This window comes from Triticum urartu, chromosome 7 (genome assembly GCF_003073215.2).
Source record: "Triticum urartu cultivar G1812 chromosome 7, Tu2.1, whole genome shotgun sequence".
Taxonomy (NCBI): domain Eukaryota; kingdom Viridiplantae; phylum Streptophyta; class Magnoliopsida; order Poales; family Poaceae; genus Triticum; species Triticum urartu.
The window spans coordinates 348,059,467-348,131,555 of NC_053028.1; positions in this window are offsets into that span (position 1 = coordinate 348,059,467).

The following is a 72,089-nucleotide window of genomic DNA, read 5'->3' on the forward strand; positions in this document are numbered from 1 at the left end:
GACGTTTTGAACGTCATGGAGCATATGAGATGTTCCAGGAGTTGAAGTTAATATTTCAAGCAAATGCCCGGATTGAGAGATATGAAGTCTCCAATAAGTTCTATAGCTGCAAGATGGAGGAGAACAGTTCTGTCAGTGAGCATATACTCAAAATGTCTGGGTATAATAATCACTTGATTCAGATGGGAGTTAATCTTCCAGATGATTGCGTCATTGACAGAATTCTCCAATCACTTCCACCAAGCTACAAGAGCTTTGTGATGAACTATAATATGCAAGGGATGAATAAGACGATTCCCAAGCTCTTCGTGATGCTGAAATCGACGAAGGTAGAAATCAAGTAATCATCAAGTGTTGATGGTAAACAAAACCACTAGTTTCAAGTAAAGGGACAAAGGGAAGAAAGGGGAACTTCAAGAAGAATGGCAAACAAGTTGCTACTCAAGTGAAAAAACCCAAGTCTGGACCTAAGCCTGAAACTGAGTGCTTCTACTGCAAAGGGACTGGTCATTGGAAGCGGAACTACCCCAAGTAATTGGCGGATAAGAAGGATGGCAAAGTGAACATAGGTATATTTGATATACATGTTATTGATGTGTATTTACTAATGTTTGTAGCAACCCCTCAGTATTTGATACTAGTTCAGTTGCTAAGAATAGTAACTCGAAACGGGAGTTGCAGAATGAACAGAGACTAGTTAAGGGTGAAGTGACGATGTGTATTGGAAATGGTTCCAAGATTGATGTCATCATCATCGCACACTCCCTATACTTTCGGGATTAGTGTTAAACCTAAAATAAATGTTATTTAGTGTTTGCGTTGAGCATGTATATGATTGGATCATGTTTATTGCAATACGGTTATTCATGTAAGTTAGAGAATAATTGTTGTTCTGTTTACATGAATAAAACCTTCTATGGTCATACACCCAATGAAAATGGTTTGTTGGATCTCGATCGTGGTGATACACATTTTCATAATATTGAAGCCAAAAGATGCAAAGTTAATAATGATAGTGCAACTTATTTGTGGCACTGCCATTTAGGTTATATTGGTGTAAAGCGCATGAAGAAAATCCATGCTGATGGGCTTTTGGAATCACTTGATTATGAATCAGTTGATGCTTGCGAACCATTCCTCATGGGCAAGATGACTAAGACTACGTTCTCCGGAACAATGGAGCGAGCAACAGACTTGTTGGAAATCATACATACTGGTGTATGTGGTCCGATGAATATTGAGGCTCGCGGCAGGTATCATTATTTTCTGATCTTCAGAGATGATTTGAGCAGATATGAGTATATCTACTTGATGAAACACAAGTCTGAAACATTTGAAAAGTTCAAAGAATTTCAGAGTGAAGTGGAGAATCATCGTAACAAAAATAAAAGTTTCTATGATATGATCGTAGAAGTAAAATATTTGAGTTACGAGTTTGGCCTTCAGTTAAAACAATGTGAAATAGTTTCACTACTCACGCCACCTGGAACACCACAGTGTAATGGTGTGTCCGAACGTCGTAACCATACTTTATTAGATATGGTGCGATCTATGATGTCTCTTACCAATTTACCACTATCGTTCTGGGGTTATGCATTAGAGATAGCTACATTCACGTTAAATAGGGCACCATCTAAATCCGTTGAGATGACACCGTATGAACTATGGTTTGGCAAGAAACCTAAGCTATCGTTTCTTAAAGTTTGAGGTTGCAATGCTTATGTGAAAAAGTTTCAACCTGATAAGCTCAAACCCAAATCAGAGAAGTGCGTCTTCATAGGATACCCAAAAGAAAATGTTGGGTACACCTTCTATCACAGATACGAAGGCAAGATATTCATTGCTGAGAATGGATCCTTTCTAGAGAAGGAGTTTCTCTCGAAAGAAGTGAGTGGGAGGAAAGTAGAACTTGATGAGGTAACTGTACCTGCTCCCTTATTGGAAAGTAGTTATCACAGAAATCTGTTCCTGTGACTACTACACCAATTAGTAAGGAAGCTAATGATGATGATCATGTAACTTCAGATCAAGTTACTACCGAAACCTCGTAGGTAAAACAGAGTAAGATCCGCACCAGAGTGGTACGTTAATCCTGTTCTGGAGGTCATGTTACTTGACCATGACGAGCCTACGAACTATGAGGAAGCGATGATGAGCCCAAATTCCACGAAATGGCTTGAGGCCATAAAATCTGAGATGAGATCCATGTATGAGCACAAAGTATGGACTTTCATTGACATGCCTAATGATTGGCGAGCCATTGAGATTAAATGGATCTTCAAGAGGAAGACAGACGCTGATAGTAGTGTTACTATCTACAAAGCTAAGAATTGTAGAAAAAGGTTTTCGACAAGTTCAAGGTGTTGACTACGATGAGAGTTTCTCACTCGTATCTATGCTTAAGTTTGTCCGAATCATGTTAGCAATTGCCACATTTTATGAAATCTGGCAAATGGATAAACAAAACTACATTCCTTAATGGATTTATTAAAGAAGAGTTGTTTATGATGCAACAAGAAAGTTTTGTCAATCCTAAAGGTGCTAACAAAATATGCAAGCTCCAGCGATCCATCTATGGACTGGTGCAAGCATCTCGGAGTTGGAATATACGCTTTGATAAGTTGATCAAAGCATATAGTTTTATATAGACTTGTGGTGAAGCTTGTAGTTACAAGAAAGTGAGTGGGAGCACTACAGCATTTTTGATAAGTATATGTGAATGACATATTGTTGATCGGAGATAATGTAGAATTATTCTGCAAAGCATAAAGGAGTGTTTGAAAGGAGTTTTTCAAAGAAAGACCTTGGTGAAGCTGCTTACATATTGAGCATCAACATCTATAGAGATAGATCAAGACACTTGATAAGTTTTTCAATGAGTACATACCTTGACAAGATTTTGAAGTAGTTCAAAATGGAACTGAGTTCTTACCTGTGTTACAAGGTGTGAAACTGAGTAAGACTCAAATCCCGACCATGGCAGAAGATAGAAAGAGAATGAAAGTCATTCCCTATGCCTTGGCCATAGGTTCTATAAAATATACCATGCTGTGTACCAGATCTATTGTATACCCTACACTGTTTTTGGCAAGGGGTACAATAGTGATCTAGGAGTAGATCACTGGATAGCGGTAAAAATTATCCTTAGTGGAATAAGGATATGTTTCTCAATTATGGAGGTGACAAAAAGGTTCGTCGTAAAGGGTTACGTCGATGCAAATTTTGACACTGATCCAGATGACTCTAAATCTCAATCTGGATACGTATTGAAAGCGGGAGCAATTAGCTAGAGTAGCTCCGTGCAGAGCATTGTTGACATAGAAATTTGCAAAATACTTATGGATCTGAAGGTGGCAGGCCCGTTGACTAAACTTCTCTCACAAGCAAATAATGATCACACCTTAGTACTCTTTGGGTGTTAATCACATAGCGATGTGAACTAGATTATTGACTCTAGTAAACCCTTTGGGTGTTGGTCACATGTCGATGTGAACTATGGGTGTTCATCACATGGTGATGTGAACTATTGGTGTTAAATCACATGGCGATGTGAACTAGATTATTGACTCTAGTGCAAGTGGGAGACTCAAGGAAATATGGCCTAGAGGCAATAATAAAGTTATTATTTATTTCCTTATATCATGATAAATGTTTATTATTCATGCTAGAATTGTATTAACCGGAAACATAATACATGTCTGAATACATAGACAAACAGAGTGTCACTAGTATGAGTGTCACTAGTATGCCTCTACTTGACTAGCTCGTTGATCAAAGATGGTTATATTTCCTAACCATAGACATGAGTTGTCATTTGATTAATGGGATCACATCATTAGTAGAATGATGTGATTGACCTGACCCATTCCGTTAGCTTAGCACCCGATCGTTTAGTATGTTGCTATTGATTTTTTCATGACTTATACATGTTCCTACGACTATGAGATTATGCAACTCCCGTTTACCGGAGGAACACTTTGTGTGCTACCAAACGTCACAACGTAACTGGGTGATTATAAAGGTGCTCTACAGGTGCCTCCGAAGGTACTTGTTGGGTTGCACTACAAGAAATATGTCAACTAGTGACCTTCTGTCAGTGACCTTGGAAGAATTGGTCATAGATCTATTACCATTTCAAACCAATTGGTCAAAAGCTGTTCGGGGGGCTCCAAACCCTAAACAATAACGACCATTTTGGTCAGAAAGGTCATAATTTCCTTACACGAAATGGTCATAAAGCAGATAGCACTGGTCTGCTGCCTTATTTCTAGATGATCATGACCAATATAGATGGTCATAACCTTGTAAATTGTGGTGGGTTGCTATGACTAGGCGCCACCTCATCAGTTTTGCCTATGTGTCATGTCCATGTGGCAGTTTTTGCCATAGGTTGTGAAGCAACCTGTATTTCTGTCATTCCCAAAATTCCCAAAAAATCTCATAAATTATTTGGGTCATATCTTCGTCAAATATGTAAAAAACCTTCCTTGCCTAGTTCAAAAATAATTCAAAAATATTCATTTTCCTATTCTGTTCAGAAAAATAGTTTGTGAAGGAAGTACCACTTTGGCATGTCCAAATAGTATCCATTTTCTACATTGCTTTCCAATGCTTAAATAACCATCCTCCACCAAATGCCAGCTCAATCCATTCATTATTTTGAGCCCAGCTTCAACATTCATATTTATGTCCAGTGTGATACTTTGCAAAGCAAGTACCACCTAGGCTCCTCCTTTTGAGCTGAAAATTTGTGAAGACGGTCTTCTTAGTAACTGATCATCCTTAGCCAAAACTCACGCCCATTAGCCATGTGCATTTCCCGTACTGCTAATCAAACACTTGGCTGCTTATTCATGTTTGAGCATCGATCGGTCTCCTCGTGAGAATCTTATGTTGTAATTTTCTTCCTAGCACCTACCTGGGGAGTGCCCAACCCACTAGACATGCCTAGGCCGCCCAGAACACATGGCAACGCCACGGCCACGCGGTGACCTCGCGGCGGGCATGCGAGTTTACGCGCTCTAGAGTTGGGGCCCTCGCCCATCGTCCAAACCTCAATGTATCGCCACCAAACCATGTATTTCTGATTAAATAGGTACTTATTTAACTAGAAATTATTATTAGAAAAAATAAATGGCAAACTATGAGGCAGCTGCAGTTCAAATTTGACCCGCTTCCTACTGAATCGGCGGGAATTTTTCTTTTTCACCAGAGGTAGATCCAAACTTTTGAAACCCAACCATTTTGTCAATTGTGCATTAAATATGTCCTAGTATTTTATAAAATTTATTTCGTCCAATTTTGCAACAAATATATGGTAGGTCCTTCACACAAAAAACTCATTTCAGGCACTCGGAAAATGGAAAATGGTTTTTTTGTGCAAAGAAAATGAAAACTCCCTTAAGAAACATTGTTTGGAATTCCAAGATGCACCCTTGTGCACAATATGAGATCATTTGAACAAACTATGCCATGAATGTGGCCATAAGATTGATCATTTGGCTTGAAAGCCATGAATCTTCACCCATGATAGCTCATTTCTGAGAACACTTTTTTAAATAATTGCCGTATTACAAGTTTGTTATTTTTCCTGAAAACTTGGTCACATATGATGACACAATGCGAATGTTTCCCAATTTTTTGATTTTTTTGAATTTTTTATGCCCGTTTGAAAATGCGGTCAAAACGGCGGGAATGACCGTTCCTAGCTAGTGGTTGAATCTTGGAATTTTTTTGGCGTTTCTCTGATTAAATAGGTACTTATGTACCTAGAAATGATTTTTGGAAAAAATAAATAGCAAACTATGAGGCAGCTGCAGTTCAATTTTGACCCGCTTTCTCTTGAATCAGCGGGAATTTGTCTTTTTCACGAGAGGTGGATCAAACCTTTTTACAACCAACCATTTTGTCAATTGTGCATTAAATATGTCCTAGTATGTTAGAAAATTGATTTGGTCCAATTTTGCAACAATTATTTGGGAGGTCCTTCACAAAAAACCTCCTTTCAGGCACTCGAAAAATGGAAAATGGTTTTTTCGTCCAAAGAAAATGAAAACTCCCTTAGGCAACATTGTTTGCCGTTCCAATATGCACCCTTGTAAACAATATGAGATCATTTGAACAAACTATGCCAACAATGTGGCAATAAGATTGATCATTTGGCTTGAAAGCCATGAATATTCACCCATGATAGCTCATTTCTGAGAACACTTTTTTTAAATAATTGTCGTATTACAAGTTTGTTATTTTTCCTGAAAACTTGGTCACATATTATGACACAATGCGAAGGTTTCCCAATTTTTTGATTTTTTTTGAATTTTTTATGCCCGTTTCAAAATGCGGTCAAAACGGCAGGAATGACCGTTCCTAGCTAGTGGTTGAATCTTGGAATTTTTTTGGTGTTTCTCTGATTAAATAGGTACTTATGTACCTAGAAATGATTTTTGGAAAAAATAAATAGGAAACTATGAGGCAGCTGTAGTTCAAATTTGACCCGCTTCCAACTAAATCGGCGGGAATTTGTCTTTTTCACGAGAGGTGGATCAAACCTTTTTACAACCAACCATTTTGTCAATTGTGCATTAAATATGTCCTAGTATTTTAGAAAATTGATTTGGTCCAATTTTGCAACAATTATTTGGGAGGTCCTTCACAAAAAACCTCCTTTCAGGCACTTGAAAAATGGAAAATGGATTTTTCGTCCAAAGAAAATGAAAACTTCCTTAGGCAACATTGTTTTCCATTCCAATATGCACCCTTGTGCAAAATATGAGATCATTTGAACAAACTATGCCATGAATGTGGCCATAAGATTGATCATTTGGCTGGAAAGCCATGAATCTTCACCCATGGTAGCTCATTTCTGAGAACACTTTTTTTAAATAATTGTCGTATTACAAGTTTGTTATTTTTTCCTGAAAACTTGGTCACATATGATGACACAATGCGAAGGTTTCCCAATTTTTTGATTTTTTTGAATTTTTTATGCCTGTTTCAAAATGCGGTCAAAACGGCGGGCATGACCGTTCCTAGCTAGTGGTTGAATCTTGGAATTTTTTTGGTGTTTCTCTGATTAAATAGGTACTTATGTACCTAGAAATGATTTTTGGAAAAAATAAAGAGCAAACTACAAGGCAGCTACAGTTCAAATTTGACCCGCTTCCAACTGAATCGGCAGGAATTTGTCTTTTTCACGAGACGTGGATCAAACCTTTTTTACACCCAACCATTTTGTCAATTGTGCATTAAATATGTCCTAGTATTTTAGAAAATTGATTTGGTCCAATTTTGCAACAATTATTTGGTAGGTTCTTCACAAAAAAACTCATTTCAGGCACTCAGAAAAATGGAAAATGAATTTTCTGTTCAAAGAAAATGAAAACTCTCTTAGGCAACATTGTTTGGAATTCCAATATGCACCCTTGTGCACAATATGAGATCATTTAAACAAACTATGCCATGAATGTGGCCATAAGACTGATCATTTGGCTTGAAAGCCATGAATCGTCACGCATGATAGCTCATTTCTGAGAACACTTTTTTAAAGAAGTTATCGTATTACAAGTTTATTATTTTTAGCGGTAACTTGGCCACATATAATGACACAATGCAAAGGTTTTCCAATTTTTTGAATTTTTTTGAATTTTTCATGTCCGTTTCAAAATGCGGTCAAAACGGCGGGCATGACCGTTCCTAGCTAGTGGTTGAATCTTGGAAAACTTTTGGTGTTTCTCTGATTAAATAGATACTTTTGTACCTAAAAATGAATCTTGCAAAAAATAAATAACAAACTATGAGGCAGCTACAGTTCAAATTTGAACCATTTCCTACTGAATCGTCAGAAATTTATCTTTCTCACGAGAGGAGGATAAAAACTTTTCACACCCCACCATTTGGTCAATTGTGCATAAAATGTGGTATAATGATTTCTAAAAATGATGTGGTGCCATTTTGCAACAAATATTTGGTAGGTTTTCACAAAAAAGAACAATTATTGTTACTCAAAAAATAGAAAATACTTTTCTTGTGAAAAGAACTTATTTTTAATCAATTACGACCAATTTTAATGGTCATGACATCTTCAAAATGTTTACTGCGTTCTGATTGGTTCACATGCATCTCACGCGGATCATGGGTCACACACCGTCGGATACTCCCGGATCCGACGGTAGCCCTCGTCCCCCTCACACTCTCATCCCTCGTGGCCTCTTCCCTCTCAGCCCCCTCATCCAAACTCCAAACCCTAGTGTCCCTCACGCCCCACCCGTGCCTCCTTGCCTCCGCACGCCGCCACCCACCCACCGCCTCGTCCCTCCCACAGCTCGCCGCCGACGGCCTCACCTCTCCCATCTGCTTCCCTCCCACAGGACGCGGAACTCCTCCTCCCCTATCCAAAGCGCGCCGCCGTCTCCTCCCCGATCTAGATCCAATGCATTTCCGCCTCCTCCCCGATCCAGATCGACACGCTGGCTCTCTCACCTTGCCGGCAGGTCCCTCCACCATCGCCGCCCCCTCCTCCCCTGCCCCCCCCCCCCCGCCCCCCCCCCCTCCCCTGCTTCCTGCCCCGCCGCCTCCGACGCCATGGCGGACGCTGACAGCAGCAGCAACCCGCTGCTCGCCCGACTTCGACTTCCCGCCCTTCGACCGCGTCGAGCCCGCGCACGTCCGTCCTGGGATCCGCATGCTCCTCGCCCGCCTCGTACGCCCTTATCCACCTTCCCCTGATCCCCGTTCGTTCACCCGCTCATTGCCCGTCCGGATCTGACCGTATGTGGTTGTGGTTGCTCACAGGAGGGCGAGCTGGAGGAGCTCAAGAAGGGCGTGGAGCCGGCATGGGAGTGCTTGGTCCACCCGCTCGAGCGCATCGTCGATAGGCTTGACATCGTCTAGAACGGCGTCGACCACATCAAGGCCGTCAAGGACTCGCCCGAGCTCCGCACCACCGTCGAGGACGTCCAGGTAGTCTCTTATTCTATCACGCCGCCCATGATCTGGATGGATGAAGCAGCTGATTTGTTAGCGCATCATCAGATGTTGTCTTTGTATTTCTTCTTGCTCCATGAATTATCCAGCAATATGGTGCATAGATAGAAATTTCACATAGATCCTCGTTTCGTGCTTGCACCTTTGGTCCACATGGTTTTTGTGGGGATATGGTACCAGACTAGAGCATACAGGCTGATGAGTTCTGGATGCATATAGATTGTGGATGCCATGTCTGAAATTGTTCAATTTTGGATGACTCAAACCAGCTCTAGCTAGCAATCTCTCTCTCCATCTCTTTGTATGTGCGCGCCTGTGCATCCATTGCATGTAAAATCATGTTTTCAAACTCTTCTACTGTCAGATAGACTGACCATGAAAGCACCAACACATTGTGTCAGTTTTCCATGCTCTGTCTAGTACTAGTTACCAACTTCCTATACATATAGGAGTATTCTTCTTGCTTTGGTTTCCAAACCAAAATACCATGGCTGGGCGACGTCCGTCTGTCCTGGGATGCGTTAGCATACTAGTACAACACAACTAGTCATAACAAGGTTAGTTCATCATATACTGCGCTTGATATAAATGTTTAGCTTCTAACAAAAAGTAATTTGGGAACAACTTCTTCCATCAGTTTAATATGTTTTCTGTTGATAGATTTGTCTAGAACTGTTGAAATTGTGATCAACACAGTATACTGTTGGGTTCTTACCCATAACATGAGGATATCTGTTTTTCAAATGTGGAAGCCATCATAACATCAGCTGGTCATAGTTATATGCATTGTTTAACTTTTTCTTCTTTGAATTTCACATTGCAGTTCTTTGATGTAGTGGGGTTGTCTCGTGGGTACCTAGGTAACTAAAATTGCTTCTGTTATGTAACTGTATGCTTCTAGGAATGTCACATTGCAACATGTAGACTATGGGTCTAGATCTGGTAGTTGAAAGTGCTTAACCTTTCTATAAGTTTCAACTGAAGCTATTTGTATACAATAATTTACCGAATAAGCAAACTTATGTGAATATACTACGCTTGATGTTGATCATCTGGTGCATTAGTATGCAGTTCTCATTGTTAGTTCTTGTTTTCTTGATTCATTTATACTATATGATTCAGGTTTTATACTTTGCCAGTAGGTAGCTCATACTGCCCGCTTTCTTCTGCTTTGAATATTGTGGTCCGCATGCTTTAGTCACTGTGCCCTTAGTTCTTTTTTTGTAGGGAGCTATGCTTATCATTAGAAACTCTTGGTGATGATGTTATTCCTCTTTTGGTTCATGTGTTGCAATTATATACCACATAATTCTACACCATGTGGTGCACTTAAGTATCTTAGTGACTTCATTTGATGTGTGTATTTCTGTTAATTTTAAGCTTCTGTTGCTCTGGAAATGTACCTCACTGACCGTCTGTCTATTTATTGTGTACTTCTTGCATGAGGAGGTGACTAGTGATGCGGCGCGCCAAGAAGCAGTAGGGGAAGGGGGTCTCCTGATCAAGGAGGTGGAGGAGTAGGGGCGTGCCTAGCCGGCAGCCATGTCCTACTCGTGGGGGAGGGGCAGGAGGGGTCTGCTCCTCTGCTTACATTGCGACCGCAGCAGGTAGCTCCTCCATCTCCCTCCCCCTCTTCCCTGATAGCGTACATCACAATCTTGTTAATTGTTATTGTTATTGCAATCACAATCTTGTTAAGATGCATCTATGGTGGTGGTCTTCTGGCCACCACAATCTTGTTAATTGTTATTGCGATCATCTTTCTTTTCGATGAACTATGCCACAATATGTGTTTTGCAAGGTTCAGTGACTACTAAGTTTTGATTATTTGCAACTTGTAAGTCCTTGTTGGTTTATTGTACGTTCTAAAAAGCCGTGAATAGTCTTCACTTATATAGCCAACACCTTTATTTTGTTTTGTTTTGTTCTGTGCTCACTAGTGATACCTGACTAAGGTTCCCTGAATATAGGAGTAGACTATAGGTGAAGAAAAATTATAACCTGAAAGTAATCATATGTAATACTCCCACCGTCCCATAATATAATTATTGGTACATAATTTTCTTTACTTATACACACAGAATAGATAGAGGTGACGTGTGGTTATATTCTGTTGTAAGATTATTCTATTTTGCTCTTAACTAGCTATTCGTTATGGTTGTTACATGTACATATACTTCAAGATTTAGTCCCTATCTGCTTTGTATATTTGTTTTTATTTTGTTTCTAACTCTTTTGGTTTATTGTTAGATGCCTTGGTTCAGCCTCTACAAACATACCCGAAAATGGTGTTTCCTCTCATTTACAAGAGCTCCAGCAAAGTGAACTAGGAAATATATTTGAAGTTCTAAGCCGTGTAGCAAAGAGTTATATGTTCTGTCTTATGTGTAATAGACTGGAATGATTTGAATAATGTTGTAATAGACTATGTACAGATTGTAGTTGACTTATTTATCCTTCTTTGACGAACTACATTTGTTATGTTCTGTTTGAAATATTCATTATGTGGTTTCAAAGCGTGTGAAATGGAACCTGACTCATGGAGCCCACTTATGAAATCACTTTTGAATTTTCTGTCACGTGGGTCTAATGTGTGAGATTATAACAAGTGGTATCCATCTGATTGGTGGGACCAGCAACAAAATATAATGGCCTAGGCCCAAACAAATGTTAAAAGGCCACAACCAAGAAATAAATAAAAGACTGAATTGTTGGGCTTGGCCCATGAAGTCTGAACAAAAATTGACAGGAAAAAAATATATAGAAAGCCTGAATTAATGGGCTAGGCCCAGGTAGAAAACCGAATTGGACCGGGCTGAATCTTGTGCCACATCAGCTTGCCACCCTAGATGCCTACGTGGCCTGGGGAGGTTGCTAGTGAACAAAACAAACCAGCAGGCATATCTTGGTCATAAACGTCTACGACCTTCTCACAGAGAAGGTCGTTAATTTCAGTTTACGACCGCCAGCTTTTGACCTTCTGTTTTTGGTCACAAAAAGGTCGCAAATGAAAAATAATGACCTTTCAGTGACCAATAGTCAAGGTCACAAGTTGACATATTTCTTGTAGTGTTGGCGTATTTCGAGATTAGGGTTTGTGACTCCGATTGTCGGAGAGGTATCTCTGGCCCTCTCGGTAATGCACATCACTTAAGCCTTGCAAAGCATTGCAACTAATGAGTTAGTTGCAGGATGATGTATTATGGAATGAGTAAAGAGACTTGCCGGTAACGAGATTGAACTAGGTATTGAGATACCAACAATCGAATCTCGGGCAACTAACATACCGATGACAAAGGGAACAACATATGTAGTTATGTGGTCTGACCGATAAAGATCTTCGTAGAATATGTGGGAGCCAATATGAGCATCTAGGTTCCGCTATTGGTTATTGACCGGAGACGTGTCTCGGTCATGTCTACATAGTTCTCGAACCCGTAGGGTCCGCACGCGTAACGTTTCGATGACAGTTATATTATGAGTTTATATGTTTTGATGTACCGAAGGTTGTTCGGAGTCCCGGATGTGATCACGGACATGACGAGGAGTCTCGAAATGGTCGAGACATGAATACTGATATATTGGAAGCCTATGTTTGGATATCAGAAGTGTTCCGGGTGAAATCGGGATTTTACCGGAGTACCGGGAGGTTACCGGAACACCCCGGGAGGTTAATGGGCCTTAGTGGGCCTTTACGGAGAAGAGGAGAGGTGGCCAGGGCTGGGCCGCGCGCCCCTCCCCCTAGTCGGAATAGGACAAGGAGAGGAGTGCGGCGCCCTCCCTTCCTTCCTCTCTCCCTCCTCTTTCCCCCTCCCAAGTCCTAATCCAACTAGGAAAAGGGGGAGGTCCTACTCCCGGTGGTAGTAGGACTCCTCCTGGCGCGCCCTCTCTCTTGGCCGGCCGCACCCCCCCCTTGCTCCTTTATATACGGCGGCACGGGGCACCCTAGAGACACAACAATTGATCGTTTGATCTTTTAGCCGTGTGTGCTGCCCCCCTCCACCATAGTCCACCTCAATAATACTATAGCGGTGCTCAGGCGAAGCCCTGCGTCGGTAGAACATCATCATCGTCACCACGCCATCATGCTGACGAAACTCTCCCTCAAAACTCAGCTGGATCAGAGTTTGAGGGACGTCATCGGGGTGAACGTGTGCGGAACTCGGAGGTGCCGTGCGTTCGGTACTTGATCGGTCGGGTCATGAAGACGTACGACTACATCAACCGCGTTGTGCTAACGCTTCCGCTTTCGGTCTATGAGGGTACGTGGACAACACTCTCCCCTCTTGCTGTTGTGCATCACCATGATCTTGCGTGTGCATAGGAAATTTTTTGAAATTACGACGTTCCCCAACAAAGTCATCAACCGTTATTTCTCAGTAATTGTTTCCCTTATACCTTTTGTTGCTTACAGGGATATGAAAATTAAAGCATGGTTTTATTCCGACTTTGATTTTAGTTGAATTGCATAAAAGGATCCAATGTGTCTAAGGCAAACTGCTGCATTACTGGGTCTAGTTGGTCTTACCACTTTGCAGAAAGAAGTAGTCATTGTTTGCGCTACATTACACAAGGAATGATCGAGAAGCTTTACAGAGTATTAGTAGACGCTGGTGACATGACTAGTCTGCAGAGATGGCTGCTTTACTTGTGGTTCGGAGGAACACTGGGCAAACAAGTGCCCAAACAAGTACCAGGAAGCCAGTACAGGACTCCAAGTCTGTCAATGTCACTCTAAGCAACAATGATGGGGTATCTGGGTATGGTAATCTATATACCGTACTTTTAGTTCGTTAGTCCACAGATTGGTGGGTTGACACTTGCGCCAATATTCATGTGTGTGCTGATGTGTCTTTGTTTTCTGGCAGCATATAAATACGAAATCCACAGGGATGCTCAGCTTGATTTTAGTGGAACTGCACAAAATGTTTAGATGGTTCGTGTCCTCCATAATAATACTCCATCATGCACAATACATCGAATGGTTCTCTAATCATTCGTCATCACCTTGAGCCACCAGACTATCAGATGACAAACTGATGACAAACCCTGCCCATTCCACAATCATAGGCATTACATATTTTGAATGGGAAAAGGTTGTCAAAGTTGACATTAGTTTAATATATTGGAATTGGAAAACCTTGTCAATTTTTGCTGATTGATGTTAGCCAGAAGACATGCATTTGATATTTTTGAGTGGGACGCCCTTTGCTGTGAGCAACGTCGATTGTTTTTTCCTATTCCTGTCTTCAGTTCAGAAGTAAATATTTACTCTGCTGAGATGCATAGTCACATGAATGTTGACTTGTGTAAGATATTTTAAGAGTTTGTACTGGATATTGTCTATGTAATGCCAGGCCTTGTGTTTGATTGCAAAGTTGAGCTTGGAATGTTGTGGCATGCGGCATCACGAGCTATTCACCGTGCCTCCTAAGAATAATGCTTCGTATTGTTTTGCATGTCGATCTAATGCGAGTGATTTACTTGTTAGGATCATCCTCTTCTGTTGTTTCCGTGCTTAAGAAGTTCATCGTCTTATGTTTCATTCATAGCCTATACAACAAGTTGGGCAGGTTAGATGTGAAACCATATGATCTTCCGACCAACTCATCATCTTAGGTCGTGATTGGATCGTCGTTTTCCAACGAAAACCGCTTGTAAAACTGACGCTTATAAATAAAAGCAGATGGTCTCAGGCGAAGCGCTTGGTTGGTCGATTTCAACTAGTAAAATATACACCGGTCTCTCAAATTACACGCGTAACCCACCGGTTTTACTTACAGACCTCGGGCCCTCAGTTTCATTACGCATGTATTTTACGCGTTGTTTTCGATGACGAGTAAATTACACTTGTATCTTAATAAAGTTGTGAAATAAACAAGAGCTCCCAAGCGCAGCCTAACCGTTTCATGCTGTCTCAGTCTCTCGAAGGTGCTCATAGGTGTCTAATGATCCTGGCTTCCTGAATGAGTAGCGGGCGTTGTATCAGACCATCCGTAGGGCCTACGAGGCTCTCTCTGTCATCCTTCCAGTTGTTGCACTCGCCATGGCGCTGAGCATTGTTAACATGGTCAATGAACATGAGGATTCAGGAGATGACTTTATTTTTACTGGTTGACAGTACAGACCCACTAGGGCCATAGCCATACGTACGCAAGTGCCTCCTTATTATGTACAACTATATTTTTTTGCTTCCTCCTGGTTTCCTGACATCACGGTCCCACACCATTGTCAACCTATGTAGTCAATAAACGAGAGAATTGTACAAGGTGCAGCCGACAGCTGGGACCAAGCAGCTCGAGCAGTATTTGTGTTTTTGAGGCGTGAGCACTGCAGAGTTTTTCTTGGCGATGTTTTCATTGTTGTTTAGAGGAGAGCAGGGTATTAACTGGGCGGGCTGTGGCCCGTCTAGCCCAGGACAGATATCAAGCCCAGATATTAATTTTTTTCAAGATATTAATTTTTTAAGCCCTCAAAAAATTAATTTTTTTGAAGATGGAAATGGCTAGCCCAGCTATACGTTTTTTTGAGGAATACCCAGGCAAGGTCAACTTGTTATTCTCCACCCCGCTGGGCTGCAAATCTCTCCTAGGAAGGATGCATTAGGCTTAACAGGAAAATGGGCTTTAAAAATAATAAATGGGATGTAATTATAAAAGCTGGGTAGTAACTATAAAAAAATGCACCAAGCACAGAATTATTTTATAAAATATTATTTATGGATTTTGAAAATCTTAATTTTCAATTATTGCGCGCGTAGTGTTTCGTTAGATTTTTACGTAATACAAATTAATATTTAATCTGACTAGAAATTTTGGGATAAAAATATTTCGGATCCCATCAAAATGTGGGAAATTTTATTTAGTTCTGTCTTGAACGGTTGGTTGAAATTATTAATCGTTGTTCTAGCTAGAAAATGGGCTTTACTTTTAACAAACTGTAAATGGGCTGTAGTAAATTCCATTAGAATTCAAAAATGGGTTGTACATTCTTACAAATCACAAATGGGTATAAGTTCTCTCCCACATACTTGTGGGCCTACTAAGTTGACACATCCCCTAAAAAAAGAAGTTGACGCGTATGCAAGGCTTTGTGAACTTATTATAGTTAACACATGGTTCTAGCAGCAGTGGCCGTCGGATGTCCATCCAACGGATGTCATGCTTCTTCTTCAATCTCGGATATTCTAGCTTCACCCGCCCAAAAAATGATTCCTCCCCTGACATCTGGGGTGCACCGTTTCGGAAGCTGGCTTGTGGGCCCACTATGTTGACGCGTACGAAGGGCTTTGTCAACTTAGTCAATATGAACGATTCTAGCTGTAGTGACTGTTCGATGTCCATCCAACGGCCGTAGTACTTCTTCAACCTCTGGTCTTGTTGCTCCAGCCGCCCAAAGCTAGTGCCGGTCGTGCCGCGTGCTCCTGCCTCCCGTGGCCGGCTGTGATGCCGCGGAGGCCTCACCGCCCCCTACTACTCCCACCGCTGGCCAGTCCATCCCTCTACTCACTCACACCCCCTGTTATTCCACGGCGACGGCAGCCTCACACCGCAGCTGAACCAGTGAACCCTCGTACTCCTCTCCGCGCGGGCTTCCACTGTCGCGTCGTCCCCGGCTCCGCATCGTCCCCTGCCAAGGCCTCGCCATCATCCACCGTCCTGGTGCTCTCGGTGCAGCGTGGTCAATGTGGTCAAGGAACGGCTTCCATCGGACGTGGACTGTATGTGGAGAGGCTGACAGCTGGGTCCATGACGGCAGCAAGGAAGTGCCTCCTTATTACACGGAAAATAATGATTCCTCCACCTGACAGCAGGGACCCACCGGACGGGCCACCGTATTTCACGAAAAAATGTTTGCTCCCTGACTGCTGGGACCCACCGAACAGGCCACCGTATTGCGTGAAAAAAACGTTCCCCTGCTGTCAGGTCAGACCCACCGGAAGTGCGTCCTTATAATGCACAAAAAAATGAATACCTTGGTGGGAGGCTGACTTGTGGGCCTACTAAGTTGACGGGGATGGAGTGCTTTGTCAACTTAGTCAATATGAACGATTCTAGCTCCAGTGACCGTACGATGTCCATCCAACGGCCGTAGTACTTCTTCAACCTCTGGTCTTGTTGCTCCAGCCGCCCAAAGCAGCGCCGGTCGTGGTGCATGCTCCTGCCTCCCGTGGCTGGCTGTGCTGCCGCGGAGGCCTCACTGCCCCCTACTATTCCCACCGTTGGCCAGGCCATCCCTCTACTCACCCACACCCCCTATTATTCTGCGGCGACGGCAGCCTCACACCGCAGTGAACAAGTGACCCCTCGTCCTCCTCTATGTGTGGGCATCCACTGCCGCGTCTTCCCCGGCTCCGCGTCGTCCCCTTCCTAGGCCTCGCCGTCGTCCACCGCCCGGGTGCTCTCGGCGCGGTGTGGTCAACGTGGTCAAGGAACGGCTTCCATTGGACTTGGACTATACGTGGACAGCTAGGTCCACGGCCGCAGCAAGGAAGTGCCTCCTTATTACGCGCAAAATAATTATTCCTCCACCTGACAGCAGGGACCCACCGGACGGGCCTCCATATTTCATGAAAAAATGTTTCCCCCTGAAAACTGGGACCCACCAGCTGCATCTTCGCGAGGAAGTGTGCCCGAGCAAAAAAAATGATTCACCCCCTGACTGCTGGGACCCACCAGCTACATCTTCGCACACAAGGAAGTGCCTGACAGTCGGGACCCACCTGGTCAAAGCGTACATAGCGTTGTCATTCTGGTCGTGAACATGTACGTACATATTGGTTGATGTAGAGGCGTGCACGTAGCATGTACACGTACATATAGCGGCCAGTGTGCAAGAAAGAAAATACGGCCACGCACGTACATACGGGCGGGGTCTCGAACACCTACTCGCGCGTACGTACGGCCAGGGCTCGTGTACATGGCTAGGTCGGAACGAAGAAACATCGTCGTCGTCGTGTTCATGGGGAGCCAACCGGCTGGGTCGGAACGGAATGCGTCATCGTGTTCATCGGGAGGGCTTGGACGGAACAGCCGATGGAAACAAGGCCTGGCGTACCGCAGAACGGAGGAAACGGCCTTGTGTTCGACCGACCACGTTCGAAACGGGATCCAGTTCATCGGGAGGGGTCTGGCGTACCGCAGAGCGGAGGAAATGGCCTTGTGTTCAACCGACCACGTTCAAAACGGGATCCTGTTCATCGGGAGGGGTCTGGCATACCGCAAAACGGAGGAAACGGGCCTCGTGCAGTCGAAACGGGGGTCCTATTCATCGGGAGGGGTCTGGCATACCGCAAAACGGAGGAAACGGACCTCGTACAGTCGAAACGGGGGTCCTGTTGATCGGCAGGGGTGTGGCGTACCGCAAAACGAAGGAAATGGACTTGTCTTGGAGCGCTACGGTCGAAACGGGGGTCCTATTCATCGGGAGGGGTGTGGCGCACCGCAAAACGGGACTCCACAGGATACTGTTCATCTCCACCGTCGAACCCCTCCAGCCTCCACGGGGCTACTGTTCATCCACCGTCGACCTCCTCCAGCCTCCACCTGTTACTGTTCATCCACGGTCTCCTGTTCATCCAGCCTCCACCACGCGCTACTCCACCGGCTACTGTTCAACCAGCCATCTCCACGGGCTCCTATTAAACCACTCCTCCATAGGCTACTATTCATCCTGCCCTCCACTGTCTACTGTTCATCCTGCCCTCCACGGGGTGGTCCTGTTCATCCTGCCCTCCACGGGATCCTATTCATCTAGCCCCAACCAGCTTGATCGATCAGGGTACTGTTCATCCAGAGGCAACACCACGGGGTCCTGTTCACCCACCCCCCCACCGGGAACTATTCATCCAAACACCCCCCCCCCCCCCGCAACGCTCACTGTTCATCCAGAGGCAGCATCGATCGACATCAGTTAGCAGCACTAGCGAAGGAATCGCTCGATCGGGGTCAGTTAACAGCTATCAATCGATCGCTTGGGTTCAGTAACGCGTAGCCTGCAGTGCAATCGCTCGGGTTCAATTAGAGCCCAACGCCTCTCTCAGGTTCAGTTAGAGCCCAACGCCTCACACACATGCGCGTACGTACGAGAGAAACGCGCATCGCTCGGCCCCCGACCACCCACCGTAATCGGGGACTCCCCGATATTTTCCGCGCCCTCGCTTCCACCATGGTTTTTTCCGTCATGGACGGCCCAAAGAATGTCATGCAGCTGCGTCTCCGGCCCGCCCAGGACGAAAAGCCCATTTTCTATCATGATTTTTTGTCATAGAAGTAGGACCCCACCACATCTATGATGATACCGGGTTTTGTCACAATTATCGTCATAGAAGTGTCATAAGTATGACAGAAAAAATTCGTTCGGCCCAAAATGTCACAGATGTCTCTTTTTTTGTAGTGCTAGCTGCAGTTCCTCAATGTAATGTAGGCATGTATTCCGAATATAGTCATATGTGCTTATGGAAAAGAACTTGCATAACATATTTTGTCCTACCATCCCGTGGCAGCGGGGTCCTATTGGAAACTAAGAGATATTAAGGCCTCCTTTTAATAGAGTACCGGACCAAAGCATTAACACTTAGTGAATGCATGAACTCCTCAAACTACGGTCATCACCGGTAAGTATCCCGATTATTGTCACTTCGGGGTTAACGGATCATAACACATAATAGGTGACTATAGACTTGCAAGATAGGATCAAGAACTCACATATATTCATGAAAACATAATAGGTTCAGATCTGAAATCATGGCACTCGGGCCCTAGTGACAAGCATTAAGCATAGCAAAGTCATAGCAACATCAATCTCAGAACATAATGGAAAATAGGGATCAAACCCTAACAAAACTAACTCGATTACATGATAAATCTCATCCAACCCATCACCGTCCAGCAAGCCTACGATCGAATTACTCACGCACGGCGGTGAGCATCATGAAATTGGTGATGGAGGAAGGTTGATGATGACGATGGCGACGGATTCCCCTCTCCGGAGCCCCGAACGGACTCTAGATCGGCCCTCCCAAGGGAGAATAGGGCTTGGCGGCGGCTCCGTATCGTAAAACGCGATGAATGCTTCTCTCTGATTTTTTTTCTCCCTGAACGTGAATATATAGAGTTCGAGTTGAGGTCGGTGGAGCACCAGGGGGCCCACGAGGCAGGGGGCGCGCCCCCCACCCTCGTGGATAGGGTGTGGGCCCCCTGGCCATGATTCTTTCGCCAGTATTTTTTATATATTCCAAAAATATTCTCCGTTGATTTTCAGGTCATTCCGAGAACTTTTATTTCTGCACAAAATAACACCATGGCAATTCTGCTGAAAATAGCGTCAGTTCGGGTTAGTTCCATTCAAATCATGCAAGTTAGAGTCCAAATCAAGGGCAAAAGTGTTTGGAAAAGGAGATACGTTGGAGACGTATCAACTCCCCCAAGCTTAAACCTTTACTTGTCCTCAAGCAATTTAGTTGACAAACTGAAAGTGATAATGAAAAACTTTTGCAAACTCTGTTTGCTCTTGTTGTTGTAAATATGTAAAAACAACATTCAAGTTTTTAGCAAAGATTATGAACTAACCATATTCACAATAACATTTAGGTCTCATGTTTACTCATATCAATGGCATAATCAACTAGCAAGCAATAATAATAAATCTTGGATCACAACACTTTCTTAAAACAATCATAATATGATATAACAAGATTGTATCTCGCTAGCCCTTTCTGAGACCGCAAAACATAAATGCAGAGCACCCCTGAAGATCAAGGGCCGACTGGAAATTCTAATTCATGGTAAAAGAGATCCAGTCATACTCAATGTAAACTAATAGTAATGCATGCAAATGATAGCGGTGCTCTCCAACTAGTGCCTTTTAATAAGAGGATGATGACTCAACATAAAAGTAAATAGATAGGCCCTTCGCAGAGGGAAGCAGGGATTTGTAGAGGTGCCAGAGCTCGATTTTGAAATAGATATGAATAATATTTTGAGCGGTATACTTTCATTGTCAACATAACAACTGGGAGATCTCGATATCTTCCATGCTACACACATTATAGGCGGTTCCCATGCAGAATGGTAAAGTTTATACTCCCCCACCACTAACAAGCATCAATCCATGGCTTGCCCGAAACAACGGGTGCCTCCAACTAACAACAATCCTGGGGAAGTTTTGTTTGCAATTATTTTGATTTGGTTTGAGTAAGGGACTGGGCATCCCGCTGACCAGCCATTTTCTCATGAGTGAGGAGCAGAGTCCACTCCTCTTGAGAATAACCCAGCATCGAAGATACATACATCCCTAGTTCATACATGATCTATTCGAGCATACAAAACAGAATTTCATTTGAAGGTTTAGAGTTTGGCACATACAAATTTACTTGGAACGGAGGTAGATACCGCATATAGGAAGGTATGGTGGACTCATATGGAATAACTCTAGGGTTTATGGAGTTGGATGCACAAGCAATATATTCCCACTTTGTACAAGTGAAGGCTAGAAAGATACTGGGAAGCGACCAGCTAGAGAGCGACAACAGTCACGAACATGCATTAAAATTAATCAACACTGAATGCAAGCATGAGTAGGATATAATTCACCATGAACATAAATATCGTGGAGGCTATGTTGATTTTGTTTCAACTACATGCGTGAACATGTGCCAAGTCAAGCCACTCAAATCGTTCAAAGGAGGATACCACCCTATCACACCATAGCACAACCATTTTAATTGCATGTTGGCACGCAAGGTAAACCATTATAAACTCCTATCTACTTAAGCATAGCATGAGCAACTATAATCTCTAATTGTCATTGCAAACATGTTTCATTCATAATAGGCTAAATCAGGAATGATGAACTAATCATATTTACGAAAACAAGAGAGGTCAAGTTCGTACCAGCTTCTCTCATCTCAATCAGTCCATCATATATCGTCATTATTGCCTTTCACTTGCACAACCGAATAGTGTGTATAATAATAATAGTGCACGTGCATTGGACTAAGCTGGAATCTGCAAGCATTCAATTCAAGGGAAAAGACAAGGTAATATGGGCTCTTTGTTAGATCAACAATAATGCATATAAGAGCCACTCAACATTTTCATTATGGTCTTCTCCTCTTGACCCCCAAAGGAAAGAAATAAAACTATTTAGACGGTAAAGCTCCCAACAAGCAAAAGAAGAACAAGAAATAGTTTTGGGTTTTCTTTTTAATTACTACTACTATAGGCATGGAATGTAAAATAGCTAAAAGCTACAGCTAATTTTTTTATATTTTTATTAAGGTTTTTCAAACACACAAGAAGAAAGCTTAAAAAGAAAATAAACTAGCATGGATAATACAATGAAAAATTATGAGCACCGACAACTAGAATGAGTGTGTGAACATGAATGTAATGTCGGTGAGAAATACATACTCCCCCAAGCTTAGGCTTTTGGCCTAAGTTGGTCTATGGCCATGGCTGGCCTGGTGGATATCCAAAGTTGAAGCTGGGGTCGTACTGAGATGCAGCAGCTACTGCCTGAAGAGCTATAGCCTAGAGGCGAGCTACCTCCATCCTCCTCTCGTACTCATTCGCCTCCTCCCTAGTTATAACATATCTCCCTTTTGCCTGAAAGTCAAATAAAGCAGGAGCAGGGAGAGCAACATGGATGGTGCGCCGTTTGTTAAAGATTAGTCGGTACTGGAGGAACTGTTCATTCCTCTCAACAAACTGATGACGAACCATAGCATTATAATCTAGATAAGCAGGAGGTAACTCAATATCATTTCCACGTATGGGTATATCAAGATAGTTAGCTACAGGAGTTGCATAAATTCCACCAAACAAATCTCCATTTAAACTATTAAGATGCAACCTACGTGCAATAATAGCCCTCAAGCTATATTGTTTATCACCCAATACCGCACTTTTGAGGACACTAAGATCTGGAACGCACATGTGGCAAGCCTCATCTTTACCGTTAATGCATCTACCCACGAAGAGATCAAAATAATGTATGGTAGGAAAATGAATGCTCCCTATGGTAGCGTATGTTATTTCTCTAGATTCCCCCATAGTGATACTAGCAAGAAAGTCTTTAAATTCAGATTTGCGAGGTTCACTAACACTACCCCATTGCGGGAGTTTACAAGAAGTATTAAAATCTTCTAAATCCATGGTATAAGATTTATCATAGAGATCAAACAGGACAGTGTGAGCATTGCGTGACAATGTAAATTTAAACCTTCTCACAAAGGAATCAGTTAGGTGATAATATTGGGGGCACTTATCTGACACGAAGCTCTCAAGTTCAGCATTACGCACATACGTGTCAAATTCCTCCTTAATTCCTGCTTGGACCATAAAATCATCTAACGGCCATTCACAAGGTCACACTTGAGCTTCTCTTGGTAGTTCATAGTCCGGCTCACGTATCGCGGGCTGGGGTCCTTGATTCCTTGAGGAACCGCCTTGGTATATTTTCCTAAACATATTTCTTCCTTTGAAAAATTTCTGAAATTTTTAGTGACTCAAAATAAAAGTGAACGAAACTCAACAAAATTGATAGCAACTACTCCTACAAGTGCCTAGAGGCCATATCATGCATTAAAACTACTTTTGACCACATAAGTTTGACATGCAAGCTCAAGAATAGGGTCACCTAAGCAGCAAAAATTTGCAATAAATAAAGCACTAGAACAAAAGCTAATTGGACCATTGGAGGATTCACATACCGAAGAACAATGCCCCAAAGCAGTTTTGTGAATGGAGCTTTGAGAAAGGAGATCGAAAATGGCAGCAAGATGAACTAGAACTCGGGTTTGAGCTGGTGGATGATTTTTTCTGGAGGAAGACGAAGTGTGTGGGTGCAAGAATAAGTGGAGGGGGCCCACGTGGGGTCCACGAGGCAGGGGGCGCGCCCTCCACCCTCGTGGGCACATGGTGGGTCCCCCTGGTGTGTTCTTAGTGCCAAAAATTCTTAAATATTCTAGAAAAAATCATATTAAATTTTCAGGACATTTAGAGAACTTTTATTTTTGGGGTATTTTTTATTGCAAGGATAATTCAGAAAACAGACAGAAAATAATATTTTTGCTTTATTTAAACTAAATAACATAAAGTAAAAGGAGGGTATAGAGAGTTGTGCATTCTAACTTCATCCATCTCATGCTCATCAAAAGGAATCCACTAACAAGGTTGATCAAGTCTTGTTAACAAACTCATTCCGAATCGCATGAAACTGGAGAAATTTCGAATAACACTAGGTTACCTCAACGGGGATATGCACGTCCCCAACAATAAGAATATCATATTTCTTCTTGACAGTAGGAAGAGGAAACTCAAAACCTCCAATAATAATAGTTGAAATTTTTCCAATAGAATTAATATTGTGGACTTGAGGTTGTTTCCTCGGAAAGTGTACCATATGCTCATTACCATTAACATGAAAAGTGACATTGCCTTTGTGGCAATCAATAACGGCCCCTACAGTATTAAAAAGGGTCTACCAAGAATAATAGACATACTATCATCCTCGGGAATATCAAGAATAATAAAGTCCATTAAAATAGTAACGTTTGCAACCACAACAGGCACATCCTCACAAATACTGACAGGTATAGTAGTTGATTTATCATCCATTTGCAAAGATATTTCAGTAGGTGTCAACTTATTCAAATCTATTCTACGATATAAAGAGAGAGGCATAACACTGACACCGGCTCCAAGATCACATAGGGCAATTTTAACATAGTTTCTTTTAATGGAGCATGGTATAGTTGGTACTCCTGGATCTCCAAGTTTCTTTGGTATTCCACCCTTAAAAGTGTAATTAGCAAGCATGGTGGAAATTCGGCTTCCGATATCTTTCTTTTATTAGTAACAATATCTTTCATATACTTAGCATAGGGGTTCATTTTCAGCATATCAGTCAAACGCATACGCAAAAAGATAGATCTAATCATTTCAGCAAAGCGCTCAAAATCCTCATCATCCTTTTTCTTGGATGGTTTAGGAGGAAAAGGCATGGGTTTCTGAACCCATGGTTCTCTTTCTTTACCGTGCTTCCTAGCAACAAAGTCTCTCTTATCATAACGTTGATTCTTTGATTGTGGGTTATCAATATCAACAGCAGGTTCAATCTCTACATCATTGTTACTACTAGGTTGAGCATCAACATGAACATCATCATTAATATTATCACTAGGTTCATGTTCATTACCAGATTGTGTATCAGCATCAGAAATAGAAATATCGTCGGGATTCTTAGGAGTGTCAACAACAGGTTCACTAGAAGCATGCAAAGTTCTATCATTTTTCTTTTTCTTCTTCTTAGAAGAACTAGGTGTATCAACATTAATTCTGTGAGATTCTTGCTCAATTCTCTTGGGGTGGCCCTCTGGATACAAAGGTTCTTGAGTCATTTTACCCCCTCTAGTCATAACTCTAACAACATTATCATTTTTCTTATTATTTAATTCATTGAGCAAATCATTCTGAGCTTTAAGTACTTGATCTACTTGAGTGGTAACCATAAAAGAATGTTTACTAATGAGTTTAAGTTCACCTTTAACTCTAGACATATAATCACTCAAGTGTTCAATCATATAAGCATTACATTTCAATTGTCTACCAACATAAGCATTGAAGTTTTCTTGTTTAACCATAAAATTATCAAACTCATCCAAGCATTGGCTAGCGGACTTATAACAAGGGATGTCACCTTCACCAAATCTATAGAGAGAATTTACCTTTACTACCTATGTCGATAAGCAAGACAATGTATTTCTTCAATAGGTGGTAAATTCTTCACATCTTCAGCTTTAATACCTTTTTCTTTCATAGATTTCTTTGCCTCTTGCATATCTTCAGGACTGAGAAATAGAATACCCCTTTTCTTCGGAGTTGGCTGAGGAGTTGGTTCAGAAAGTGTCCAATCATTTTCATTACTCAACATATTATTGAATAGTAATTCAGCTTGTTCAACGGTTCTTTCCCTGAAAACACAACCAGCACAACTATCCAGGTGGTATCTGGAAGCATCGGTTAGTCCATTATAAAAGATATCAAGTATTTGTTTTTTCTTGAGAGGATGATCAGGAAAAGCATTAAGTAATCGGAGAAGCCTCCCCCAAGCTTGTGGGAGACTCTCTTCTTCAATTTGCACAAATTATATATTTCCCTTAAGGCAGCTTGTTTCTTATGAGCGGGGAAATATTTAGCAGAGAAGTAATAAATCATATCCTCGAGACTACGCACACAACCAGGATCAAGAGAATTAAACCATGTTTTATCATCACCCTTTAATGAGAACGGAAACAACTTAAGGATAGAGTAATAGCAAGTTTCTCATCATTAGTGAACAGGGTGGCTATATCATTTAATTTAGTAAGATGTGCCACAACAGTTTCAGATTCATAGCCATAAAAAGGATCAGATTCAACCAAAGTAATTAACTCAGGATCGACGGAGAAATCATAATCCTTATCAAAAATAAAGATAGGTGAAGTAGCAAAAGCAGGGTCATATTTCATTCTAGCATTCAAAGATTTTTCTTTAATCTTAGCTAATAATTTCTTAAGCTCATATCTATAATTGCAAGCTAAGAAGTCTCTAGCAGATTTTTCATCCATAACATAACCCTCGGGAACAACAGGTAATTCATATCTGGGGGAGAATCTTCATCATCACTTTCATCAATATTATTAGTTTCAATAATTTCATTCTCTCTAACCCTAGCAAGTTGTTCATCAAGAAATTCACCTAGTGGCACAGTATTATCAAGCATAGAAGTAGTTTCATCATAAGTATCATGCAAAGCAGAAGTGGCATCATCAATAACATGCGACATATCAGAATGAATAGCAGGAGTAGGTGTCGCAAGTTTACTCAAAACAGAAGGTGAATCAAGTGCGGAGCTAGATGGCAGTTCCTTACCTTCCCTCGTAGTTGAGGGAAAAATCTTGGTTCTTTTATCTTTCAAGTTCTTCATAGTGATCAGCAGATATAAATCCCAAGTGACTCAAAGAATAGAGCTATGCTCCCTGGCAACGGCGCTAGAAAATAGTCTTGATAACCCACAAGTATAGGGGATCACAACAGTTTTCGAGGGTAGAGTATTCAACCCAAATTTATTGATTCGACCCAAGGGGAGCCAAAGAATATTATCAAGTATTAGCAGCTGAGTTGTCAATTCAACCACACCTGGAAAACTTAATATCTGCAGAAAAGTATTTAGTAGAAAAGTAGTATGATAGTAGTGGTAACGGTAGCAAAAGTAATAGTTTTGGTTTTGTAGCGATTGTAACAGTGGCAACGGTAAAGTAACTGAGCAGAGATCAATATGTGAAAAGCTCGTCGGCAATGGATCAGTGATGGATAATTATGTCGGATGCGATTCCTCATGCAATAGTTATAACATAGGGTGACACAGAACTAGCTCCAGTTCATCAATGTAATGTAGGCATGTATTCCGAATATAGTCATACGTGCTTATGGAAAAGAACTTGCATGACATCTTTTGTCCTACCCTCCCGTGGCAGCGGGGTCCTATTGGAAACTAAGGGATATTAAGGCCTCCTTTTAATAGAGTGCCGGACCAAAGCATTAACACTTAGTGAATACATGAACTCCTCAAACTACGGTCATCACCGGTAAGTATCCCGATTATTGTCACTTCAGGGTTAACGGATCATAAAACATAATAGGTGACCATAAACTTGCAAGATAGGATCAAGAACTCACATATATTCATGAAATAATAATAGGTTCAGATCTGAAATCATGGCACTCGGTACCTAGTGACAAGCATTAAGCATAGCAAAGTCATAGCAACATCAATATCAGAACATAATGGATACTAGGGATCAAACCCTAACAAAACTAACTCGATTACATGATAAATCTCATCCAACCCATCACCGCCCAGCAAGCCTATGATGGAATTACTCACGCACAGCGGTGAGCAACATGAAATTGGTGATGGAGGAAGGTTGATGATGACGATGGCGATGGATTCCCCTCTCCGGAGCCCCGAACGGACTCCAGATCAGCCCTCCCGAGGGAGATTGGGGCTTGGCGGTGGCTTCGTATTGTAAAACGTGATGAATCCTTCTCTCTGATTTTTTCTCCCTGAACGTGAATATATAGAGTTGGAGTTGAGGTCGGTGGAGCACTAGGAGGCCCACGAGGGGGGCGCGCCCCCACCCTCGTGGACAGGGTGTGGGCCCCCTGGCCTTGATTCTTTCTCCAGTATTTTTTATATATTCCAAAAATATTCTCCGTTGATTTCAGGTCATTCTGAGAACTTTTATTTTTGCACAAAAATAACAGCATTGCAATTCTGCTGAAAACAGCGTCAGTCCGGGTTAGTTCCATTCAAATCATGCAAGTTAGAGTCCAAAACAATGGCAAAAGTGTTTGGAAAAGTAGATACGTTGGAGACGTATAAGTACACACTTAGCCATTATGCATGGGTCAAATGATGTAATATATAAGTTCCTATTTTGTACATACTTAACCGTCAAATGATGCAATATATATCACCTTAGTTGTATACATTGTATCACCTTCCCTTCGTTCACTACTATCGGAAAAAAGGAAAAGAAAAGTGAGAGAAAATAAAGGAAAAGAAAATAGAAGAAACAAACTAAAAAACTGCCATAGGTACTGGTTATAGCAGTAGCGCTTTTCTGAAAAAGAGCTACAACTAGTCAAGGTAGCAGTAGCGCTTTCCATATAAAACCGCTATAGCTACCTGTAATAGCAGTAGCGCTGTCTGGACAAAATCGCTATAGTTAACTGTTGGGGAACACAGTAATTTCAAAAAAAAATCCTACGCACGCGCAAGATCCATCTAGGTGATGCATAGCAATGAGAGGGGATAGAGTGTTGTCTACGAACCCTCGTAGACCATAAGTGAAAGCGTTATTACAACGCGGTTGATGTAGTCGTACATCTTCACGATCCGACCGATCCTAGCACTGAAGGTATGGCACCTCCGCGATCTACACATGTTCAGCTCGGTGACATCCCACGAACTCTAGACCCAGCTGAGGTCGAGGGAGAGTTCCGTTAGTACGATAGCGTGGTGACGGGTGATGATGAAGTTACCGATGCAGGGCTTCGCCTAAGCACTACAGCAATATGACCGAGGTGGAACTATGTCTAGGGGGCACCGCACACGGCTAAAACAATCAACTTGTGTATCTATGGGGTGCCCGCTCCCCCGTATATAAAGGAGTGGAGGAGGGGAAGGGTCGGCCCTCTATGGCGCGCCCAAGGTGGAGTCCTACTCCCGGTGGAGTAGGATTCCCCCTTTCCTTTGTTGGAGTAGGAGAGAAGGAAGGGGGGAGAGGGAGAAGAAAGGGGGGGGCCACCTTGGCTGCCTCCTCCTCTCTTCCCACTAAGGACCATTAAGGCCCATGCACTCCCCGGGGGGTTCCGGTAACCCTCCAGTACTCCGGTAAATGCCCGAACTCACCCAGAACCATTCCGATGTCCAAACATAGCCTTCCAATATATCGATATTTATGTCTCGACCATTTCGAGACTCCTCGTCATGTATGTCATTCATATCCGGGACTTCAAACTACCTTCAGTAAATCAAAACACATAAACTCATAATACCAATCGTCACCGAATGTTAAGCATGCGGACCCTACAGGTTCGAGAACTATGTAGACATGACCGAGACTCATCTTCGGTCAATAACCAATAGCGGAACCTGGATGCTCATATTGGTTCCTACATATTCTACGGAGATCTTTATAGGTCAAATCGCATAACAACATGTGTTGTTCCCTTTGTCATCGGTATGTTACTTGCCTGAGATTCGATCGTCGGTATCCCAATACCTAGTTCAATCTCATTACAGGCAATTCTCTTTACTCTTTCCATAATGCAGCATCCCATGACTAGCTCATTAGTCACATTGCTTGCAAGGCTTATAGTGATGTGCATTACCGAGAGGGCCCAGAGATACCTCTCTGATACATGGAGTGAAAAATCCTAATCTCGGTCTATGCCAACTCAACAGACACCATCGGAGACACCTGTAGAGCATATTTATAGTCACACAGTTACGTTGTGACGTTTGATAGCACACTAAGTGTTCCTCCGGTATTCGGGAGTTGCATAATCTCATAGTCATAGAAACATGTATAAGTTATGAAGAAAGCAATAGCAGTAAACTAAACGATCAAAGTGCTAAGAGGATAGATGGGTCAAGTCAATCACATCATTCTCTAATGATGTGATCCCGTTAATCAAATGACAACTGATGTCAATGGTTAGGAAACTTAATCATCTTGAATTAACGAGCTAGTCAAGTAGAGGCATACTAGTGACACTCAGTTTGTCTATGTATTCACACATGTACTAAGTTTCTGGTTAATACAATTCTAGCATGAATAATAAAAATTTATCATGATATAAGGAAATATAAATAACAACTTTATTATTGCCTCTAGGGCATTTTTCCTTCAGACTCCCACTTGCACTAGAGTCAATAATCTAGATTACATAGTAATGATTCTAACACCCATGGATTCTTGGTGTTGATCATGTTTGCTCGTGAGAGAGGCTTAGTCAACGGGTCTGCAATATTCAGATCCATATGTATCTTGCAAATCTCTATGTGTCCCTCCTTGACTTGATCGCGGATGGAATTGAAGCGTCTTTTGATGTGCTTGGTTCTCTTGTGAAATCTAGATTCCTTTGCCTAGGGAATTGCACCATTGTTGTCACAATAGATTTTCATTGGACCCAATGCACTAGGTATGACACCTAGATCGGATATGAAACCCCTTCATCCAGACTCCTTCACTTGTTTCTTCCAAAGCAGCTATGTACTCGGCTTCACACGTAGATCCCGCCATGACGCTCTGCTTGGAACTGCACCAACTGATAGGTCCACCATTCAATAAAAATAAGTATCCGGTTTGTGACTTAGAGTGATCCGGATCAGTGTCAAAGTTTGCATCGACGTAACCGTTTATGATGAGCTCTTTGTCACCTCCATAAAAGAGAAACATATCCTTAGTCCTTTTTAGGTATTTCAGGATGTTTTTGACCGCTGTCCAGTGATCTACTCCTGGATTACTTTGGTACCTCCCTACTAAACTAATATCAAGGCACCCCTTAGGTCTGGTACACAGCATTGCATACATGATAGAACCTATGGGTGAAGCATAGGGAATGACTTTCATTTTCTCTCTATCTTCTGCAGTGGTTGCGAATTGAGTCTGACTCAACTTCACACCTTGTAACACAGGCAAGAACCCTTTCTTTGCTTGATCCATTTTGAACTTCTTCAAAACTTTATCAAGGTATGTGCTTTGTGAAAGTCCAATTAAGCATCTTAATCTATCTCTATAGATCTTGATGCCCAATATATATGTAGCTTCACCGATGTCTTTCATTGAAAAAATCTTATTCAAGTATCCTTTTATGCTATTCAGAAATTCAGTATCATTTCTGATCAGCAATATGTCATCCACATATAATATCAGAAATGCTACAGAGCTCCCACTCTCTTGTAAATACAGGCTTCTCAAAAAGTTTGTATAAAACCATATGCTTTGATCACACTATCAAAGCGTATATTCCAACTCTGAGAGGCTTGCACCAGTCGATAAATGGATCGCTGGATCTTGTACACTTTGTTAGCACCTTCTGGATTAACAAAACCTTCTGTTTGCTACATATACAACTCTTCTTTAAGATATCCATTAAGGAATGCAGTTTTGACATCCATTTGCCAAATTTCATAATCATAAAATGCGGCAATTGCTAACATGATTTGGACGGACTTAAGCATCACTATGAGTGAGAAGCTCTCATCGTAGTCAACTCCTTGAACTTGTCGAAAACCTTTCGCAACAAGTCGAGCTAGGTAGACAGTAACATTACCATTAGCGTCAGTCTTCTTCTAGAAGATCCATTTATTCTCTATGGCTTGCCGATCATCGGGCAAGTTAAACAGAGTCCACACTTTGTTCTCATACATGGATCCCATCTCAGATTTCATGGCCTCAAGCCATTTTGCAGAATCTAGGCTCATCATTGCTTCCTCATAGTTCGTATGTTCGTCATGGTCAAGTAACATGACCTCCAGAACAGGATTACCATACCACTCTGGTGCGGATCTTGCTCTGGTTGACCTACGAGGTTCGGTAGTAACTTCATCAGAAGTTTCATGATCATCATCATTAGCTTCCTCACTTACTATTGTAGGAATCACTGGAACTGACTTCTGTGATGAATTACTTTCCAATAAGGGAGCAGGTATAGTTACCTCATCATGTTCTACTTTCCTCCCACTGAGAGAAACTCCTTCTCTAGAAAGGATCCATTCTTAGCAACGAATATCTTGCCTTTGGATCTGTGATAGAAGGTGTACCCAACAGTCTCCTTTGGGTATCCTATGAAGACGCATTTCTCCGATTTGGGTTCGAGATTATCAGGTTGAAGCTTTTTCACATAAGCATCGCACCCCAAACTTTAAGAAACGACAACTTGGGTTTCTTGCCAAACCATAGTTCATAAGGTGTCGTCTCAACGAATTTCGATGGTGCCCTATTTAACGTGAATGCAGTCGTCTCTAAAGCATAACCTCAAAACGATAGCGGTAAATCGGTAAGAGACATCATAGATCGCACCATATCTAATAAAGTGCGGTTATGACGTTCGGACACACCATTACACGGTGGTGTTCCAGGTGGCATGAGTTGCGAAACTATTCCGCATTGTTTCAAATGAAGACCAAACTCGTAACTCTAATATTCACCTCCATGGTCAGATCATAGAAACTTAATTTTCTTATTACGATGATTTTCCACTTCACTCTGAAATTCTTTGAACTTTTCAAATGTTTCAGACTTATGTTTCCTCAAGTAGATATACCCATATCTGCTCAAATCATCAGTGAAGGTCACAAATTAACGATACCCGCCACGAGCATCAACACTCGTCGGACTGCATACATCAGTAAGTATTATTTCCAATAAGTTTGTTGCTCATTCCATTGTTCCAGAGAACGGAGTCTTAGTTATCTTGCCCATGAGGCATGGTTCGCAAGCATCAAGTGATTCCAAAAGTCAATCTGCATGGAGTTTCTTCATGCGCTTTACACCAATATGACCTAAACGGCAGTGCCAAAAATAAGTTGCACTATCATTATTAAACTTATATCTTTTGGCTTCAATACTATGAATATGTGTATCACTACTATCAACATTCAGTAAAAATAGACCACTCATCAAGGGTGCATGACCATAAAAGATATTACTCATATAAATAGAACAACCATTATTCTCTGATTTAAATGAATAACCGTCTCGCATCAAACAAGATCCAGATATAATATTCATGCTTAACGCTGGCACCAAATAACAATTATTTAGGTCTACTACTAATCCCGAAGGTAGATGTAGAGGTAGCATGCCAACAATGATCACATTGACTTTGGAACCATTTCCCACGCGCATCGTCACCTCGTCCTTAGCCAATCTTCACTTAATCCGTAGCCCCTGTTTCGAGTTGCAAATATTAGCAACAGATCCAGTATCAAATACCCAGGCGCTATTGCGAGCATTAGTAAGGTACACATCAATAACAAGTATATCAAATATACCTTTCACTTTACCATCCTTCTTATCGCCAAATACTTGGGGCAGTTCCGCTTCCAGTGACCAGTCCCTTTGCAGTAGAAGCACTCAGTCTCAGGCTTAGGTCCAGACTTGGGCTTCTTCACTTGAGTAGCAACTTGCTTCTTGTTCTTCTTGAAGTTCCCTTCTTCCCTTTGCCCTTCTTCTTGAAACTGGTGGTCTTGTTGACCATCAACACTTGATGCTCCTTCTTGATTTCTACCTCCGCAGCCTTTAGCATTGCGAAGAGCTCGGGAATTGTCTTATCCATCCCTTGCATATTATAGTTCATCACGAAGCCCTTGTAGCTTGGTGGCAGTGATTAAAGAACTCTGTCAATGACACTTTCATCAGGAAGATTAACTCCCAGCTAAGTCAAGTGGTTGTGGTACCCAGACATTTTGAGTATATGTTCACTCACAGAACTATTCTCTTTGCAGCTATAGAACTTATTGGCGACTTCATATCTCTCAGTCCAGGCATTTCCTTGAAATATTAACTTCAACTCCTGGAACATCTAATACGCTCCGTGACATTCAAAATGTCGTTGAAGTCCCGGTTCTAAGCCGTAAAGCATGGCACACTGAACTATCGAGTTGTCATCAGCTTTGCTCTGCCAGACGTTCATAACATCTGGTGTTGCTCCTGCAGCAGGTTTTTCACCTAGCGGTGCTTCCAGGACGTAATTCTTCTTTGCAGGAATGAGGATAATCCTCAAGTCACGGACCCAGTCCATGTAATTGCTACCATGATCTTTCAACTTAGCTTTCTCTAGGAACGCATTAAAATTCAACGGAACAACAACACGGGCCATCTATCCACAACAACATAGACATGCAAAATACTATCAGGTACTAAGTTCATGATAAATTAAAGTTCAGTTAATGATATTACTTAAGAACTCCCACTTAGATAGACATCCCTCTAATCATCTAAGTGATCATGTGATCCATATCAACTAAACCATGTCCGATCATCACATGAGATGGAGTAGTTTTCAATAGTGAACATCACTATATTGATCATATCTACTATATGATTCACGCTCGACCTTTTGATCTCAGTGTTCCGAGGCCATATCTGCATATGCTAGGCTCGTCAAGTTTAACTCGAGTATTTCACGTGTGCAAAACTGGCTTGCACCCGTTGTATGTGAATGTAGAGCTTATCACACCCAATCATCGCGTGGTGTCTCAGCACGACGAACTGTAGCAATGGTGCATACTCAGGAGAACACTTGTACCTTGAGATTTAGTGAGAGATCATATTATAATGCTATCGTCGAACTAAGAAAAATAAGATTCATAAAGGATAAACATCACATGCAATCAATATAAGTGATATGATATGGCCATCATCATCTTGTGCCTTTGATCTCCATCTCCAAAGCACCGTCATGATCACCATCGTCACTGGCTTGACGCCGTGACCTCCATCAAAGCATCATTGTCGTCTCGCCAACTATTGCTTCTACGACTATCGCTGCCGCTTAGTGATAAAGTAAAGCAATTACATGGCGATTGCATTTCATACAATAAAGCGACAACCATATGGCTCCTGCCAGTTGCCGATAACTCTGTTACAAAACATGATCATCTCATACAATAAAATTTAGCATCATGTCTTGACCATATCACATAACAACATGCCCTGCAAAAACAAGTTAGACGTCCTCTACTTTGTTGTTGCAAGTTTTACGTGGCTGCTACAGGCTAAGCAAGAACCATTCTTACCTACGCATCAAAAAAACACAATGCGGTATAGTGATTGCTTTTTGATCTTCAGAAAGAACCCTGTTCATTGAATCTGGTTCAACTAAAGTTGGAGAAACAGACACCCATTAGCCACTTGTGTGCAAAGAACGTCGGTAGAACCAGTTTCGCGTAAGCGTACGCGTAATGTCGATCTGAGCCGCTTCATCCAACAATACCTCTGAATCAAGAATCAACTAGTGATGGCAAGCAATATGTTTATACCCACGCCCACAACTCCTTTGTGTTCTACTCGTGCATATAACATCTACGCATAGACCTGGCTCGGATACAACTATTGGGGAATGCAGTAATTTCAAAAAAAAAATCCTACGCACACGCAAGATCCATCTAGGTGATGCATAGCAACGAGAAGGGATAGCGTGTTGTCTACATACCCTCGTAGACTGTAAGTGGAAGCTTTATGACAACGCGGTTGATGTAGTCGTATGTCTTCACGATCCAACTGATCCTAGCACCGAAGGTATGGAACCTCCGCGATCTGCACACGTTCAGCTCGGTGACGTCCCACGAACTCTAGATCCAGCTGAGGTCGAGGGAGAGTTTCGTCAGTACGACGGCGTGATGACGGTGATAATGAAGTTACCGATGGAGGGCTTCGCCTAAGCACTACAACGATATGACCGAGGTGGAATTATATGGAGGGGGCACCGCACACGGCTAAAAAAATCAACTTGTGTGTCTATGGGGTGCCCCTCCCCCGTATATAAAGGAGTGGAGGAGGGGAAGGGTCGGCCCTCTATGGCACACCCAAGGGGGGAGTCCTACTCCAAGTGGGAGTAGGATTTCCCCTTTCCCTTGTTGGAGTAGCAGAGAAGGAAGGGGGAGAGAGGGAGAAGGAAAGGTGGGTCGGCCCCCACCCCAATTCGGATTGGGCTTGGCGCCCCACTTTGGCTGCCTCCTCCCCTCTTCCCACTAAGGCCCATTAAGGCCCATACACTCCCTGGGGGGTTCCGGTAACCTCCCGGTACTCCGATAAATGCCCGAACTCACCCGGAACCATTCCGATGTCCAAACATAGCCTTCCAATATATCGATCTTTATGTCTCGACCATTTAGAGACTCCTCGTCATGTCCTTCATCATATCCGGGATTCTGAACTACCTTCGGTACATCAAAACACATAAAGTCATAATACTGATCATCACCGAATGTTAAGCGTGCGGACCCTACGGGTTCGAGAACTATGTAGACATGACCGAGACTCATCTCCGGCAATAACCAATAGCGGAACCTGGATGCTATATTGATTCCTACATATTCTACGAAGATCTTTATCGGTCAAACCGCACAACAACATATGTTATTCCCTTTGTCATCAGTATGTTACTTGCCCAAGTTTCGATCGTCGGTATCCCAATACCTAGTTCAATCTCGTTATCGGCAAGTCTCTTTACTCGTTCCGTAATGCAACATCCCATGACTAGCTCATTAGTCGCATTGCTTGCAAGGCTAGTAGTGATGTGCATTATCGAGAGGGCCCTGAGATACCTCTTCGATACACGGAGTGACAAATCCTAATCTCGGTCTATGCCAACTCAACAAACACCATCGGAGACACCTATAGAGCATCTTTATAGTCGCCCAGTTACGTTGTGATGTTTGATAGCACACTAAGTGTTCCTCCAGTATTCGGGAGTTGCATAATCTCATAGTCATAGAAACATGTATAAGTTATGGAGAAAGCAATAGCAGTAAACTAAACGATCAAAGTGCTAAGCTAATAGATGGGTCAAGTCAATCACATCATTCTCTAATGGTGTGATCCCGTTAATCAAATGACAACTCATGTCAATGGTTAGGAAACTTAAACATCTTTGATTAACAAGCTAGTCAAGTAGAGGCATAGTAGTGACACTCAGTTTGTCTATGTATTCACACATGTACTTAGTTTTCGGTCAGTACAATTCTATCATGAATAATAAACATTTATCATGATATAAAGAAATATAAATAAAAACTTTATTATTGCCTATAGGGCATATTTCCTTCACTAACTTAGCTATAGTGCATTTATCTGAAATGCGCTACTGCTACGTCGACTTAACCCCCCAAATCCTCACTCTCTCCGCTTCTTCCCGCCTCTGCTATTCCCCCCAAATCCCCACTTCTCCATGCCTCCCTCCTCTGGCTTCCTCCCCTCCCAACCTCGGCCGTCATGGGGCCTGCCTCCTCGCCCCTGCACCCTCTGTAAGCCCCCCACCGCTCCTCCTCTCTCTACTAGCTAGGGTTCTTCGGTTAATTTACTTAGGTTTTAGTTAGGGCCGTAGGTTAATTAGGTTATCTATTTAGTTATGAATTTAGCTAGGTTTTTATGAACCCTAGGTTACAAAATAGGACAGCAATTTAGGGTTAAGCAATTGTAGTTAAAAGAAAAAGGTAGAATTAATTATATAGGTTTCTTGCATTTTTTAGTTTAAGTAATTGTTGCTAATTAAATTTTATAGTGCTAGTTAGTTAATTAGAATTAGTATTTTTCAAAATAGAATTAGTTTAAGCAATTGTCCAAATCAACATCCCTTGTTAAAGCAAATTTTTAGTTTCAAATTTAGGTAGACTGAATTTACTGTCAAATATTGTGAAGAAAAATGACTTCTTGCATTTTTCTTCAAGTTCTATATTTTCTTCTTTTTATATGCAAATTTGAAGTGGACATGTGATATGTGGACATGTCATATTTGGAATTTGGACATGTCATTTGGACATGTGATGTTTTGGACAAGTCATATTTGGAAAATGATGATTATGTGCTGGGTAAATGATCTGAGTGGCCTATGTTACACCGGAATGTTATTCATTTCTGTTCCGGTGAATTTCGGGAGCTCGATATGTTCACTTTTTAGCAAAGGTCGTGCCAAAAAAATTCGTGAATTTTGGCATGACTTGTGCTAGATAATAGGCACATCGAGTGTTGGGAGTTGCTGGGAAATGGCATTCCGGCAAACATAGATCTTTTTTATGTCATTTCTCATTTTTTTTCATAGTTTTAGAATTAAACAAGGAGACTTAATCATAGGAAACATGTCAAACAACAAAGAAACCGGGCCTTTTGACCAAGATGCATACGGGATGGATTATGAGGGTGAACAAGAGTACCTCGACTTTTTGTCTTCTAAGCACAGTCAAGGTTTACAGGTCGGCCTCGATGATGGTACTGATGCCGACATCGACACCGATGGCGCCGGCACTGATGGCGACGCCGACACCGGCGGGGAAGGTACCAGCACTGATGCCGCTACCGAAAAGAAAAAGCAGATGAAGCAGAGGATACGAAAACCTAACAAACTCGGTATTGGACGACTAGTGATCACAAAGACGGCACCTGGCAAGTTTGAGCCATTAGAGCCGGAAGAACCTCGCAAGTGCTATGGAAACCAAGTAGGATGCATACTACGGGAATGCACGAGCATCAACGACGATGACTTAAGGTGTAAAGAACATTTGAGGTAGTTGCTCCTGACGAAGTTGCACAAGAGATTCAAGTTCCCCAACTGGGATGATAACATAGGACAACCGTGGGATGATCCGAAGATGAAAAAGATTAATAGTCACGCCATGGGCATGTTCAACAATGATTTGGCCTCCTAGAAAGGGAGGGTGAAACGAGCTATTGAGGCTCAGGAACCCCTGTCCAAGATTCTGGAGGAAAATTTGACACTTACAAAAGAGGAGTTTGAATAGTTCAAGGACACTTGCGCTACCAAGGCAGCCAAGGCTGCGAAATTCAAGAGCCTTCAGCAGAGGAACACAGGGAAGCATCGCCTCGGAAGCTGTGGCTACCTCAGTAAAAGGCCCATATGGGATAAGGAGGACGTAGAACGTGAAGCCGCGGGTCTCCCAGACCCCTTCGTGAAGTTCACCAATCCCTTGGAGCGTGACTTCATCAGGGCCCACTACAAATGGGACAATGAAAAGAAGGTTTTTTACACAGACCAGATCACGAGGAGATTGATTAGACTACTGGTAATTATTCTTTTACCACCTTATGTTTAGCTCTAGATCAAGTTGACTACACATTCGTAAACGGTTCACGTTCCTTCTGCAGGAGAAGCAACACCAGCTTGCAACCGAAAGCCCTACTTCTCCGATGAGGCCCAAGTGGGACACCCCTCTCAACCGGGCCTTGAATGAACTTAAGGGACTCCCTTTGGGCGAGCCACCACAATATGGACGTGTGCACGACACCGGAGATGGCGCCACATGGAAGGTGTTTTACAACGAGGGCACGGAGGCCAAGAAGCAGAAAAAGAATTTTAGTCAGGCAGACATCGACGACAAGGTGAAGCTTGCGTTCGATAAAAAAGCAGCTGAGAATGCGAAAAAATTGCCGAGGAGACAAATGAGTTGCTACAACAGGCAGTCAATGCAGCTATAACTGCCTGCACAAATGATTTCGCTACTAACTTGGTCCCGACTATCATCAACTAGATGAAGGAAAATCCAGACAACACGGTACATGATTTCCCATTGCCCAGTTTTGTCATGACAAACTATGTGAACAACAACACCGCACCATCACCTGCTCACACAACCGAGCCTGCTCTCGCACCCGCACCAACACCCGGTCATAGCAGCCCGTCCTCAGTCTCGGGCGCGCTAGGCGGGCCTTCGTCTTTGGCTGAGATGGACGCCCTCACGATAATTACATGTCGCACGAACATATATATCTAGAATATTCCATTTCCATTTCCTTTTGGATGTTTTATGCTGCAGACATGTGTTTGCAGGCCAACGAAACCCCGTGCACCATACTCTACTTGATAAAGGCCAGAAGGTGGACATGGGAAAGCGGGTGATAAAGAAGCCCTTGGAACTCACGTTCCACAATTAGCCGATGCTCGCTGGGCACTTCAGGGTTACCTTGTCGAGTGTGACATCGGGGCATGAGGATTTGCCTCCTCTAGTATGCCTAGGGGGAGAGGACGACGAGACCCCGCCGTGGATTGGAAGCTGCAAGGGTTGGGTGCTGCTATGGCCGAAGAATCTTCTTCGTCTGGATCCGACCAAGAGCAAACCAATAACCACACATCAACAAGCATGTATGGAGACCACCACCCCGCCTACACAATTACCAACTCCTGTAGTGCCGGGTGAGAGCAGCGGACAACGTGATGAAGGGGGTCCAATAGTAATGGCTGATGTAATCAGTCCCACAGAACAGAGAATGGATGATGAGATGCAGGAGACGGAGGACCCAATGTGTTTCCTCATTACAGGCGCCTATGAAGGTGACTTAGATATGATGATGAGTCATCCATATGATGAATCGGGCTATCAGCATGCTGATGAGGATATGGATGATCTGCCCGGGCAGGAACGTCCTAGCAGGGTTTGCAAGAAGTTTCTCTTCATGAAATCCTCACAAGACACGCCTGAAGATGCTGCCTCAACACAGGCTCAACTAGTCAGGGGCCGTACAGTGCTTAGCCCGGCAACACTGGGGCAGGGGTTAAGGAAGGGTCTGGAAGGTGTGCCCAAGAAAAAGGAGAGGAAGAGACCGGGGAAGATAGCTGCCTCCAAACAAGCCAGAGCACATAGCAGCCAGATGGTGGATTTTTAAGAGCGTGTACCCGTCAAAGGTGCGTCCATGTTCCATGTCACGGGCGAGCCGATGCTACCGCCAAAACCGCTGGAGGCAATCAGGGGATCTCAGGAGACTGCACGACCATGTGCTGTCGACTGAGAAAAGCCTACAAGCCTCGAAGGATCCAGGATATCCGACATACACAGCTCATGTGCTGAGGGGAAGTGCTACATTGACACACGGGCTGCGGAGGTGTTCTTCTTGTGCTTTGACCATATCTTCGAGATGTTTCTGACAAGGCGGCTAGATTTCACAATTGTCTGCCTTTTTGCGCTACTTATGAGCTTCGTCATGAAGAGAGAAGAAGTCTCGCAAATCTGTGTGGCAGATCCGTACTACATGCATGAGTCCTTCTTGAGTCTCGGTGACTTTGAGGGTGAAACTGCTAGGGAGTACCTCCAAAACTTCATGGTACAGAATAAGGACCAGGAAATTGTCCTCCTGCCTTATCATCCAAAGTAAGTCAGTTCTGGACAACCCTTTCGTACATTTCAATCATTCCTTCTCGCTCATATGGAGAATAATTTGAGGTGTCTTTTTCCCCGCAGCAACGGACGCACCGTCCTTATCATTCTTTACCCGTGAGTCTCCCACGCCGTGCATTTCGACCCTACCAGAGACTACGAGAAGAAGGACTACACCCACATAATGAATATTCTAGATGATGCTCTCTAAGGCTTCAGCATTAGGGGTGGCCACCTGCAGATCAGGAAACAAAGGAACAAGAAGTTGGGTTTCTCGCATAAAACTAACTTCTGCTGCATCCATGTCCCAAAACCATGCAGGAAAGATGGATTCTACCTCCTCCATCTCATGATTGAGTTCCGCGCGGATCACCGAAAGCTTCGCATGACAACCAGAAACTATGATCATATCCGCAAGTGGGTAGAATCTCATGGAGAAGCGGACTATAAACTTAGAGATGACTTCTTTCGCATCCAAAGGAACATTGCAACGATCATCATGAAAGAAGTCGTCGATGAGAAGGGGATGTTCCACCAGGGCCCTATATCGCGAGCTGACGTCCGAACTTGCATAGGCATGCAACTTCATGAACTCACGTCGTTCAAGAAGCTAGGGTCCATCCTTGATGATATGGACAGATGGAACTTCTAGTGATTTATGATGCCGAATGATGATGATATGTGTTGGTTGAACTTGTATACTTTCTATAGCGATGAAACTTTGTGATGTCCATGGTCCCTGCAGAACTTGCGTAACGCTACTTTGTTAGTTTGGGTACGATGACATGCGTACCTCTAGTTAATTAGTTTGCATACTATATGTTACATCTAGTTGCTAACCCTTTATTTTTCATGTTGCTCTAGTATATTTTGTTGCATATGATCATACATTCTCTTGATGAAGATGCATCTCTAAGAGGTACCTAGATTCTTGATGGCGAAGAAGGAGTGCTATGTCGTGTACAAAGCGAAGGTTCCGGGAGTGTACACTGAGTGGCCTGAGTGTTAGGCGCAAGTGGAGTGGGTCTCGGGCACCATCCATGAAGGCTTCAAAACCAGACAAGAAGTAGAAGCTAGTTTCTTGAGGTTCACGCTAGCGCGAGCAGGACTCATAACTGCCACCTCATGTACTGCATAGTTCCGCTATCACTCCTAGTGATAGCTCTTCTCGCATATATCATTGTTTAGATGGATGACGATGTAGTTGCAAGTATTCGAGACTTCCATGTATCGCTATTTTCGAGATGATGACAAGAGACCACTTTATGTTGGATGATGATTATGATGATGGCATGATTTGATGAGACTATTTGTATGTATATGCTATGATTACATTTGTATGTGCATGATATGCTAGAGATTATTGTATAAATCCCTAAACAAAATTCACCAGCAAAAAATATGGACCATGAAAAAATTCAAAAACTAATAGCAGTAGTGCGGGGTATGGATTTAGCAGCAACGTGATCGTAGTAGTAGTGCTCTTTGTTAAAGGGCGCTGCAGCTATTAGCAGCAGCGCGTGTTGCATACAGACGCTGCTGCTATACCTCGATAGCAGCAACGCAGGTTGAACTGTGCTACTGATAAGCATTAGTTGTAGCGATGTATCAGTAGCGCAGCCACCCACGCTACTGATAAGCATTTAACCCGCGCTACTGCTAGGCTTTTCCCTAGTACTGCCTAGGCGCAAAAGTTTTTGTTTTTCAGCAAGATCAAATCAACTATCACTGTAAGCTATCCCAAAGGTCTTACTTGGCAAAAACACTAATTAAAACATAAAAACTACATCTAACCAGAGGCTAGATAAATTATTTAATGCAAAACAGAACCTAAAAAAGCAAGAACAAAAATAAAATTGGGTTGCCTCCCAACAAGCGCTATTGTTTAACGCCCTTAGCTAGGCATAAAACACGAATAGATCTAGGTACTGTCATCTTTGCTATTCAATCCATAAGTGGTTGTCATAATAGATTCATAAGGCAATTTAATTTTCTTTCTTGGGAAGTGTTCCATGCCCTTACTTAATGGAAATTGAAATCTAATGTTTCCTTATTTCATATCAATAATTGCACCAATCTTTCAAAGGAAATGTCTACAAAGAATAATAGGACATGTAGGATTACAATCTATATTAAGAACAATGAAATATGCGGGCACATAATTCCTATTTGCAACAATAAGAACATCATTAATCCTTCCCATAGGTTTCTTAATAGTGGAATCCGCAAGATGCAAATTTAAAGAACAGTCATCAAATTAATGGAAACCTAACACATCACATAAAGTTTTAGGAGCGTGGAAACGCTAGCACCCAAATCACACAAAGCATGGCACTCATAATCTTTAATCTTAGTCTTAATAGTAGGTTCCCACTCATTAGAAAGTTTTTTAGGGATAGAAACTTCCAGCTCCAGCTTTTCTTTAAGAGATTGCATCATAGCATCAATCATATGTTTAGTGATTGCTCTCTGACTATAGCGCCAGAAAAGCTCCTGTCTGCTAGGACTAGGTCGATATTTCCCCAAAGAGGAAGGGATGATGCAGCACATCAAAGGTAGGTATTTCCCTTAGTGAAGAAACCAAGGTTATCGAACCAGTAGGAGAACCAAGCAACACAACATAAACGGCACCTGCGCACAAATAACAGCACCTCACAACCCAACGTGTTAAAGGGGTTGTCAATCCCTTTCGGGTACCGATGCCAGAAATTTGTAGTAGATTGAAATAATAGATCGCAAATAAAATAAAGTGCAGCAAAGTATTTTTGTATTTTTGGTTTAATAGATATGAATAAAAATGCAAAGGAAAAGTAGATCGTAAGAAAATATATGAGGAAGAAGACCCGGGGGTCGTAGGTTTCACTAGTGGCTTCTCTCAAGAAAGATAGCAAAAGGGGGGGGGGGGTAAACAAATTACTGTTGGGAAATTGATAGAACCTCAAATAATTATGATGATATCCAGGCAATGATCATTACATAAGCATCATGTCCAAGATTAGTAGACCGACTCCTCCCTGCATCTACTACTATTACTCCACGCATCGACCTCTATCCAGAAAAAACAAAGTAATGCAATAAGAATGATGACATGACGTAGACAAGATCCATTTTTCTATTGCGTAGATATAGATCCCATCTTTTTATCATTAGTAGCAACGATACATACGTGTCGGTTCCCTTTCTGTCACTGGGATCAAGCACCGTAAGATCGAACCCACTACCGGGCACCTCTTCCCATTCCAAGATAAATAGATCAAGTTGGCCAAACAAAACCCAAATATTGGAGAAGAAATACGAGGCTATAAGAGATCATGCATATAAGAGATCAAAGAAACTCAAATAACTTTCATGGATATAAAAATATATGACTGATCATAAACTCAAAGTTCATCAGATCCCAACAAACACACCGCAAAAAGAGTTACATCATATGGATCTCCAAGAGACCATTGTATTGAGAATCAAGAGAGAGAGAGAGATATGAAGTCATCTAGCTACTAACTACGGACCTGAAGGTCTACAAAGAACTACTCACGCATCATCGGAGAGGCACCAATGGAGGTGGTGAACCCCATCCGAGATGGTGTCTAGATTGGATCTAGTGGTTCTGGGATCTGCGGCAGCTAGATGAATATTTCGTCGACTCCCCTAGGGTTATGGTATTTTGGGGGTATTTATAGAGTAAAGAGGTTGTCCGCGGGGCACTCGAGGTGGGCACAACCCACCAGGGCGCATCTAGGCCTCTTAGCACGCCCTGGTGGGTTGTCCCCTCCTCGGGACTCCACCCAGGTGCAACTAGGGCCCAACATGTTCCTTCTGGTCCATAAAAAATCTCCTTAAAGTTTCGTGGCATTGGGACTCTGTTTGATATTGATTTTCTGCGATGTAAAAACACGGAAAAAATAGGAACCGACACTTGGCACTATGTCAATAGGTTAGTACCAAAAAATGATATAAAATGACTATAAAATGATTATAAAACATCCAAGATGGATAATGAAACGGCATGGAACAATCAAAATTTATAGATACGTTGGAGACGTATCAGCATCCCTAAGCTTAACTCCTACTCGTCCTCGAGTAGGTAAGTGATAAAAACAAAAAATTTGATGTGGAGTGTTGTTTAACATGTCATATCATATTCTTTTCTTTTTATCATGGACATTTCAACTTTTTATGTGATTCAAAGCACTAGTCTAGATTTGACATAAGAATTTAGATACTCAAGCATATCAACAAGCAACCATGTATTTCAAATATCAATGCTAAAATAAGTTATCCCTACAAAATCATAAAGTCTTGTCATGCTCTGTCTTCTTAACACAAAGTATTTATCAGGCACAACCCCGATGACAAGCCGAGCAATTGGTTCATACTTTTTAACGCGCTTCAGCTTTTTGAACTCTTATGCAATACATGAGCGCAAGCCATGGATATATCACTACGGATGGAATACAGTATGATGGTAGGGGCAAATATAGAGAAGACAAAAGAGTAAGAAAGTCTCACATCCATGTGGCTAACCAACGGGCTATGGAGATGCCCATCAATCGATATCAACGTGAGGAGTGGGGATTGCCATGCAACGAATGCACTAAGAGCTATAAGTGTATGAAAGCTCAATATGAAAACTAAGTGGGTGTGCATCTAATCCTATAATGAAAAATTCCCACTAGTATATGAAAGTGACAACATAGGAGGCTCTCCATACGAAAAACATGGTGCTACTTTGAAGCACAAGTGTGGTAAAGGATATTGACAATGCCCCTTCTCTCTTTGTTTCTTTTTATTATTATTTTTTCTCATTGTCTGCAGCCGCATCCCGGCTTGTGGGGGAATCATACTCTCCATCATCCTTTCCTCACTGGGGCACTGCTCTAAAAATGAATAATGATGATCATCACACTTCTATTTACTTATAACTCAAAAGAAATAAAATTACAACTCGATACCTATGACAAAGTATGACTCTATATGAATGCATTTGGCATGTACCAGGATGTGCAATGATCTAGTGTAACATGTATGAAAAATGATGAACGGTGACTGAGTCACAACTACTATGTAAGCTATATGATCATGCAAAGCAATATGACAGTGAATGCTCAAGTCATCAAACAGAAGCGGTGGAAGTTGCATGGCAATATATCTCAGAATGGCCATGGAAAAGCCAAAATAGGTAGGTATGGCGGATGTTTTGAGGAAGATTTAATAAGGCTTATGTGTGATAGAGCATAACATATCACGGGGTTTGGATGCACCTGCGAAGTTTGCACCACGTCTCAATGTGAGAAAGGGCAATGCACGATACCGTAGAGGCTAGCAAATTGGGGAAATTTAAGAGTGTGTATAATCCATGGACTCACATTAGTCATAAAGAATGCATATACTTATTGCAAAATTTTATTAGCCCTCGAAGCAAATTACTACTACGCATGCCCCTAGGGGGATAGATTGGTAGGAAAAGACCATTGCTCGTCCCCGACCGCCACTCATAAGGAAGACAATCAAAAATAAATCATGCTCAACCATCATAGCATAACGAGAGACTATACGTGCATGCTTCGGGAATCACAAACCTTAACACCGATATTCTTACTAAAGCATAATTAATCATCAAGATGACTCACATATCACATCATCATATCTCAAAACTATTACTAAGAATCAAGTTTATTTTGTCCAATGTTCCTCATGTCATTTTATTTTTCTTTATCCTTCTTGGATATCTATCACTTTGGGACTAATTTTCATGTATTGCTTTTCATAAGCTCAAACAAATATAAGTGAAGATCATGAGCATAACAAATTTTCTTTCTCTCATAATAATTGAAGTGAAGCAAGAGAGAATTTCTTCAAAATTTCACTAACTCTCAAATAAATCTAAGTGAAGCAAGAGAGCATTTCTTCAAAAATACTAAGCACACCGTGCTCAAAAAGATATAAGTGAAGCACTAGAGCAAGTTCTGGCTCATAAAAGATTTAAGTGAAGCATAGAGAGCAATTCTAACAAGTCATGACATAATTTTGGCTCTCTCAAATAGGTGTGTCCAGCAAGGATTGATGACTTAAAAGACAAACTAAAACAAGCAAAGACTCATATCATACAAGATGCTCCAAGCAAAACACATATCATGTGACGAATAAATATATAGTTTCGAGTAAAATATTGATGATCATTGGAAGAAAGCGGGGATGCCACTCGGGGGCATCCCCAAGCATAGTTGGTTGCTCATTCTTGGGGAACAGCTTGGGATGCTGGGGCATCCCCAAGCTTAGGCTCTTCCATCCTTCCTTCATCCATCGTAAGATAACCAAAAACTTGAAAACTTCAATCACACAAAATTCAACAATACCTTCGTGAGATCCGTTAGTATAAGAATAATAAACCACTACTATAAGTGTTGTATCAAACCAATTCATATTTTGTTTTTGTATTATATATACTGTATTCCAATTTTTCTATGGCAAAAACTCAACAAAGAAAACCATATAGCCATCAAAATAAGCACACAACACAAAGGAAATAGAACAGTCTGTAGCAATCTGACTATTTCGAATACTTCTCTAACTCCAAAAATTCTGAAATTTTAGGACAACCAAGGAAATTTGTATGATCTACTGCAATTGGAATGGGTATTTTATCGCTCTCTGGTAAACAATGAAAATTAATTTCTTGAGCATAAAAGTTTCTGTTTTTCAGCAAGATCAAACAACTATCACCCAGGAAGATCCTAAAGGCTTTACTTGGCACAAACACTAATTAAAACAACACAATCATAACAGTAGCATAATTGTGCTACCCCACAAAAACAGGAAGCAAAAATCAAAAATAAATTTTATTCATTAGGTTGCCTCCCAACAAGCAATATAGTTTTATGCCCTTAGCTAGGCATAAAGAAAGGATCTAAGTTTTGTCATCCTTCTTATTGACTTTCTTACATGTATTTTCATCATGAGGCTTTGTAAACAAAACATAAAACATGTCATCCATGGAGTCCTTAGCAATCCTAAGTTAGTTTTGATCATACCCCTTTTGATTTCCCGCAACAATCCAAGAGTAATGTTGATTAACATTATTGAAAACTTGTTGGATTATATCTAGAACTGGGACTTCCTTTTCAAGATTCTCATCCAAGATTTTATTATCCCCAAGCAAATGTCTTAAATCATAGTCACTATTGTAAAGAATTTCATCTATCACAGGTTTTTCATGATTCATACCATAAAAGTCAAAGATTTCCCTAGCTTCCCATATTATGTAGTCAAACTCGTTCATAAGAACGAGAGTGGCCAACTTTTTAGCTCTAGGATTCTTTATAATGGGGAGCTCAAAAAACAATCTTTGCACGGTAGGATGGGTATGAATAGATTTACTTTCAAGTTTCAGAACTAGTGCTGAAATAGCATCCGCATAAGATCTAGTAGTTTTAAGTATAGGAGCGTCATTAAGACACAAATTTCCCACAAAATTGAAAATTTCTTGGATACGCTCTTTCCCCATAACGTCCCCTTGCCCGTAGATAAATGGTTTAGCATCCAGATTGCCCGTACGTCCTATCTTAGGAGTTAGGCCATCATCTGTTGGTGCCATACCGAAATCACTCATGATTGCAAGCAAAGGATAGATCTGACAAGAAAACATCTAACAGAAAAGAGAAGCGAATAAAACGGCAAATTTTTGTGAACTGGGGGAGAGGAAAATGAGAGGCAAATAATATAAACTGCGAGGAGATGAGATTTGTGATTAGGAAGCTGGTTATGTTGAAGATCCTCCCGGCAACGGCGCCAGAAATTCCTTTTGATTGCTCTCTCACTATAGCGCCAGAAAATCTCCTATCTGCTAGGACTACGTCGGTATTTCCCCAAAGAGGAAGGGATGATGCAGTACAGCGACGGTAGGTATTTCCCTCAGTGAAGAAACCAAGGTTATTTAACCAGTAGGAGAACCAAGCAACACAATGTAAATAGCACCTGCACACAAATAACAACACCTTGCAACCCGACGTGTTAAAGGGGTTGTCAATCCTTTTCGGGTACCGATGCCAGAAATTTGTAGTAGAATGAAATAATAGCTCGCAAATAAAATAAAGTGTAGCAAAGTATTTTTGTATTTTTGGTTTAATAGATCTGAATAAAAATGCAAAGGAAAAGTAGATCGCAAGCAAATATATGAGGAAGAAGACCCAGGGGCCGTAGTTTTCACTAGTGGCTTCTCTCGAGAAAGATAGCAAACGGTGGGTAAACAAATTACTTTTGGGCAATTGATAGAACCTCAAATTATTGTGATGATATCCAGGCAATGATCATTACATAGGCATCACGTCCAAGATTAGAAGACCGACTCCTGCCTGCATCTACTACTATTACTCCACACATCGACCGGTATCCAGCACGCATCTAGTGTATTAAGTTCATGGAAAAACGGAGTAATGCAATAAGAGCGATGACACGATGTAGACAAGATCCGTTTATCTATTGCATAGATATAGAACCCATCTTTTTATCCTTAGTAGCAACGATAGATACGTGTCGGTTCCCTTTCTGTCACTGGGATCAAGCACCGTAAGATCGAACCCACTACCGGGCAGCTCTTCCCATTGCAAGATAAATAGATCAAGTTGGCCAAACAAAACCCAAATATCGGAGAAGAAATACGAGGCTTGAAGACATCATGCATATAAGAGATCAAATAAACTAAAATAACTTTCATGTATATAAAAAGATATGACTGATCATAAACTCAAAGTTCATCAGATCCCAACAAACACACCGCAAAAAGAGTTAAATCTCCAAGAGACCATTGTATTGAGATTCAAGAGAGAGAGAGATGAAGCCATCTAGCTACTAACTACGGACCCCGAAGGTCTAGAAAGAACTACTCACGCATCATCAGAGAGTCACCAATGGAGGTGGCGAACCCCATCCGAGATGGTGTCCAAATTGGATCTGGTGGTTCTGGACTCTGCGGTGGCTAGATAAATATTTCATCGACTCCCCTGGGTTCTAGTATTTTTGGGGTATTTATAGAGAAAAGAGGCGGTCCGGGGGGCACCCGAGGTGGGCACAACCCACCAGGGCGCGTCTGGGCCTCCTGGCGCACCCTCGTGGGTTGTCCCCTCCTCAGGACTACCCCCAGGTGCAACCAGGGCCCAACATGTTCCTTCTGGTCCATAAAAAATCTCTGTAATGTTTCGTGGTATTTGGACTCCGTTTGATATTAATTTTCTGCGATGTAAAAAACACAGAAAAAACAGGAACTGACACTAGGCACTATGTCAATATGTTAGTACCAAAAAATGATATAAAATGATTATAAAACATCCAAGATGGATAATAAAACAGCATGGAACAATCAAAATTTGTAGATCCGCTGGAGACATATCAACATCCCCAAGCTTAACTCCTACTCGTCCTCGAGTAGGTAAGTGATAAAAACAGAATTTTTGATGTGGAGTGCTGTTTAACATGTCAAATCATTTTCTTTTCTTTATAGCATGGACATTTGGAATTTTTATGTGATTCAAAGCAATAGTCTAGTTTTGACATAATAATTTAGATACTCAAGCATATCAACAAGCAACCATGCCTTTCAAAATATCAATGCTAAAATAAGTTATCCCTACAAAATCATAAAGTCTTGTCATGCTATGTCTTCTTAACACAAAGTATTTATCATGCACAACCCCGATGACAAGCCGAGCAATTAGTTCATACTTTTTAATGCGCTTCAGCTTTTTCAACTCTTACGCAATACATGAGCGCAAGCCATGGATATATCACTACGGGTGGAATAGAGTATGATGATAGGGGAAAATATAGAGAAGACAAAAGAGTAAGAAAGTCTCACATCGATGCGGCTAACCAACGGGCTATGGAGATGCCCATCAATCAATATCAAAGTGAGGAGTAGGGATTGCCATGCAACGAATGCACTAAGAGCTATAAGTGTATGAAAGCTCAATATGAAAACTAAGTGGGTGTGCATCTAATCCTATAATGAAAATTCATCCCCACTAGTATATGAAACTGACAACATAGGAGACTCTCCATATGAAAAATATGGTGCAGCTTTGAAGCACAAGTGTGGTAAAGGATATTAACAATGCCCCTTCTCTCTTTGTTTATTTTTATTATTATTTTTTCTCTTTTTTTCTCTCTCATTGTCTGGAGCCTCACCCCGACTTGTGGGGGAATCATAGTCTCCATCATCCTTTCCTCACTAGGGAAATGCCCTAAAAATGAATAATGATGATCATCACACTTCTTTTTACTTATAACTCAAAAGAAATAAAAATTACAACTCGATACCTATGACAAAGTGTGACTCTATATGAATGGCTCTCGCATGTACCAGGATGTGCAATGATCTAGCGTAACATGTATGAAAAATGATGAACGGTGGCTGAGCCACAACTACTATGTTAGCTATATGATCATGCAAAGCAATATGATAGTGAATGCTCAAGTCATCAAAGGAAGTGGTGGAAGTTGCATGGCAATATATCTTGGAATGGCCATGGAAAAGCCATAATATGTAGGTATGGTGGCTGTTTTGAGGAAGATTTAATAAGGCTTATGTGTGATAGAGCGTACCATATCATGGGGTTTGGATGCACCTGTGAAGTTTGCACCACGTCTCAATGTGAGAAAGGGCAATGCACGGTACCGTAGAGGCTAGCAAATTGCGGAAAGGTAAGAGTGCATATAGTCCATGGACTCACATTAGTGATAAAGAACTCATATACTTATTGCAAAAAACCACGGAAAAACACACGGAAAAACGGGAACTAGCACTTGGCACTATGTCAATAGGTTAGTACCAAAAAATGATATAAAATGACTATAAAATGATTATAAAACATCCAAGATTGATAATAAGACATCATGGAACAATAAAAAATTATAGATACGTTGGATACGTATGATTTAGTAAAAGCTTTGTTTTAATTATAAGCATGAGGAGAATTCAACATGGATTGCAACAGGGAAGTACAATCTATTAAAGAACAATTATCATAATTAAATTCCTTGAAATCCAAAAGAGGCGGTTCATTGCTAATTAAAGTTTTGACCTCTCCAATCCCACTTTTATCATTTTTTTCATCAAGATCTAAAAACTCTAAATCGTTCGGACGCCTTTTAACTTAAGTTGACTCATCTCCAGTCCCATATTTCTCAATATTTATATTGGAAAACAAAGATTTCAATAGGAGTCACATCAATCACTTTAAGATCTTCACCATTATTTTCACGGAAACTAGAAGAACATGTATATACAAACCAATCTTTTTTAGCACGCATCTTAGCGTTTCTTTCTTTGCACTCGTCAATGGAAATTCTCATAGCTTTGAGAGACTCATTGATATCATGCTTGGGTGGGATAGATCTAAGTTTCGATGAATCAACATCAAGAGAAATTCTATCCACATTCCTAGCCAAATCATCAATCTTAGCAATTTTTCTTCAATCAAAGCATTGAAATTCTTATGCGAACTCATAACTTCTTTAACACTATTCTCAAAATCGGAGGGCATCTTATTATAATTTTCATAAGAATTGTTGTAGGAATTACCATAATTATTAGGGGAATTACTAGGAAACGGCCTAGGATTTAAATTACCTCTATACGCATTATTACCAAAATTGTTCCTCACAACAAAATTCACATCCATAGATTCATTATTATTTTAAATCAAAGTAGACAAAGGCATATCATTACAGTTAATAGAAGCACTCTTACTAGCAAACAAATTCATAGGCTCATCTATCTTTCCACTGAAAACATTAATCTCTTCAACCGCATGCACTTTTTTATTAGTGGAAGATCTTTCGGTATGCCATTGAGAATAGTTAACCATAATATTTTCTAAGAGTTTAGTAGCTTATCCTAAAGTGATTTCCATAAAAGTACCTCCTCTGGCCGGATCTAAAAGATTTCTAGAAGCAAAATTCAATCTGGCATAAAAATTTTGTATAATCATCCACAAATTCAAACCATGAGTAGGGCAATTTCGTATCATCAATTTCATCCTCTCCCAAGATTGTGCAACATGTTCATGATCAAGTTGCTTAAAATTCATAATATCGTTCCTAAGGGAGATGATCTTAGAGGGAGGAAAATACTTGGAAATAAAAGCATCTTTACATTTATTCCATGAATCAATACTATTTTTAGGCACAAATGAAAACCAAGTTTTAGCCCGATCATGAAGCGAGAACGGGAATAGCTTCAATTTAACAATAGCATTATCCACATCTTTTTTCTTTTGCATATCAGACAAATCAATGAAATTGTTTAGATGGGATGCGGCATCTTCACTAGGAAGGCCGGAAAATTGATCTTTCATAACAAGGTTTAGCAAAGCGGCATTAATTTTGCAAGATTCCGCATTAGTAGTGGGAGCAATCGAAGTACTAATAAATCATTATTATTGGTGTCAGAAAAGTCAAACAATTTGGTATTCTCTTGAGCCATCGTGACAAAGCAAGCAATCCAACACACGAGCACACAAAAAGCAAACGAAGAAGACGAATGGAAGAGGGGCGAAGAAAAGGAAAATATTTTCATAATTCGTTTTAGAAGTGGGGGAGAGGAAAACGAGAGGCGAATGGCGAATAATGTAATGCAATAGATAAGAGTTTATGATGGGTACTTGGTATGGCTTGACTTGTCGTAGATCTCCCCGGCAATGGCGCCAGAAATTCTTCCTGCTACTTCTTGAGCTTGCGTTGGTTTTTCCCTTGAAGAGAAAAGGGTGATGCAGCAAAGTAGAGTAAGTATTTCCCTTAGTTTTGAGAACCAAGGTATCAATCCTGTAGGAGACAATGCACAAGTCACCGAATACCTACACAAACAAATAGCAACTTGCATGCAACGCGATAAAAGGGTTGTCAATCCATTCACGGTTACTTGCAAAGGTGTGATCTGATAGAGATGGATAAACGGTAAAGTAAATATTTTTGCTATTTTTGGTTTATAGATCGAAAAGTAAAAGATTGGGAAATAGTAGATCGGAAACTAATATGATGGAAACTAGAACTTGTATGATGGAAAATAGACCTAGGGGCCATAGGTTTCACTAGAGGCTTCTCTCAAGATAGAAAATGTTATGGTGGGTGAACAAATTACTGTCGAGCAACTGATAGAAAAGCGCAAAGTTATGACGATATCTAAGGCAATGATCATGAATATAGGCATCACATCCGTGTCAAGTAGACCGAAACGATTCTGCATCTACTACTATTACTCCACACATCGACTGCTATCCAGCATGCATCTAGAGTCTTAAGTTCATAAAGAATAGAGTAGCGCGTTAAGAAAGATGACATGATGTGGAGGAATTAACTTTGGCAATATGATGAAACTCCATCTTTTTATCCTCGATGGCAACAATACAATACATGCCCTACTGCCCCTACTGTCACTGGGAAAGGACACCGCAAGATTGAACCCAAAGCTAAGCACTTCTTGCAAGAAAAACCAATCTAGTTGGCTAAACCAAATCGATAGTTCGAAGAGACTTGCGAAGATATCAAATCATGCATATAAGAATTCATAGAAGATTCAAATAATATTCATAGATAAGATGATCATAAATCCACAATTCATCGGATCTCGGCTAACACACCGCAAAAAAGTGTTACATCGAATAGATATCCAAGAACATCGAGGAGAACATGGTATTGAGAATCAAAGAGAGAGAATAAGCCATCTAGCTACTAGCTATGGTCCCGTAGGTCTGTGGTAAACTACTCACGCTTCATCGGAAGGGAAATGGTGTTGATGCAGAAGCCCTTCGTGATGGAATCCATCTCCGGCAGGACGCCGGAAAAGGCCCCTAGATGGGATCTCACGGGTACAGAAAGTTGCGGTGATGGAAAAGTGTTTTCATGGCTCTCTCTCTCTCTCTGTTGGTTTTGGGATATATGAGAATATATAGGCGAAGAAACTAGGTCGGTGGAGTCATGAGGGGCCCACAAGGGTGGTGGCGCGCCCTACCCCCTGGGCGCGCCCTCCGTCCTTGTGGCCGCCTCGTGGCCTCTCTGACTTGCACTTCAAGTCCTCTGGATGTCTTCTGGTCCAAGAAAAATCATCGCGAAAGTTTTATTTCGTTTGGACTCCATTTGGTATTCCTTTTCTGCGAAGCTCTAAAACAAGGAAAAAACAAAAACTGGCACTCGGCTCTAGGTTAATAGGTTAGTCCCAAAAATAATATAAAATAGCATATTAATGCTTATAAAACATCCAAAACAGATAATATAATAGCATGGAACAATAAAAAATTATAGATATGTTGGAGACGTATCAGTCCATGGCACTCTTGCACTATTATCATTTTCATAGCATTCGGTCGTGCAAGTGAAAGGCAATATTGAGGATATTTGATGAACTGGCTATGGCAGAGAGAAACAGGTGTGAACTCAACTTGTTCTATTTTTATAAATATGTTTAACCTAGTATCCATGATTCAGCCTATATGATTAAACATGTTTGCTATGACCCATAGAGATTATAGTTTCTCATTTCATGCTTAAGTAACTAGGAGTGGATAATGATTTATCTTGTATGTCAACCTTGCATTAAAATGATTGTCATGTAGTATGATGATATGGTATCCTCCTCTGAATGTTCGAGTGGCTTGACTTGGCACATGTTCATGCATGTAGTTGAATCAAAACCAACGTAGCCTCTATGATATTTATGTTCATGGTGTTCGTATCCTACTCATCCTAGTATCCAATGTTACTTATGCATAATGCATGTTCATGACTATTTTCGCTCTCCCGCTAGTCGCTTCTCAACCTATTTGCTAGCCTTCGCTTGTACTAAGCGGGAATTCTTCTTGTGCATCAAAAATCCTGAAACCCAAGTTATCCCAATGAGTCCACCATACCTACCTATATGCGGTATTACCCTACCGTCCTACGTAAATTTGCATGTGCCACCTCTAAAAACATCAAATAAATATCCTTTTTTGTGTGCCTAGATTGTTCATAGAGCGGCGGGAGGTAGTCAGTATCTTCCATGCTAAGCGGGTTATTCTCATGATGAGTGTTTATTCACTCGTACTTGCACGAGAGGGGCGGTAATAGGGATTCCTAGTCCCGAACTCAAATTGCAAATAATTAAACAGAACTCCCCCAGGACTGTTGTTGGTATGGACGATACCCGTGGATTCGGACCAGCCGTGGAGTGTGTTTGTTGGTGGAGGGGGAGTAAACCTTTACTTTTATCGCATGGAAATCGCCACTAATGTGTTTAGCATGGAAGATACCAACAATTAATTGTTGCGAAGTAAACAAGAAGGGTGCATTTCTCAAAATTTCATTTACCTTTGTTTTAAAAACTTGAGCTCTGGCACCGCTGCAAATCACTGCTTCCCTTTGCGAAGGGACAATCTATTTACTTTTATGGTGTGTCATCACTTTCTCAAATAAGCGCTAGAACCTGAGAGCACTATTGTCATCCTCATGCATTGTGTGCAGCTAATGTTGGGTGCATCATGACTGGATCGTTTCTACCATGAATTACAATGTTTAGTCGCTTCTTGAACTTTGGAGGTGCTCTGCATTTATGTTTTGCGGTTTCAGAAAGGGCTAGCGAGATACCACTATTGTCATATTATATCATGGTAGTTTTCACAAAGTGTTGTTATTTGAGATATCTTATTATTTCTCCTAGTTGATTATTCCATTGATATGAGTTAATATAATTTTTAAGAGTTATTGTTGACATGGTTAGTTATAAGCATTGCTGAAAACCTGGGTGTTACTTAAGATTATTTATGTAAACAAGAGAAAAAGATTTCGCAAACGTTTTTTCTTTTTCACTTTCAGTTTATCAACTTGATTGTTTCAGGACAAGCAAAGGTTTAAGCTCGAGGGAGTTGATACGTTTCCGTCGTATCTAATTTTCCTAATGTTTTTCCTCTTGTTTTGGACTCTAATTTGCATGATTTGAATGAAACTAACCTGGGCTGACGCTGTTTTCAGTAGAAATACCATGGTGTTGTTTTTTGTGCAGAAATAAAAGTTCTTGGATTGGAACGAAACTTTGCGAGGATATTTTGTACAATAAAAGAGAATTTATGGAGCCAAGAACCATCAGAGGGGGCACCTGAGTGGGCACAACCCACCAGGGTGCCCCTCCCCCCTCCTAGCGCGCCCAGGTGGGTTGCCCCACATGGTGGCCCTGTAGACCTGAACCCTGATACTATAAAATCACATTTTTGGACAAAAATCAGGGGGAATGAATTATCGCGTTTCACGAGATGGAGCCGCCGCCATCTTCTGTTCTTCATCGGGAGGCCAGATCTAGAGTCCATTTGGGGCTCCGGAGAGGGGGATCTTCGTCATCACCAACCCTTCTCCATCGCCAATTCCATGATGCTCCCTGCTACTTCTTGAGCTTGCGTTGGTTTTTCCCTTGAAGAGGAAAGGGTAATGCAGCAAAGTAGAGATAAGTATTTCCCTCGGTTTGAGAACCAAGGTATCAATCCAGTAGGAGACAACGCACAAGTCACTGAATAACTACAACAACAAACAACAACTTGCACCCAATGCGATAAAGGGGTTGTCAATCCCTTCACGGTTACATGGAAAGTGATATCTGATAGAGATAGATAAACAACAAAGTAAATATTTTTGGTATTTTTGGTTTATATATCGGAAAGTAAAAGATTGCAAAAATAGTAGATCGGAAAATAATATTGTAGATCGCAAACTAATATGATCGAAAATAGAAACTTATATGATGGAAATAGACCCGGGGACATAGGTTTCACTAGAGGCTTCTTTCATGATGGCAAATAATATGGTGGGTGAACAAATTACTACCGAGCAATTGATAGAAAAGCCCAAAGTTATGACGATATCTAAGGCAATGATCATGAATATAGGTATCACATCCGTGTCAAGTAGACCGAAATGATTCTGCATCTACTACTATTACTCCACCCATCGACCACTATCCAGCATGCATCTAGAGTATTAAGTTCAGAAAGAATAGAGTAACGCATTAAGCAAGATGACATGATGTATAGGAATTAACTCAAGCAATATGATGAAAACCCCATCTTGTTATCCTCAATGGAAACAATACAATATGTGCCTTGCTGCTCCTACTGTCACTGGGAAAGGACACCGCAAGATTGAACCCAAAGCTAAGCACTTCTCCCATTGCAAGAAAACCCAATCTAGTTGGCCAAACCAAATCGATAGTTCGAAGAGACTTGCAAAGTTATGAACTCATGCATATAATAATTCAGAGAAGATTCAAATAATATTCATAGATAAGATGATCATAAATCCACAATTCATCAGATCACGGCAAACACACCGCAAAAAAGTGTTACATTGAATAGATCTCCAAGAACATCGAGGAGAACATGGTATTGAGAATCAAAGAGAGAGAAGAAGCCATATAGCTACTAGCTATGTACCCATAGGTCCGAGGTAAACTACTCACGCTTCATCGGAATGGCAATAGAGTTGATGTAGAAGCCCGCCGTGATTGCATCCCCCTTCGGCGGGATGCCGTAAAAGGCCCCTAGATGGGATCTCATGGGTACAGAAGGTTGCGGCGGTGGAAAAGTGTTTCTGTGGCATGTTTTTGTGGTTTGGGGATATAATAGTATATATAGGTGAAAGAATTAGGTCACGAGGTGCACGAGGGGCCCATAAGGGAGGGGGCGCGCCCTCCGTCCTTATGGTTGCCCCGTGGCTCCTTCGACTTCATCTCCATGTCTCCTGGTTGTCTTTTGGTCCAAGAAAAATTATCGTGAAGGTTTTATTCCGTTTGGTATTCCTTTTCTGCGAAACTCAAAAACAGGGAAAAAACAGGAACTGGCACTCGGCTCTAGGTTAATAGGTTAGTCCCAAAAATAATATAAAATAGCATATTAATGCATATAAAACATCCAAAATAGATAATATAATAGCATGGAACAATCAAAAATTATAGATACATTGGAGACATATCAAGCATCCCCAAGCTTAATTCCCGCTCGTCCTCGAGTAGGTAAATGATAAAAACAGAATTTTTGATGTGGAATGCTACCTAACATATTTATCCATGTAATACTTCTTTATTGTGGCATGAATGTTCATATCCATAAAATTCAAAACAAAAGTTTAATATTGACATAAAAATAATACTTCAAGCATACTAACAAGGAAATTATGTCTTCTCAAAATAACATGGCCAAAGAAAGCTTATCCCTACAAAATCATATAGTCTGGCTATGCTCCATCTTCATCACACAAAATATTTAACTCATGCAAAACCCCGATGAAAATCCAAGCAATTGTTTCGTACTTTTGATGTTCTCAGACTTTTTCAACTTTCACGCAATACATGAGCTTGAGCCATCGACATAGCACAATAGGAGGAATAGAAGGTGGTTGTGGAGAAGACAAAAAGAAGAAGATAGTCTCACATCAAGTAGGCATATCAATGGGCTATGGAGATGCCCATCAATAGATATCAATGTGAGTGAGTAGGGATTTCCATGCAATGGACGCACTAAGCTATAAGTTTATGAAAGCTCAACAAGAAACTAAGTGGGTGTGCATCCAACTCGCTTGCTCATGAAGACCTACGGAAATTTGAGGAAGCCCATCATTCGAATATACAAGCCAAGTTCTATAATGAAAAATTCCAACTAGTGTATGAAAGTGATAACATAGGAGATTCTCTATCATGAAGATCATGGTGCTATTTTGAAGCAAAAGTGCGGTAAAAGGATAGTAACATTGCCCCTTCTCTCTTTTCTCTCATTTTTTATTTTTTTATTTGGGCCTTCTCTCATTTTTTGGCCTATTTTTTTCGTCCGGAGTCTCATCCCGACTTGTGGGGGAATCATAGTCTCCATCATCCCTTCCTCACATGGGACAATGCTCTAATAAAGATTATCACACTTTTATTTACTTACAACTCAAGAATTACAACTCGATACTTAGAACAAAATATGATTCTATATGAATACCACCGGTGGTGTACCGGGATGTGCAATGAATCAAGAGTGACATGTATGAAAGAATTATGAATAGTGGCTTTGCCACAAATACGATGTCAACTACATGATCATGCAAAGCAATATGACAATGATGATGTGTGTCATAATGAACGGAATGATGGAAAGTTGCATGGCAATATATCTTGGAATAGCTATGGAAATGCCATAATAGGTAGGTATGGTGGCTGTTTGGAGGAAGATATATGGTGGGTTTATGGCACTAGTGAAAGTTGTGCGGCACAAGAGAGGCTAGCAATGGTGGAAGAGTGAGAGTGCGTAAAATCCATGGACTCAACATCGGTCATAAAGAACTCACTTACTTATTGCAAAAATCTATTAATTATCGAAACAAAGTGCTTCGCACATGCTCCTAGGGGATATATTGGTAGGAAAAGACCATCGCTCATCCCCGACCGCCACTCATAATGAAGACAATAAATAAATAAATCATGCTCCGACTTCATCACATAACGGTTCACCATACGTGCATGCTACGGGAATCACAAACTTTAACACAAGTATTTCTCAAATTCAGAGTTACTTACTAGAATGACTCTAATATCACCATCTTCATATCTCAAAACAATCATAAGGAATCAAAATTCTCATAGTATTCAATGCACATTATATGAAAGTTTTTATTATATCCCTCTTGGATGCCTATCATATTAGTACTACATTTATAACCAAAGCAAATTACCATGATGTTTTAAAGACTCTCAAAATAATATAAGTGAAGCATGAGAGCCCATCAATTTTTATAAAAAAACCACCGTTGTGCTCTAAAAAGATATAAGTGAAGCACTAAAGCAAAATTGCCTAGCTCAAAAGATATAAGTGAAGCACATAGAGTATTGTAATAAATCATGATTCATGTGTGTCTCTCCCAAAAGGTGTGTGCAAAAAGGATGATTGTGGCAAACTAAAAGGCAAAGACTCAAATCATACAATACGCTCCAAGCAAAACACATATCATGTGGTGAATAAAAATATAGCCTTAAGTAAAATTACCGATAGACGAAGACGAAAGACAGGATGCCATCCGGGGCATCCCCAAGCATAGGATCTTGGTTGTCCTTGAATATTAACTTGGGGTGCCTTGTGCATCCCCAATATTAGGCTCTTGGCACTCCTTATTCCATAGTCCATCAAATCCTTACCCAAAACTTGAAAACTTCACAACACAAAACTCAACAGAAAATCGCATAAGCTCCGTTAGTATAAGAAAATAAATCACCACTTTTGCTACTATTGTGAACTCATTTTTTATTTATATTGGTATAATATCTACTGTATTCCAACTTATCCATGGTTCATATCCCCCGATACTAGCCATGGAATCCTCAAAATAAGCAAACAACACAAAGAAAACAGAATCTGTCAAAAACAGAACAGTTTTAGCAATCTGTAACTCTCGAATACTTCTGTAACTCCAAAAATTCTGAAAAATTAGGACAACCTGAGAAATCTGTTTATTAATCTTTTGAAAATATTATCAGTATTTTATCGCTCTTTTGTTAAAAATGAAAATTAATCTCCTGGCGCAAAAGTATCTGTTTTCAGCAAGATCAAATCAACTATCACCATAAGCTATCCCAAAGGTTTTACTTGGCACAAACACTACCACATCTAACCAGAGGCTAGATGAATTATTTAATGCAAAACAGGAGCAAAAAAGCAAGAACAAAAATAAAATTGGGTTGCCTCCCAACAAGCGCTATTGTTTAACGCCGCTAGCTAAGCATAAAAACACAAATAGATCTAGGTATTGTTATATTTGGCATGCAGTCCATAAGGGGATCTCATAATAGATTCATAAGGTAATTTAATTTTATTTTTTGGAAATTTTTCCATGCCCTTCCTTAACGGAAATTGAAATCCAATGTTTCCTTCTTTCATATCAATAATTGCACCAATCATTCTAAGGAAAGGTCTACCAAGAATAATAGGACATGTAGGAGTGCAATCTATATAAAGAACAATGAAATATAGGGGCACATAATTCCTATTTGCAACAATAAGAACATCATTAATCCTTCCCATAGGTTTCTTAATAGTGGAATCCGCAAGATGCAAATTTAAAGAACAATCGTCAATTACACGGAAACCTAACACATCACATAAAGTTTGTGGAATTGTGGAAACGCTAGCACCCAAACCACACAAAGCATGGCACTCATAATCTTTAATCTTAATATTAATAGTAGCTTCCCACTCATCATAAAGTTTTCTAGGGATAGAAACTTCCAATTCAAGCTTTTCTTCAAAAGATTGCATCATAGCATCAACGATATGTTTGGTAAAAGCTTTATTTTGATTATAAGCATGGGGAGAATTCAACATGGATTGCAACAAGGAAATACAATATATTAAAGAACTATTATAATAATTAAATTCCTTGAAATCCAAAAGAGTGGGCACATTGCTACCTAAAGTTTTGACCTCTCTAATCGCACTTTTATCAATTTTTGCATCAAGATCTAAAAACTCTGAATCATTGGAACGCCTTTTAACTAAATTTGACTCATCTCCAATCTCATATTTATCAAGATTTATATTGGAAAACGAAGATTCAATAGGAGTCACATTAATCACTTTAAGATCTTCATCATTATTTTCACAGAAACTAGAAGAACATGTTTTTATAAACCAATCTTTTTTAGCATGCATCTTAGCGGTTCTTTCTTTGCACTCATCAGTGGAAATTCCCATAGCTTTGAGAGACTCGTTGGTACCATGCTTGGGTGGAATAGATCTAAATTTGAAAGAATCAACATCAAGAGAAGTTATATCCACATTCCTAGCCAAATCATCAATCTTAAGCAATTTTTCTTCAATCAAAGCATTGAAATTCTTTTGCGAACTCATAAATTCTTTAGCACTATTCTCAAAATCAGAGGGCATCTTATTATAAATTCTTTTGTGAACTCATAAATGATGTCTACTACACAACCTTCTTCTTGTAGACGTGGTTGGGCCTCCAAGTGCAGAGGTTTGTAGGACAGTAGAAAATTTCCATCAAGTGGATGACCTAAGATTTATCAATCCGTGGGAGGCGTAGGATGAAGATGGTCTCTCTCAAACAACCCTGCAACCAAATAACAAAGAGTCTCTTGTGTCCCCAACGCACCCAATACAATGGTAAATTGTATAGGTGCACTAGTTCAGCGAAGAGATGGTGATAAAATTGCAATATGGATGGTAGATATAGGTTTTTGTAATATGAAAATATAAAAACAGCAAGGTAACTAATGATAAAAGTGGGCGAAAATTGTATTGCAATGCTAGGGAACAAGGCTTAGGGTTCATACTTTCACTAGTGCAAGTTCTCTCAACAATAATAACATAATTGGATCATATAACTATCCCTCAACATGCAACAAAGACTCACTCCAAAGTCACTAATAGCGGAGAACAAACGAAGAGATTATGGTAGGGTATTAAATCACATCAAAGTTATCCTTTCTGATCGATCTATTCAAGAGTCCGTAGTAAAATAACATGAAGCTATTATTTCCGTTCAATCTATCCTAGAGTTCATACTAGAATAACACCTTAAGACACAAATCAACCAAAACCCTAATGTCACCTACATACTCCAATGCCACCTCAAGTATCCGTGGGTATGATTATACAATAAGCATCACACAATCTCAGATTCATCTATTCAACCAACACAAAATACTTAAAAGAGTGCCTCAAAGTTTCTACCGGAGAGTCAAGACGAAAATGTGTGCCAACCCTTATGCATAAGTTCATGAGTGCCCCAAACTCGCAAGTTGATCACAAAAACATACAACAAGTGGATCACGTGATATCCCATTGTCACCACAGATAAGCACATGCAAGACATACATCAAGTGTTCTCAAATCCTTAAAGACTCAATCCGATAAGATAACTTCAAAGGGAAAAATCAATTCATCACAAGATAGTAGAGGGGGAGAAACATCATAAGATCCAAATATAATAGCAAAGCTCGCGATACATCAAGATCATGCCACCTCAAGAACACGAGAGAGAGAGAGAGAGAGAGAGAGAGAAAGAGAGAGAGAGAGAGAGATCAAACACATAGCTACTGGTACATACCCTCAGCCCCGAGGGAGAACTACTCCCTCCTCGTGATGGAGAGCACCGGGATGATGAAGATGGCCACCGGAGAGGGATTCCCTCCTCCGGCAGGGTGCCGAAATGGGTCTATATTTTTTTCGGTGGCTACAGAGGCTTGCGGCGGCGGAACTCCAGATCTAGGTTTCTTTCTGGAAGTTTTGGGTTATATAAGAGGTGTTGGAGTCGGGAACAAGGCAGGGGGGTCTCCGGGCTGTCCACGAGGCAGGGAGGCGTGCCCAGGGGGTGGGTGAGCCCCCCACCCTCGTGGGCAGCCCAGGACTCTTCTGGCCCAACTCTTTTACTCTATGTCCTTTTTCTGGTCCAAAAATAAGTTTCGTGAAGTTTCAAGTCAATTGGACTCTGTTTGGTTTTCCTTTTCTGCGATACTCAAAAACAAGGAAAAAACAGAAACTGGCACTGGGCTCTAGGTTAATAGGTTAGTCCCAAAAATCATATAAAATAGCATATAAATGCATATAAAACATCCTAGATGGATAATATAATAGCATGGAAGAATCAAAAATTATAGATAAGTTGGAGAAAAAGAGACAAGGGACAATGCTACTATCCTTTTACCACACTTGTGCTTCAAAGTAGCACCACGATCTTCATAATAGAGAGTCTCCTATGTTATCACTTTCGTATACTAGTGGGAATTATTCATTATAGAACTTGGCTTGTATATCCAATGATGGGCTTCCTCAAATTTCCCTAGGTCTTCGTGAGCAAGCGAGTTGGATGCACACCCACTTAGTTCCTTTTATTGAGCTTTCATATACTTATAGCTCTAGTGCATCCGTTGCATGGCAATCCCTACTCACTCACATTGATATCTATTGATGGGCATCTCCATAGCCCGTTGATACGCCTAGTTGATGTGAGACTATCTCCTCCTTTTTGTCTTCTCCACAAACACCATTCTATTCCACCTGTAGTGCTATATCCATGGCTCACGCTCATGTATTGCGTGAGGGTTGAAAGTGCTGAAGTGCGTTAAAAAGTATGAACCAATTGCTCGGCTTGTCATCGGGGTTGTGCATGATGTGAATATTTTGTGTGGTGAAGATGGAGCATAGCCAGACTATATGATTTTGTAGGGATAACTTTCTTTGGCCTTGTTATTTTGAAAAGACATGATTGCTTTATTAGTGGGCTTGAAGTATTATTGTTTTTATGTCAAATGTTAGACTATTTCTTTGAATCACTCATGTCTTAATATTCATGCCATGATTAGATTACATTATCAAGATCATTCTAGGTAGCATTCCACATCAAAAATTATCTTTTTCTTATCATTTACCTACTCGAGGACGAGCAGGAATTAAGCTTGGGATGCTGATACATCTCCATCGTATCTATAATTTTTTATTGTTCCATGCCAATATTATTGAACTTTCATATACTTTTGGCAACTTTTTATACTATTTTTGGGACTAACATATTGATCCAGTGCCGAGTGCTAGTTCCTGTTTGTTGCATGTTTTTTGTTTCGCAAAATATCCATATCAAACGGAGTCCAAACGGGATAAAAACTGACGGAGATTTTTTTGGAATATATATGATTTTTGGGAAGAAAAATCCACGCGAGACGGTGCCCGAGGTGGCCACGAGGCAGGGGGCGCGTCTTCCCCCCCCCTGGGCACGCCCCTGACCCTCGTGGGCCACCTATAAGGCGGTTGATGCCCTTCTTTCGCCGCAAGAAAGATAATATCTGAATAGAGATCGTGTTAAAATTTCACCCCAATCGGAGTTACAGATCTCCAGCAATATAAGAAACGGTGAAAGGGTAGAATCTCAGAACGCAGAAACAGAGAGAGACAGAGAGACAGATCCAATCTCGGAGGGGCTCTCGCCCCTCCCATGCCATGGAGGCCATGGACCAGAGGGGAAACCCTTCTCCCATCTAGGGAGGAGGTCAAGGAAGAAGAAGAAGGAGGGGAACTCTCTCCCCCTCGCTTCCGGTGGCACCGGAGTGCCACCGGGGGCCATCATCATCACTGCGATCTACACCAACACCTCCGCCAGCTTCACCAACATCTCCATCACCTTCCCCCCTCTATCTACAGTGGTCCACTCTCCCGCAACCCTCTGCACCCTCTACTTGAACATGGTGCTTTATGCTTCATATTATTATCCAATGATGTGTTGCCATCCTATGATGTCTGAGTAGATTTTCGTTGTCCTATCGGTGGTTGATGCATTGCTATGATTGATTTAATTTCCTTGTGGTTATGTTGCTGTCCATTGGTGCCATCAAATGATTGCGCGCGTGGATCACACCCTAGGGTTAGTTGTATGTTGATAGGACTATGTATTGGAGGGCAAGAGTGACAGAAGATTCAACCTAGCATAGAAATTGATGCATACGGGATTGAAGGGGGACCAATATATCTTAATGCTATGGTTGGGTTTTACCTTAAAGAACATTAGTAGTTGCGGATGCTTGCTAATAGTTCCAATCATAAGTGCATAGAATTCCAAGTCAGGGATGCCATGCTAGCAGTGGCCTCTCCCACATAATACTTGCTATCGGTCTAGTAAAGTAGTCAATTGCTTAGGGGCAATTTTGCAACTCCTACCACCACTTTTCCACACTCGCTATATTTACTTTATTGTTTCTTTATCTAAACATCCCCTACTTTTTATTTATGTACTCTTTATTATCTTGCAAACCTATCCAACAACACCTACAAAGTACTTCTAGTTTCATACTTGTTCTAGGTAAAGAGAACGTCAAGCATGCGTAGAGTTGTATCGGTGGTCAGTAGAACTTGAGGGAATATTTGTTCTACCTTTAGCTCCTCGTTGGGTTTGACACCCTTACTTATCGAAAACTGTTGTGATCCCCTATACTTGTGGGTTATCAGCATCCAACTCACTTGCTCACGAAGACCTAGGGCATTTTGAGGAAGCCCATCACTGGAATATACAAGCCAAGTTCTATAATGAAAGATTCCCACTAGTATATGAAAGTGACAACATAGGGGACTCTCTATCATGAAGATCATGGTGCTACTTTGAAGCACCAGTGTGGTAAAAGGATAGTAGCATTGCCCCTTCTCTCTTTTTCTCTCATTTTTTCCGGCCTTCTTTTTTTTCTATGGCCTCTTTTTTCTATTTTATTTCTATTTTTATTTTTTGTCCGGAGTCTCATCCCGACTTGTGGGGGAATCATAGTCTCCATCATCCTTTCCTCACATGGGACAATGCTCTAATAATGATGACCATCACGCTTTTATTTTACTTTACAACTCAAGAATTACAAGTCGATAATTAGAATAAAATATGACTCTATATGAATGCCTCCAGCGGTGTACCGGGATGTGTAATGACTCATGAGTGACATGTATGAAAGAATTATGAACGGTGGCATCGCCACAAATACGATGTCAACTACATGATCATGCAAAGCAATATGACAATGATGAAGCGTGCCATAATAAATGGAACGGTGGAAAGTTGCATGGCAATATATCTCGGATGGCTATGAAAATGCCATAATAGGTAGGTATGGTGGCTATTTTGAGGAAGGTAATGGTGGGTGTATGGTACCGGCGAAAGTTGCGTGGCACAAGAGAGGCTAGCAATGGTGGAAGAGTGAGAGTGCGTATAATCCATGGACTCAACATTAGTCATAAAGAACTCACATACTTATTGCAAAAATCTATTAGTTATCGAAATAAAGCACTACACACATGCTCCTAGGGGGATAGATTGGTAGGAAAAGACCATCGCTCGTCCCCGACCGCCACTCATAAGGAAGACAATCAAAAAATAAATCATGCTCTAACTTCATCAGATAATGGTTCACCATACGTGCATGCTATGGGAATCACAAACTTCAACAAAAGTATCTCTAAAATTCACAACTACTCTACTAGCATGACTCTAATATCACCATCTTCATATCTCAAAACAATCATCAAGTATCAAACTTCTCATAGTATTCAATGCACTCTATATGAAAGTTTTTATTATATCCCTCTTGGATGCCCATCATATTAGGACTAGTTTCATAACCAAAGCAAATTACCAAGCTGTTTAGAACTCTCAAAATAATATAAGTGAAGCATGAGAGTTCATCTATTTCTTCAAAATAAAACCACCGCCGTGCTCTAAAAGGATATAAGTGAAGCACTAGAGCAAATGACAAACTACTCCGAAAGATATAAGCGAAGATCAATAAGTAGTCGAATAATTATGTAACTATATGAAGACTCTCTAACATTTAAGAATTTCAGATCTTGGTATTTTATTCAAACGGCAAGCAAAACAAAATAAAATAAAATGACGCTCCAAGCAAAACACATATCATGTGGTGAATACAAATATAGCTCCAAGTAAAGTTACCGATGAACGAAGATGAAAGAGAGGATGCCTTCCCGGGCATCCCCAAGCTTAGGCTCTTGGTTGTCCTTGAATATTACCTTGGTGTTCCTTGGGCATCCCCAAGCTTAGGCTCTTGCCACTCCTTATTCCATAGTCCATCGAAGCTTTACCCAAAACTTGAAAACTTCACAACACAAAACTTTAACAGAAAACTCGTAAGCTCCGTTAGTATAAGAAAATAAATCACCACTTAGGTACTATTGTGAACTCATTCTAAATTCATATTTGTGTAATATCTACTTTATTCCAACTCATCTATGGTTCATACCCTCCGATACTACTCATAGATTCATCAAAATAAGCAAACAACACATAGAAAACAGAATCTGTCAAAAACAAAGCAGTCTGTAGTAAACTGTATCAAACGTATACTTATGGAACCCCACAAATTCTGAAATAAATTGTAGACGTGAGTAATTTATCTATTAATCATCGGAAAAAATAATCAACTAAATATCACACTCCAGTAAAAAATGGCAGCTAATCTTGTGAGCGCTAAAGTTTCTGTTTTTTTACAGCAAGATCGCAAAGACTTTCCACAAGTCTTGCCAAAGGTTCTACTTGGAAAAAACACTAATTAAACACAAAAAACAAAAAAATTACAGAGGCTAGATAAATTATTTATTACTAAGCAAGAGCAAATAGCAAAGAACAAAAATAAAGTTGGGTTGCCTCCCAACAAGCGCTATCATTTAACGCCCCTAGCTAGGCATGATGATTTCAATGATGCTCACATAAAAGATAATAATTGAAACATAAAGAGAGCATCATGAAGAATATGACTAGCACATTTAAGTCTAACCCACTTCCTATGCATAGGGATTTTGTGAACAAACAACTTGTGGGAACAAGAATCAACTTGCATAGGAAGGTAAAACAAGGATAACTTCAAGATTTTCAACACATAGAGAGGAAACTTGATATTATTGCAATTCCTACAAGCATATATTCCTCCCTCAGAATAATTTTCAGTAGAATCATGAATGAATTCAACAACATAACTATCACATAAAGCATTCTTTTCATGATCTACAAGCATAGAAAATTTACTACACTCCACATAAGCAAAATTCTTCTCATTCGGAATAGTGGGAGTATCATAAGAAACTCGAATACTACAAATTGTTTCCACATTAAAAGAGTAATATTCAGGAAAAGGGTAATCATAATCATGACAAGTTTTTATATAATCATCACTACTTTTTATAGCATACGTGTCGTCACAATAATCATCATAAGTAGCAACTTTGTTCTCATCATAATCAATTGAAACCTCTTCCAAGATAGTGGAATCATTACTAAATGAAGTCATGACCTCTCCAAATCCACTTTCATAATTGTCAAAATAAGATTCAACATCCTCCAAAATAGTGGGATAATTACTTCCTAAAGTTGACACTCTTCCACACCCACTTTCATCAATATAATCATCATAAGTAGGAGGCATGCTATCATCATAATAAATTTGCATATCAAAACTTGGGAGACTACAAATATCATCTTCATTAAACATAGCATCCCCAAGCTTGGGACAAACATTAATTGAAGCAAATATATTTTCAAACCTGTCATTATCATCAAACATAGCATCCCCAAGCTTGGGCCTTTTCATATCATAAGCATAATCATTCTCATCATTAATAGTATAGATAGCACCAATAGTATAGCAATTATCATCATCACAATGAGTAATAGGAGCAACATCATTTGGGAGGGATACCTTTTTACCTTCGCTTCTCTGTCTTTTCTTTTTCTTATTCACATTATGTGTGGGTTTAATCCTCTTTTTGGAGCTCCTATTAATGAGATTGGTTGAATAGAAAGCTCCTCCTCGTTACCTGATTCATCATAAGAAATAATAGGAGGGTATTGGGAAATCTCTTCCCTTTCATTAGTATTCTCTTCATCTTCTATTTGTTTTCTAGACTTTGTGTAATTGGGAATATAAGGATTCTCAATGCAATTCACCGCACAATACACATAAATTTCCTCTAGATCAAAATCAAGAAATCTATCAAGATTAAATTTTGGAATACCCTCAGTTATACGTTTCATTTCTTCATACCCCAAAAGAAGACTAAGCTCTTTATGATGTTCAAGGGTAATCAAGTTATCACAATTTTTGGACACGATTTGATCATGAAACAAATAGCATTGGAGCTCTAAATGACCATGTTCATTGCAAAGTTCACAAGGATGGCGATAAATATTAAATATTTCAGCACAATCATCTAGCCTTTCTTGCAACCATTTAGTTTCGAAATACTTATGCCTCTTGCAAAATCTATCTTCCCTATTTGGTGTGTGCTTGCAATCTCTATGTATTCCACAAAAGTTGACATGCTTATATGAGACATTTTCATCATGACTAGTGAAATCATCATTAGTACTATGGATATTCGAAGAGTTCATACTAATAACATTGCAATCATGCTCATCATTCAAAGATTTAGTGCCAAACATTCTAATACATTCTTCTTCTAACACTTTGGCACAATTATCGGAATCCTTATTTTCATGAAAGGTATTAAAAAGATGAAGCATATGAGGTACCCTCAATTCCATTTTTGTGTAGTTTTCTTTTATAAACTAAACTAGTGATAGAACAAGAAACTAAAAGATTCGATTGCAAGATCTAAAGATATGCCTTCAAGCGCTAACCTCCCTGACAACGTCGCCAGAAAAGAGCTTGATGTCTACTACACAAACTTCTTCTTGTAGACGTTGTTGGGCCTCCAAGTGCAGAGGTTTGTAGGACAGTAGCAAATTTCCCTCAAGTGGATAACCTAAGGTTTATCAATCCATGGGAGGCGTAGGATGAAGATGGTCTCTCTCAAACAACCCTGCAACCAAATAACAAAGAGTCTCTTATATCCCCAACACACCCAATACAATGGTAAATTGTATAGGTGCACTAGTTCAGCGAAGAGATGGTGATACAAGTGCAATAGGGATGGTAGATATAGGTTTTTGTAATATGAAAATATAAAGCAGCAAGGTAACTAATGATAAAAATGAGCGAAAACGGTATTGCAATGCTAGGGAACAAGGCCTAGGGTTCATACATTCACTACTGCAAGTTCTCTCAACAATAATAACATAATTGGATCATATAACTATCCCTCAACATGCAACAAAGAGTCACA